Source organism: Caretta caretta, chromosome 26 (assembly GCF_965140235.1).
Source record: "Caretta caretta isolate rCarCar2 chromosome 26, rCarCar1.hap1, whole genome shotgun sequence".
Taxonomy (NCBI): Eukaryota; Metazoa; Chordata; order Testudines; family Cheloniidae; genus Caretta; species Caretta caretta.
The window spans coordinates 16,298,650-16,367,223 of NC_134231.1; the positions used below are offsets into that span (position 1 = coordinate 16,298,650).

The 68,574-nt window shown below is 53.5% G+C and overlaps 2 protein-coding genes across 2 annotated transcripts in view; both read left to right on the top strand.

The window, feature by feature from the left end:
• Positions 1–459, top strand: part of LOC125626288 (small ribosomal subunit protein uS3mA) — a 5,099-nt gene extending 4,640 nt beyond the window's left edge. Inside the window, exon 4 of the mRNA XM_075123437.1 lies at positions 1–459. This exon is cut by the window's left edge and continues 99 nt beyond it. Within this exon, the coding sequence (XP_074979538.1) occupies positions 1–185 (185 nt within the window). The 3' untranslated portion in view covers positions 186–459.
• A 22,841-nt stretch (positions 460–23,300) lies between these two features.
• On the top strand, positions 23,301–43,869 carry SLC20A1 (solute carrier family 20 member 1). Its single transcript, XM_048829096.2, has 11 exons — positions 23,301–23,403; positions 27,418–28,023; positions 28,160–28,300; positions 28,468–28,553; positions 33,341–33,437; positions 35,594–35,713; positions 38,785–39,039; positions 39,268–39,823; positions 40,098–40,283; positions 41,389–41,473; positions 43,253–43,869. Exons 2-11 carry the CDS (start codon positions 27,666–27,668, stop codon positions 43,412–43,414), a joined length of 2,046 nt encoding a protein of 681 aa, XP_048685053.1. The 5' UTR covers positions 23,301–23,403; positions 27,418–27,665; the 3' UTR covers positions 43,415–43,869.
• Positions 43,870–68,574: the final 24,705 nt, after the last annotated feature.

Consider the following 68,574-nt stretch of genomic DNA (forward strand, 5'->3'; position numbering starts at 1 on the left):
AGATTGTGCTGAAGCGCCGCGCCAACGTGCTGGTCGTCTGCGCCGTCTTCCTGCAGCGCCTGCCACCCTACAAGTTCTACTTCCTGGTGGGCTACACCGAGACGCTGCTCTCCTTCCTCTACAAGTGCCCCGTCCGGCTGGAAGTGCAGACCCTGCCCGAGAGGGTCATCTACAAGTACCTATAGCACCGCTGGACCCCTGGGCGAGGCCTGCCCCCTGGCAGCCGGGCATCCCACCTCTCCCCTGGGCTAGCCTGTGCCTGACTCAGGTCACCTGCTGTCCTGTCTCTCACTGGCCCGTTGTGGGGCAGGGCACCCACGCTCCACATGGGCCCGAGGAGGCTGTGGACCCATGGGTGGTGGCCGTGGGGTGCTCTGGTGTGGGTGTTACTGAGGCTCTGGACGTAGCAGTGGCCCGGCCCAGCAATGGGGAATAAAAGCACTCTGGCCCCTGTGTCCATCTCTGGAGTCACCGTAGCCCAATTCCTCCCAGCTTGGTCCCGGGGCGGTCAGAGTGTGGGCCTGGGAGCATGGGTAGCAGGTCGCCTAGGTTTAGGGAGGCTGTGCCTCCCCAAACAGGCAGACATGGCCTTGACAAATTAGAGGATTGGGCCAAAAGAAATCTGCTGAGGTTCAACAGGACAAGTGCAGAGTCCTGCACTTAGGACGGAAGAATCCCATGCACCACTACAGACTAGGGACCGAGTGGCTAGGCAGCAGTTCTGCAGAAAAGGACTGGGGGTTACGGTGGACGAGAAGCTGGATATGAGTCAACAGTGTGCCCTTGTTGCCAAGAAAGCCAATGGCATTTTGGGCTGTATAAGTAGGGGCATTGCCAGCAGATTGAGGGACGTGATCGTTCCCCTCTATTCGACATTGGTGAGGCCTCATCTGGAGTACTGTGTCCAGTTTTGGGCCCCACACTACAAGAAGGATGTGGAAAAATTGGAAAGAGTCCAGCGGAGGGCAACAAAAATGATTAGGGGACTGGAACACATGACTTATGAGGAGAGGCTGAGGGAACTGGGATTGTTAATCTGCAGAAGAGAAGAATGAGGGGGGATTTGATAGCTGCTTTCAACTACCTGAAAGGGGGTTCCAAAGAGGATGGATCTAGACTGTTCTCAGTGGTAGCAGATGACAGAACGAGGAGTAATGGTCTCAAGTTGCAGTGGGTGAGGTCTAGGTTGGATATTAGGAAACACTATTTCACTAGGAGGGTGGTGAAGCACTGAAATGGGTTACCTAGGGAGGTGGTGGAATCTCCTTCCTTAGAGGTTTTTAAGGTCAGGCTTGACAAAGCCCTGGCTGGGATGCTTTAGTTGGGGATTGGTCCTGCATTGAGCAGGGGGTTGGACTAGATGACCTCCTGAGGTCCCTTCCAACCCTGATATTCTATGATTCTGTGGCCCCGCCCCATGCTGTGACTGCTCCCTGCATGTGGCTCCAGTCCTCCAGCTCCAGCCCCCAGTGCTCCAGCTGGGAGGCTGGGGCCTACTGCCTTCCCAGCACTCCAGGGCTGGGGCCGCGTACCGCCCTCCCTCCTGGCACTCCTTTGGGGCTGCAGGGCTAGCTACGGAACTGGGCTGGTGGCCATGGTGTGGGGGGGGCCCTCTGGGCTCCAGCAGGTAGCAGAAGGTGTGGAGCCTCAGGCGGAAGGGACTGGGTTGGAGGCTAGCCTCCCCCAGCCGGCGGTTCATTCGCCACCCATGCCTGGGAGCCAGCAGCTTCGCATCCCCACCCTGTGTGGGACATGGCCAAGTCCATGAGGCCTCCCTCCTGCTGCCTTCCCCCACAAAGGCCTTCCCCCACAAAGACCTCCCCCCATCCCTGTGGGACCCACACGCAGACATAAACCTGGGAAAGCCAGCGTGGCGGGATTGGGCACTGTGTCACTGAATCACTGGGGTGATGCTCTGGAACTACTGCCTACAAAGCCAGTCAGGACTCTTGGGGAGCCTCCTCTCTCTGAGCAGACTGTCTCCAGGTCAAGAAGTTTACACAGCTTCCACCTTCCTGGGTCTGACCTCGGAGGATTCAGCATCCCCTTCCACACCCGACGCTTCCCGCAGTGAGTTCATCCAGGCGGGGTCCTGGGGAAGCCAGAGGGCCTTGCACATGCACAACATAGAACAGAACTTGTTAGCACAGAAATCTGTGATTTTCACCCAAGTCCATCTTGGGCGGGGGGAAGGGAGACCAGAGCCAGGGCTCTGGCCCTCCTCCTGTGCCTCAAGCCAGCAGGGACTCCTCCTCTGGCCTTTGTCTTGCTTCCCAGGCCAAGAGTCTCCTGCTCGCATCCCCATCCTGGGTCTCAGGTGATGAAGCGGTGGCCATAGCATCCATGCAGGCAGTTGGAGCAGCCTCTGCAAAAGTCACACGCTTATTCCACCACCATAGGCGCCGACTCCATGGGTGCTCTGGGGCTGGAGCACCCATGGGGAAAAATTGGTGGGTGCAGCCAAGCTCCTTGCCCCACCTCACCTCACCTCACCTCCTCCACCTCCTTCTCTGAGTGCCCCACCCTGCTCCTCCCAGCCCTTGCCACCGCCAAACAGCTGTAGCAAGCTCGGGGGAGGAGGCAGGGCCAGAGCGGGGATTTGGGGAAGGGGTTGGAATGGGGGCGGGGCAGAGGTGGTGGGGGCGTCAATCACCCACTGGCACCATTAGAAGTCAGTGACTATGCCCACCACCTAAACATTGGTGCAATACAATGGGAAACTGAGGCACATGCAGCATTCATGCAAAACAGTAAGACTCACATACAACATAAGGGAAAATCTCCACTTCGCCACACCCTGCATTGGTGCCTGCTCTGTAAAAGGGGTGGGGGTGGGAACCCCTTCTGGTGATAGCAGAGCCTTGCCCGAAGCACTGGAGTCCCTGGCTGGGGCACTGGGGGCCAGCCTGCTGTGCTGTACTGTGGGGAGGGGTAAGGGAGGGAAACCACCAGGAATGAGGGGTCTGTCAGAAGCATAGTGGGGGCAGAGGGTGTGGGCAAGGTCTGTCCTACCCAAAGGGTGCCATAGGGCTCAGGGAGGTGAGTAAGGCAGCAGGAGGGGAACCCGCTGCTGATCAACGCCCAGCGGGGGGAGGAATGGGCCCTGCTCAGATCTCAGTGGGCTGAAAAGGGGCAGGGCTGGGGCAGTGCCATGGAGATCTTGGTGTGGAGTGCCGCTGGACCCAGGGAATGAGGCACTGGGCAGGACATCAGCACTGAAGAGACGTAGCTGCCAGCGTGCATGGGCAATGGGCACATGGATTGCCCACTGCCCCAGCTCTGGCAGGCTGGCAATAGGCCTCTCCACAGATGCTGCTGCAGCGTTTCCTGGAGCCCGCACCAAGGGGTGCAGACACACGGGGCTCTGGCCCAGAGGGGTGTTCTGCAGGAGGCTCTCGGGGCTGTACCGCGCCATCCACCTGCCCATCCTTAAGGGGTCAGCAGCTCAGCAAGGGAGAAGGAAATACCCAGGGTTCCCTGGGTTCTCTGGGGTGGAGCTGGCAGTTAGACCCCAGCCACAGGGAGGCAGGCTGTACTATGCTCAGCCTTGGGCGGTGGGGGGAAGGTGTTCACATGCCAGCTCTCGTGTGATGGTCCCAGCAGGGGCGTCCCACCGCTGAGCGGGCACCACAAACCGCAATGGTGCCAATTCACAGCCCTGTCCCCACTCCCATCCCTGGCATGAGGCCGGGGCTCTGTAGCTGCATCCCGGGTGGCAGGCGCATGCCCTGACCTCGTGCAGGGCTCATGCCAGCTCCGAGCACGTGAGTCAAACCGGAGTGAGGCAGAATCATCCACCCTGGCTGAGCTATTTACTGCGCTGTTCCCATGGTTGCCCGAAGTGGGGCAGAGGGCAAAGGATGAGCTGTGGGAAACTAACTTTCCGGGCAGGGCAGGGCTGGGTTGTTCCCAGGCCTGTGCCCTCATGCCAAGCCAGCTTGGGCCTGGCCAGTGTGCGGCTGGGAGACCTGAACAGAGGGTGCTGCAGTCAGCTGGGTGGGGCTGTAGGGGCTGTTCTGCCCCCGAGTTAGTGCTGACACCTGGCAGCAGGGAGCAGTCTCAGGACACAGCAGGGCTCCTCCCTGCCCCTCTGACACCAACCCCAACTGTGCCCCATAGACTGTAATTTGCTCAGGATCATTCTCACTGCTGGGGAACCTGAGGTAGGGAGTGGGGATGTGACCTCGCTGCTGGGGAAACTGAGGCAAGGAGTGACAAACTGACTTGCCTAGGGCGGAGCCAGGAAAAGAACCTAGGAGTCCTGCTTCCCAGCTAATCACTGGAGCCCTTTTCCCCATCCAAAGCCAGGACTCCCAGTTCCTGGGGCAGTGCTTGGATGGCAGGCGGGTGTGTGCAGTGTGGGAGAAGGTAGGTGCCCTGGGGCAGGGTGCAGCCCTGGCTCGGGCCTGCTCTGTGGGCAGCACGATCCTGTGGCAGGTGCCAGGACTGGGCCAGGCTAGGGCTGGTTCCCGCAGTGTGGGGCCAGGTGCCAGCTGGGGGCTGCCACGCAGGAAAGCACCCGGGCCTCTGTGCTTGGCTGGGCACACGTCCCTGCCTCTTTGTCTGGGCACCCTGGGAAGTGCTGGGAGGTGCATCTGGGCTCCCCACATGCAGCGCCGCTGGTGCCCCTCAATCCCGACCTGCAGCCCCCCGGTATTCTAGTCCGGTGAGTGATGGCCCAAGGGAGGGGAGCAGGGAGAGTCATGGCCCCAGTGGTACCCACTGGCCTACTGCTACCCTCAGCGTGTTCTCTGCCCTAGCACTGCCCCTGCAGTAGCCCCCTGCACCCCATGCCCCCTTTGGCCCTCACCCTTGTCATGTTGGCTGTTCACATGCAGCATTTCATGGCCACATGCCCTGGCTGCCCCTCTTCGGTCCCGGGAGGAGGGAGGGAGGGGGAGCGATGGACCTTGCCCCTCCGCTGGCGTCAGGAAGCAGCTTGGAGCTCAGTCCTTGACCCCTTGCCCAGCTTAGGGCAGGAGGAGGCAGAGCCATGGCCAGGACATTGGAGATCATCTGTGTGGGGGAGGCACTGGGGCCCTGGCACCCTAAGCTGTTCGGTTGGTGGGACTGTCCCTACTTGGGGGGGAGGGGGGCTCCCCAGTCTAGCTCTGCTTCCTCTTCCCTCAGCTGAGAGGCCTGGTGGCCTGCGAGGACAGTGCCAGGGTCCCAGTCCTAGGAGGCAGAGCTGTGCCCCCAGCCTTGTGCCAGTCAGGGGGAGCAAGGTGCCAACCCCCAGGCCATGGGCAGAGGCAGCTCTGGGCCTTGCCATCAGCCCCAAGTCCCCCTGTGCCAGAGCCAAGGAACACCCAGCCCTCAAGCCTGCCCCTCTCAACTAGTCTCTTCTCCCTCTGTACCCTAGCGGGCCCCAAGTCCCTCAGAAGCCCACGTCTCTTGTGAGGCTCATTCGCCCCAAGATCAACATCTAGCCCTCGGCATCGCTCCCACCTCTGGGCTCCTTGGGTCCATACACTGGGGGCTGCCTGGGACAGGGACTCTCCTCACTGAACTGGCTGCCATCGTCTCAGCAGACCCTGATCTTCGTTGGAGTTGGGCAGCGCCCAGCACGACGGGACCTGGTCTCGGTTGGAGTCTGGGCAAAGCCTGGCATGACGGGGCCCTGATCTCGGTTGGGGTCTGGGAAGCACCCACACAGATATAATGTAACTTATAACCTTCCAGGTCTGGTGCTTCTTATTCATGAAGGCAGTTAGGGCCACTCTTCCAGTCTGAGCCGACCAGTGCCCTGTTTGGGTGATTTGTCCCCCGTCCGGCACTGAGAGAAAACCAGACGTGTCTTTGCCCGGTATCAGCCCGGGGACACCATCTGGAAGGGCGCACTGCTCCCCCACCCCGCTGCTGGTGTGCCCTCGCAGACCCCGTAGGTGAGGGCCTGCACGGGGGGGGGGGGGACTGCAGTGCTGGAATGTCTGGTATTCTGGGAATGAGTGAGCGGCACCCCAGGGTGCTCTGTCACAGCGAGGGCGATAGGGTGCTAAGCACACAGGCCGCTGCCCACCCTGGAAGGAGCTGGCTTGCCAGCTCCTCCACCCGCTCCTGGCTGGCTCGGTGCCAGGGCTATGGCCTAGTTGGGAGCTCTGTGACGAGGTCCGGGGCTGGCGTCAGGGGGGTGTTAATGAATTCAGCGTTGCGTGGAGGAGCTGATCTCTGTGTTAAAGAAAAGCTCCTCCAGCGGGTTTGAAATTGCAGCAGGGGCGGGGGGTTGGGTGGGGGGCTGAACAGCTGCCCTTCCTGATATCTGGATTAGTCATGCTGGGACCCCCACATGCACCCCTGGCGGTGAAACATGCCCTCCCCTCCCCTCGCTAGGGCAGGCAGGGTTAGCTGATGCCCCCGGAGTTCCTGGGTCCTGGGCCTTCCCCTCCCGCCATGTAACCCCACTAGGCAGGGCGCCTTCATGCCCTGGGCAGCTCTGTGCCCTGGGGAGGGGACCCGCCCTGCCCCTGCTGCTTACTGGACTGGGTTCACTGGGCAGAGGCTGTCTGGCTCTGCGGCTGCATCGCCAAGAGTTCAGCTCCCAGCACGGTGGGCACACTGACAATCCATCCTCTGCTCTGGGCAGCGCCCAGCACGAGGGGGCTCTGATCTCAGTTGGGTCTGGGCAGCGCCCAGCACGAGGGGGCTCTGATCTCAGTTGGGTCTGGGCAGCGCCAGCACGAGGGGGCTCTGATCTCAGTTGGGTCTGGGCAGCGCCAGCACGAGGGGGCTCTGATCTCAGTTGGGTCTGGGCAGAGCCCAGCACGAGGGGGCTCTGATCTCAGTTGGGTCTGGGCAGAGCCCAGCACGAGGGGGCTCTGATCTCAGTTGGGTCTGGGCAGCGCCCAGCACGAGGGGGCTCTGATCTCAGTTGGGTCTGGGCAGAGCCCAGCATGATGGGGCTCTGATCTTGGGTGGGTTCTGGGCAGCACCTGGCATGACGGGACCCTGATCTCAGTTGGGTCTGGGCAGTGCCCGGCATGACGGGGCCCTCATCTCGGTCGGGGTCTGGGCAGCGCCCGGCACGAAGGGGTCCTGATCTTGGTTGGGGTCTGGGCAGTGCCCGGGACCATGGGGCCCTGATCTCAGGTGGGGTCTGGGCAGTGCCCGGCACGAAGGGGCCCTGATCTCAGTCGGGGCCTGGGCAGTGGAGATAGAGGTGCCCTCTGTGGAGATAGAGGTGGTTAGGGACTATTTAGAAAAGCTGGACGTGCACAAGTCCATGGGGCCGGACGAGTTGCATCCGAGAGTACTGAAGGAATTGGCGGCTGTGATTGCAGAGCCATTGGCCATTATCTTTGAAAACTCGTGGCGAACGGGGGAAGTCCCGGATGACTGGGAAAAGGCTAATGTAGTGCCAATCTTTAAAAAAGGGAAGAAGGAGGATCCTGGGAACTACAGGCCAGTCAGCCTCACCTCAGTCCCTGGAAAAATCATGGAGCAGGTCCTCAAAGAATCAATCCTGAAGCACTTGCATGAGAGGAAAGTGATCAGGAACAGCCAGCATGGATTCACCAAGGGAAGGTCATGCCTGACTAATCTAATTGCCTTTTATGATGAGATTACTGGTTCTGTGGATGAAGGGAAAGCAGTGGATGTATTGTTTCTTGACTTTAGCAAAGCTTTTGACACGGTCTCCCACAGTATTCTTGTCAGCAAGTTAAGGAAGTATGGGCTGGAAGAATGCACTATAAGGTGGGTAGAAAGCTGGCTAGATTGTCGGGCTCAAGGGGTAGTGATCAATGGCTCCATGTCTAGTTGGCAGCCGGTGTCAAGTGAAGTGCCCCAAGGGTCGGTCCTGGGGCCGGTTTTGTTCAATATCTTCATAAATGATCTGGAGGATGGTGTGGATTGCACTCTCAGCAAATTTGCGGATGATACTAAACTGGGAGGAGTGGTAGATACGCTGGAGGGGAGGGATAGGATACAGAAGGACCTAGACAAATTGGAGGATTGGGCCAAAAGAAATCTGATGAGGTTCAATAAGGATAAGTGCAGGGTCCTGCACTTAGGACGGAAGAACCCAATGCACAGCTACAGACTAGGGACCGAATGGCTAGGCAGCAGTTCTGCGGAAAAGGACCTAGGGGTGACAGTGGACGAGAAGCTGGATATGAGTCAGCAGTGTGCCCTTGTTGCCAAGAAGGCCAATGGCATTTTGGGATGTATAAGTAGGGGCATTGCCAGCAGATCGAGGGACGTGATCGTTCCCCTCTATTCGACATTGGTGAGGCCTCATCTGGAGTACTGTGTCCAGTTTTGGGCCCCACACTTCAAGAAGGATGTGGATAAATTGGAGAGAGTCCAGCGAAGGGCAACAAAAATGATTAGGGGACTGGAACACATGACTTATGAGGAGAGGCTGAGGGAGCTGGGATTGTTTAGCCTGCAGAAGAGAAGAATGAGTGGGGATTTGATAGCTGCTTTCAACTACCTGAAAGGGGGTTCCAAAGAGGATGGCTCTAGACTGTTCTCAATGGTATCAGATGACAGAACGAGGAGTAATGGTCTCAAGTTGCAGTGGGGGAGGTTTAGATTGGATATTAGGAAAAACTTTTTCACTAAGAGGGTGGTGAAACACTGGAATGCGTTACCTAGGGAGGTGGTAGAATCTCCTTCCTTAGAGGTTTTTAAGGTCAGGCTTGACAAAGCCCTGGCTGGGATGATTTAACTGGGATTTGGTCCTGCTTCGAGCAGGGGGTTGGACTAGATGACCTTCTGGGGTCCCTTCCAACCCTGATATTCTATGATTCTATGATTCTATGTCACAGCACAGGAGAATGCCCTCACTATGTCCTCACCACTCAGCCCTTCCCCCTCCCCAGATGTGGATGCCTGGCTCTTTGGGGTGTGGATCGGGGAGGGTGACACCTCTCCTTGTATGCGGGGGATGGGGAGGCTCTTTGAGCAGCCTGCTCCTCCTGGGGTTTCTAAGGGGCAGATTTGTGCACCTGCCAGGGTTGACCAGCATGCCCAGCAGCGGGTGTCTGGGCAGTCAGACGCAGCGGGTGACTCCAGCCTGCCCAGTTCAAGGGAGTTGCCCAGGGTAGTACCCTGAACCCCCCCAGACGTTGGCACAGGTCGCTCTTTGCCTGGTACCTGGGCACATCCCCACCCCACCCAGGGCAGGCGTGATCGTGCTGCGCCCACATGACTCACATGTCGCCTATGGGATCAGCACAGCCGCTTGGGCACTAACCTGGAGCAAACACGCCCGCCTTGCCAGCATTTGACCTGTGGGGTGATGCGCGCCAGCTGTCAGGCAGTGCCCAGCTTGGGCCCGTTCGCCCACCGCCATCAGACAAGACGGCCAGATCCCAGCCCCGTCCTGGTGCTATGGAGGGTCCCCCAGGGAGCTCAGACCGCTTCCTTGAGCAAGTGCCCACAGCCCCATCTGGGAAGTTGGTGGGGAGGGGGCTGTTTTCATTGTCACACATGGTTTGAAGTCTCCCCTCCCTGCCCCCCTCCCCCGCATCTCTTGGCCTTGAGTTTGAATTTGGATTCTGCCCCTGCAAAGGAGCACAGGGAAGCTGCTGCTGCAAGTCTGATGCCCCAAACCCGAAGGGCCAAGCTAGCGCCAGATTCAGGGAATCCAGCCCCCCCGCAGGCACCTGACTGCTCCCGGTTCGTTGTGGGACGTGGCCCTAATCCTGGGCACTGAGCCCTTCGGAGATCCCCGCCCGCAGGGGCCGAAAGGCACGCAGGCTGGAGGACCAGACGTGGCAGCCAGGCCCAAGTGCCATGGCTTTGCTGGGTGGCTACTCAGAGCTGGGAACACAGCGAGCTTGCTGTGCCCATGCTGGTCTGGGAGCAGCCCAGAGCCTTGGGCTCCCTGGCAGAAGCCATGGGTTCCCCCAGGCGCAGGGCCAGCCGGCTTCACCCATCCACTCAGCTTCTAGCACTTCCATAGCATGGTCCTGCTGCTGCCTCAGGGACTATGGGGGCCTTGGAGCCCAGTGTCTATGGGGCCCGTTGGTGGGCAAGCGGCTTGGGGGGAGAATCACAGTAAGCAGTAGGGGCAGGGTTCCCAGCAGGGAAGTGATTCAGGCTCAGAGTGGGCAGGAAAGGGCAGTGAGCTGAGCCGTGCTCCCCTGGGGTTGGGGGTGCAGCCAAGATGGCATGGCAGGGAGTGGGGGGAGGCAGGAGGCTGCAAGGAACCAGAGGATCTGGCTGGGCTGCAGCTCTGGGCCAGCGTGGGGCAGAGCAGCCAGCCCTGCAGCTTTGGCAGGGCCAAGCCTGGCCTTGGTGGCTGGACTGGGATTGTCGGGCTGTCGCAGGATGTTCTGGATTGGGCCCATCACAGGATTGGGCCCACACTTGGCTAAGGGGCTCAGGTGTGTCTTTGACAAGCCCCGTTCTGGGACCCTGGATGGGCTGGACCAGGGAGAGGCCAGTGCCAGGCATCTGTCCCCAGTTCTGGAAGGGGAGTGGGTTCAAGTGGTTAGAGCCAGGGGGCAGGGCTGGGAGTCAGGACTCCTGGTTCTACCCCTGGCTCTGGGAAGGGAGTGGGATGGGAGCAGGAGAGGGGTGGGGAGCCAGGACTCATGGCTCCTTTTCCTGATTTTGCCGCTGACATTGGACAAACCCCCTCCGTGCCTTAGTTTCCCGAGGTTAACAATGGTGATTGTTATGGGTTTCACTCTGTCCTGTTCTAGTCTCTCTGAGGACCCGCAGCTGGTGTTCTCCCTCTGCCTCCACCTGCCCTGAGGTTGGATCATGTGATTCTCCCACTCTCAGGCCAGACACAGGTGCAGGACCGTGGGTAACTGTGACGAAGTGGGACTGTTCTTAATGTTTCCTCTGAATAGTGTGGGGGTGCCTCAGTTTCCCCTATGCAGTTCTTAAGTATCTAGGGGGTGGAGTAAGGGTGTATGATCATTGCAGAGCCCTAGAGGGCAGGTGTGTGAAGGGGTCTGGACACAGAGAATGGGCGACACCCTGTTTCCTGGCAACTGATGGCCTGGGCCCTTCCCCCCCTGCAAGGTGAGAGCTGAAGGGTTGGAGAACAAAGGAATCAGGTGACCTCCTGGCCCGGGAAAGGAACAAAGCCCAGAGGAGGAGGGGCTGGAGGGGGTTTCAGTTTGGGGCTGGCTGGGACATGGAGTGAAGTGCAGACGTGGTTGTCTGGCTCACTGCCCCCCAAAATGGACCCAGCTGAGGGGTCCCGTTCTCTGCACCTGCAAGCTCTGTTTTAGACCATGTTCCTGTCATCTAATAAACCTTCTGTTTTACTGGCTGGGTGAGAGTCACGTCTGACTGCGAAGTTGGGGTGCAGGACCCTCTGGCTTCCCCAGGAGCCCCGCCTGAGCGGACTCGCTGTGGGAAGCGCACGGAGGGGCAGAGGATGCTGAATGCTCCGAGGTCAGACCCAGGAAGGTGGAAGCTGTGTGAGCTGTGTGTCCTGAAGACAGGCTGCTCACAGAAAGGCGACTGCCCCAGAGTCCTGACTGGCTTCATGGGGGGCAGTTCCAGATCATCGCCCAGGGACTCCGTGACAGTAACAACCATCGGTGCCCTGCAGGTCCCACTGGGACCCTGGGACCAGGGAGGCAGTGACCACCAGCCTCCTTCCCCCCGTAGGGTTTTAACTGAGCAAATGGAACAAAGTAGCAGAGAAAAAGAGTTTTCTGAACCCGACCCTTGTTGCTGCCAACTCTGATGGGCAGAAGGTTACACACACACCCGCAGCCCCCTGGGCTGTCTGGACAATCAGGCCTCCAACTGTCAGCTCTGCTGGGCTTAGCCTGGGTCATGCCAAGAGGCTGTGTCTGTACAGAGCCCAGCTGGTGGCTAGCAGCCTGGCTCTTCGTGCCGGAGTCCCACATCCAGGCCCCGGGGTGACACATGGGACTGTGCTGGGGGGGGCCCTGCAGAGCCCCATCTGTGGCAATAAAACCAAGGTCACTGCCACCTGGGCAAGCTCCATGGAAATGGTGCAATCAGCTGGTGGGCTGGGTGCCAGGTCCTTCCTGCCCCATTTCTTGCCCTCTGCTTCTCTCCCCTGTGATTTGATTGCCCGCTGCGTCACTTGTATTGCACCGTGCGCAGCTCAGGGACTGGCATCGATCAGCTTTACCCTTTGGAAGGCAACTTCCGCTCTTGTGCTGGGGCTTTATGGTGATGTCGTTGTGTAAACACTCAGCACAAAACAAAAACATCAGGCCAGGCCAGGCCCAACCCAGCTGTGCCCATGTGATGCTTTTGCCAAGTGGTGGCAGCAGCCGCCAGGCCGGGTTCAAACAGGGTGGGGAGACTTCCGAAAACGTAACCAGCCAGCCTGAGCCCTGGGGAACGATCTACATGCCCCTTGGTGCCCTGAATGAACAGCCTGTAGGGCTTGGAATGTGACAGCAGCCCAGGGGCTTCAGTGTAGACCCTCACCGCAGTGCTGGGTGGCGGGAAGTGTTCTTCTGGTGACCCAGGGCCGTCTGCACCGGGGTCAGGTTGGGTTAATACAGCGCCCAGGGTGGGATTTTTCACATTACCCCCCCCCCCAAGTGATGTCGCTGGGCTGATCTCACAGGCTTTACACTCACAAACTGGGGGTGCTAACAAAGAGAATTCACTGGGGGTGAGGAGTCCCCTTAGGGAAGCCAGCTGGGAATAGATCAGCACTGTCTCCCTCCTGTCAGACTCCCGCCCACTGAGCTGTCCTGGTGATAGATTTCGCCTCCACTTTTGGGTTGCGAGTGGCTAAGCAGGCAAAAAGAAAAGGAGTACTTGTGGCACCTTAGAGACTAACCAATTTATTTGAGCATGAGCTTTCGTGAGCCACAGCTCACTTCATCAGCTGTGGCTCACGAAAGCTCATGCTCAAATAAATTGGTTAGTCTCTAAGGTGCCACAAGTACTCCTTTTCTTTTTGCGAATACAGACTAACACAGCTGTTCCTCTGAAACCTAAGCAGGCAAAGTGGCCTGGGGCAGCCTCTCCTGCTCCTGCTCTCTGCTGGCCCAGAGCAAAAAGCTTCCAACTACTCAACCAACCACATGCATGGATCAGTCTCTTCTAACCCTGCACCTCCAAGCTAAGCTAGACGGGATGGGGAGATGCCATTTCTGATTCAATAGTGTAGTCTCCTCACCAGCCTGGGCGCGGGGGCCTCTCCGGCCTGCCTGCATTTAAAAGTTATCGGGGGGGGGGTGATGATCATTGACATAGCTACACTTAGGGCTGGCACAGGCATAAAGGAGCTTTGTACCCATACAGCTATTCCCCATCCTGTCCTGCAACAGCACCACTTGTATAAAGCACCTTACACTCCTCATTCCACTCTGGCAAGCAGCACCAGGGATGGACATTTGGGGTTTGTGTTATTTTATTTTAAAAAACCAAATCAAAAGCTTCTGACGAGACCTAAATGTAGCAACGGCTCCAAAAACATCACAAGGTACAGTGCGAAGCCAGGCTCTTGTTAAATACCTATGAGCTCTTCCTGATGCAGCGCATCAGTAGTTTGCCTCCCTTTGGCTGTGAAAGGAAGGTTTTTGTTGCACCTCGGTGCGCAGGAAATGAATGCGCTGGAGCGGGATGTCTGCCGTTGTGTGCAGTGCTGTTACAGCTGTGTGAGTCCGGGATATTCGCGAGACATGGTGGGTGAGGTCATATCTACTATTGGACCAACTTCTGCTGGGGAGAGAGACAAGTTTGAGAGCCACACCGAGCTGCCTTGAAGACAAGCTCTGCAGCTCCAAGGCTGGTGTCTCTCCTCAGCAGCAGCTGCTGACCCAATAAAAGATCTGGCCTCCCCCACCCCGTCTCTGAAACAGGGTGATGTTTTCTGCTTAAATCCCAACAAGGAATTGTCAATAAATGTTCTACTAGGAATGTCAAAACCCTTAACAGCCCTGATGCTTCCTTTTGTTTTTCCAGGGTAAAAATGAAGTGGTGACAAGGATGCAGTTTGACTTTAAATCTGCTCCATGAAAGCAAGGTTTTCCACTCTCACATGCTCTCAGGGGTCAACTCCTGGGAAACGGCCTCATTTCCGGGGAACTTCAGAGAAAGAAACACAAAGAAACCGGTTAAAAAACAAAACCCAAATCCGCTTCCAAGCGAGAGAATATTAAAACTACTTTGCACCATACCATATAGGCATTTGTGGCTGGAGCGAGCCAGCAAGTCCTTTGACCAGCTGTACCTAAATCCCATTGCTATGAAACCGGTTAACATCCACTTGCTCCTGGAGTGCAAGCAATTTATCTGCACAGCGGCACAGACGGGAGCCAGCCCACAGCCTCGGAAGGCATCTTGGTCTGGTTCTCCCAGCCTGACCCACCCTGTTCAAACTGGTTTGGGGCCTGCCCTAGGCTCTGGCATTGGCTCTTAATGACCCTTAACTGGAACCAACTATTAGAAAGGGCCCCTCCCTTTAGGCTGGGCTACCACCCAGACGCCCCCCGGGGGGAAATAATCTGTCTCGTCATGCATTTAGGGATTAATAACAAGAATGTTAGTTATAAGCTGGGGACGCATCAATTAGAAGTAACGGAGGAGGAGAAGGACCTTGGAGTATTGGTTGATCACAGGATGACTATGAGCCGCCAATGTGATATGGCTGTGAAAAAAGCTAATGCGGTCTTGGGATGCATCAGGCGAGGTATTTCCAGTAGAGATCAGGAGGTTTTAGTACTGTTGTACAAGGCACTGGTGAGATCTCACCTGGAATACTGTGTGCAGTTCTGGTCTCCCATGTTTAAGAAGGATGAATTCAAACAGGAACAGGTACAGAGAAGGGCTACTAGGATGATCCGAGGAATGGAAAACCTGTCTTATGAAAGGAGACTCAAGGAGCTTGGCTTGTTTAGCCTAACCAAAAGAAGGTTGAGGGGAGATATGATTGCTCTCTATAAATATATCAGAGGGATAAATACTGGAGAAGGAGAGGAATTATTTAAGCTCAGTACCAATGTGGACACAAGAACAAATGGATATAAACTGGCCACCAGGACGTTTAGACTTGAAATTAGACGAAGGTTTCTAACCATCAGAGGAGTGAAGTTTTGGAAAAGCCTTCCAAGGGAAGCAGTGGGGGCAAAAGATCTATCTGGCTTTAAGATTAAACTCGATAAGTTTATGAAGCAGATGGTATGATGGGATAACATGGTTTTGGTAATTAAATATTCATGGTAAATAGGCCCAATAGCCTGTGATGGGATATTAGATGGGGTGGGATCTGAGTTACTACAGAGAATTCTTTCCTGGGTATCTGATTGGTGAATCTTGCCCATATGCTCAGCGTTTAGCTGATCGCCAGATTTGGGGTTGGGAAGGAATTTTCCTCCAGGGCAGATTGGAAGAGGCCCTGGAGGTTTTTCGCCTTCCTCTGTAGCATGGGGCCCGGGTCACTTGGTGGAGGATTCTCTGCTCCTTGAAGTCTTTGAACCATGATTTGAGGACTTCAGTAGTGCAGCCATAGGTGAGAGGTTTATCGCAGGAGTGGGTGGGTGAGATTCTGTGGCCTGCGTTGTGCAGGAGGTCAGACTAGATGATCATAATGGTCCCTTCTGATCTTAATATCTATGAATCTATGACACCCCTAGCCGGTGCCCAGAGTTCGGGCAGGAATTGTTTCAGGCTGGGATCTGGCCTGTGCGGTGCAGGGCGGCAAAGGAGATGATCACAGATCTGTGCCAGGGCTGGCAGTGCAATGCCCGGGAGGGCAAGGTGGCAGTCCCCTGGGCTGGATGGTTGATTATCTCCCCGCCCAGCCCCATCGCCAAGGCCAGGCTGGTCATGAGTGCTGGGCGTTTGCAGGGTGTTATCTGAGCCGTCACTCTGAAAGATTTATCCCTCCAGCGCCCGCTGGGGCCAGGCGGTGCCAGGACTGCATGGGCAATCCAAGTGGCCGGGATCACTTGGGCACATGGTGATGGCACTACCCGGCTCTGCTTAGGGCCTAGCAACAGACAGTCAGGAGCCAGTGGGCTGGGCCCACCCATGGGGCACCCTCCCCCCAGCGCATCAGAGCCAGGGAGCCATTGACTTTGCACATCTGGAGAGTGCCCCAGCCAGCCCAGAAATGCAGCTGCCTCTGGGGTGAGGCACAACAGCTGTTCACCAGGCACACAGGCGGAGAAAGAGGGGCCTGTATGGAACGGAGCCTGCAGGGGGTGTTTAGGGAGGTGAAATGGAGGCATGGGAGATGGGCTCTCCGTCCCAGAACAGGCAGCGTGACAGCATGACTGAGACAGACCTGGGGGAGATGCCGTGGCCTGGGCAGCTCAGATTAAAACCTCGTTGTTAGATCTCATCCAAACTCACCGCCTGCAGCACCGACTGCCTGTGCACAGCGTCCCCACCCCACGCCCGGCAGACTGCCCAGCCAGGGCTGTGGGGCTCCCATGTCCTTACCAGAAAGGGCCTGCTCACAGGGTGAGGGTTAAACCGGGACAGAGAGGCAAGATGGAACTCCCCACAGCCATTCAGTGCGCCAGTGGCCACACGGGGGACAGAACCCAGGAGTCCTGGCTCCCAGCCCCCCCACTCCAACCCCAGACTTCACTTCCCTCCCAGAGCTGGGGACAGAACCCAGGAGTCCTGACTCCCAGCCCCCCTGCTCTAGCTCACAAGGACCCACTCCCCTCCCCAAGTCAGGAAAGGAACCCAAGAGCCCTGGCTCTCAGCCACCCCCCCCCTCCCGTTTGGCGAACCGTGCTTCCTGTAAGTAAATGATCAATCCCCTCCCCACCCCGTTGCAAGGAGAGGAAAGGGGCTGGGGCAAGGATCCTGGGTCTGAGCGGAAGGAGCACCAGATGCTTGAGCAATCCATGCCCCACACCATTGTCCCAGGTGACCCGGGTGTCCCCGACCACCCCAGCTGTTCTCCTAGGCCTCACCCAGGTGGGTCTCCCTCCCAGCCCAATCTGGGAGCTGCCCCTCTCCCCCCCACCAGCCAGCCCAGGGTGGAGGGCAAGGGGGCAGATGGGTGAGGACAAGAATCCTGGGGGATTAGGGAAGTGTCCCCCCACCCCTCCTCGATGGGCTGCAGTCGTGGGCCAGGCTGAGCCAGCCTGGGTTTAAGGGGCGCAGGGCATGGTGCAGGGCTCTGCTCTACGCTGCCTCCTGCCAGTGCCCCCAGCCTCCCCCTCTACCCGTGTCCCTGTGCCTCAGTTTCCTACCAGTGTCCTCCCCTCTCCCCTTAAATCTGCCAGTGCCTCATTATGCTCCCCCTCCCCCCTCCTCTGCCAGTGCCCACCCCCTTCCAATGCCCCCAGCCCCTCTGCGCCCCCTCCCTGCCAGTGCCCACCCCCACCCCCTTTCCTACCAGCGTCCTCATCGGGCGGACCTCTGGAGTGCCTGGGCATCCCACCCAGCTGCCTGGGCGTTGCTGTCTCCACGTCCTGCCTAATAACTTTTCGCAGAATCCCACACTCTGCCTGGGACTCCCTCCGTGGAGGGTGAAATCGGAGGACAAATGCTTCCTGGTGCATTTGTGCTCAGCATCTGCCCCCTGGGCATCTCATTCAGGCGCACCCCAAAGGGAACTCTAGGGTACAGATGTGGGGACCCGCATGAAAGACCTCCTAAGCTCATTTCTACCAGCTTAGGTTAAAATTTCCCCAAGGCACAAATTCTTTGCCCTTGGAGGGTACGCTGCCACCACCAAGTGATTTAACAAAGAATCAGGGAAAGGACAACTTGGAGTTCCTATTCCCCCAAGCCCTTACACCCCCTTTCCTGGGAAGGCTTGAGAATAATATCCTAACCAATTGGTTACAAAGTGGTCACAGACCCAAACCCCTGGGTCTTAGGACAATAGAGAAATCAGTCAGGTTCTTAAAAGAAGGATTTTATTTAAAAAAAAAAAAGGTAAAAATCACCTCTGTAAAATCAGGATAGAAAATAACTTTACAGGGTAACAAAAGATTCAAAAACACAGCAGAACTTCCTCTAGGCTTAGTTTCAAAATTACAAAAAACAGGTATAAACCTCCCTTCAGCAAAGGAAAAATTCACAAGCAGAACAAAAGATAATCGAACACGCCTTGCCTGGCTTTTACTTACAATTTTTGTAATATGAGAGACGTTTAGGATGGTTTATAGGAGAAGGAGTTTTCTGACCTGATGCTTCCCAAGAGAACACACAAAACAAGCCTCCCCCCAAGTTTTGAAAGTATCTTCTTTCCCCATTGGTTCCTTTGGTCAGGTGCCAACCAGGTTATTTGAGCTTCTTAACCCCTTACAAGTAAGGAAGAATTCTAGGCTCCCTTAGCTGTATGGTTATGACAGCATCTCATCCAGGCGCGCCCCAAAGGAGCTCTCTCACACACAGGGGTCTTAAGAAACCCAATGCAAAGTTGGGTTAATAATATTCCTGATGCACAAAACAGCCTTCCCTCCCCCCACATGTGCTTCTCTCAGGACCCCCTGCCCCAGGTGAGCGAGTCCTGGCTGCCCCTCAGTGGGGCGGGGGGCTGAGATCAGTGGGTGCTCTGAGCTGGGACAGGCTGTTGCTGTGGATGTTGGCACTGCCCGGACCAGGGGTCCTCCCAGGTTGCATGGAGCCTGTAGGGGGGAGATGTGGATGGTCAGAGATGGGTGCTCCCAAGGCAGTGACTTGCCAGGAGAGGGAAGGGGGGGGCGGCAGCTGGGCGTCATGTTGGCCTCCAGATTGACCACAGCACCTTGCCTGCCAAAGCCACTGTCTGGCAGGCCACAAGGGTGGGAAACCAGGATCTCGCCCCCGCTCACTGGCCGAGCAGCCATCTGACCTCACTGCTCCAGCCCACACTCCGTGAGTCAGGGCCTGGCTCTGGGCCCTGCTCTGTAAGGGGGGCTGGAGTGGGGTCGGTCACACCCCCCAGCCTCCCACAGCTGGGGCTGTGCTGGCCCAGCCTCCGTGGCCTGCTCTGCTCCTCCGAGCTGCTGGGAGGGTGGGCAGTGCCGAGCAGCCCCTCCTCCACATCACCAGGCAGCGCTCTCTGTGACCCTTGCACGGGGTCCTGTGGTGGTGGATGGGGCAGGGCTGTCCTCAGTCCTCTTAGCTGAGGCTGATTTGAGGGAGTAAGACCCCCAACAGCCTGCAGGTAGGAGTGGCTTTAAAACTTACCAGGACCAGAGCTGCTGAGACAGAGGGAAAAGGGCCTGTCCTCTGCCCCCAGGGTATGGCAAATCCCTGGCAAGCTTCATTTCAACCCACCAGATTGAAAAGGAGCTGGGAAAGGCTCTGTAAACACTGCTCCCTTTGAAAACACAAGCTGTAATTCTCCTGTCCACCATGACTCACAGAGCTGGGTTTGCCTGAAGCACCAAATCCTCCACACAAAACGGGGATTGCCTCTTTAAAACAAGGCTGATGGTACTTCTGAAAAGGAGGCACAGCCCTGTGTGTGTCATATAGGCAGAGTGGGTGTTGGTGCCAAGCCAAGCTAAAACTGACGAATGGTTTAATTATAAATATCTGGCTACATGTTATTTGCAACCTGCGCCCTGCAAAGCCCTGACCCCTCTGGGGTGATCGCTAAATATTGTAATTAACACAGATTGGCCTCTTCCACAAAACACCCTTGAAATAAGCCAACCTGGAGACAGCATAAACGGGAAGTGGGGAGAAAATCCACTCCCTGGGCAGGTTCTGGCACCGCAGGTCAGCCTGTCTTGAGCTTTACAAACATATTAAAGATAATTAGACACAAAAGTGGCGTCTATAAACAAGCCCATGGTCTGGAAAGACTTTCCCCCTCAGCAAGGAACTTGATCCATTCAGAAAAAGGCCCCCTGGTTGTCAGTGCAGAGGAGAACACAGAGCTCTGCGAAATGGAGATTGCAAAGAGCTCATTTGCCATCCAAACCATCTTTCAGCATGGGAGGTGGTCAGAGCAGGTTTTTGACTTTATCTTTGTGCCTTATCAAAGCTATAAAACAGCTAATATTGCAACATAACCGGCAGAGCCCAGCAGCTGGGCCACTGATTGCCACAAATTCGGCTTTTCAGGGGGGCAGTTTTGGGGGTGTTTGGTTGGGGAGGTCAGGACAAAGGCTAACCACTTGCAATGTACGTTCTTGTCAGACATTAACAGATGGTCTCTGTGTCACCCAGAGGACGAAGCAGCAATGAAAGTAACCAAACTTATGAAATGAAAGTAATGAAAGTAACTTATTAGTCAAGCAGCAGGATCTTATTATAATAGGTGGAGGGTTATACAAAGGAGTTTGAGGTTCACCTCCCAGAGTATAATGCCAGCCACCTCTTAAACCTGTCTATATGGTATTTCAGTACAATTCAAACTGATATTGTGACAGGGGTTACACCAATCTGATGGCAGCGGTACCACTGGGACAGCAGGAGACAAGGCGTAAAGCAGCCATTGCAGAACATTGCTCACACTGAGTTCTCCAGTTCATTCTGCCTGGCGGCTCTGTCTACGGAGAAGGGATGCCACAGTGTTAAGGAATATGCCCTTTTTTGCATCAACTGATCCTCTCTACAGGTGTCGTGAGCCCTATAGACAGGATCCAGTTACAGGATCAGGGCCAGAAACCTTAGCTGCCCTCTCTTATACTAGTCACAACGTGGAGGCTCAGGGGTAGAAGGAGAATTCAGTGCGCTGACTGATGCAGCAGATTGAAAGGAATTGCAAACCGGCTTGCAAATTAAGCACATCCAGGAAGGACGGTCCAGTGGTTGGGGCACTAGCCTATGACTTGGATTCAATTCCATGCTCCGCCAGAGACTTCCTGTGTGACCACAGGCGAGTCACTTAGCTATCTGTGCTGCAGTTCTCCATCTGTACAATGGGGACAAGAGTCCTGCCCCACAGGGGTGTGTGAGAACATATACATGAAAGATTGTGAAGTGCTGTGAGATACTGATGCTATAGAAGAGCAGGACATTATTATTATTTCCCACTAATGTTTGTCCAAATGCTTCATTCCCTCTTTGGGATCACTTTTTGGGATGATTCTAGCCAAGAAACGTCTTGGAAACTGTGAATTTTTAACTATTTCTGGATATTTGCAACGAGCCAGTTTCCAATGTGTAATCACAAGCTTTTGCATCAGTAAATGGTTCCTAAGAGTGATGCTCAACCAATCAGGAAAGAGAAACAAAGCACCTGTCCAACAAAAACAGCTTGGCCGTCGTCTGCAGAATGGTCTTGGGAACCAGCTCACCAATGAGCAGCAGCCCAAAGATCGCTCATAGAAATGATACAGCAAATCATCGGTTCGCACTAGCTCCTAGTGAGGGGCCATTGTAGATGAGAATTCCATTGTTCTGGGTGCTGTACAAACATGGCACAAAAAGAGAGGCCCTGCCCCAAGGATCTTACAATCTAAGGCCCTGATCCCGCAGATGCCTACGGGACTACTCACTCATGGGAAAATGAAGCACATGCAGGATCAGGGCCGAATAGGACAATGGATACAAAAAAGAGGCACAAGGTCTGACTGAAAAGCAGTCATCACAGAGAAGGGCGGGGGCCCTGACCAGGAGCAGATTGTGCACAGGATGCCTATGTAGTAAGGAATAACGGCTAGAAAGTCGTGAACTAATCACAGACAGAAATTCATCAATTATTCATTAACCACTAGCGGGCCATGCCGGGTAACTCTTCCCGGTCAAGAAGCACACTGGGCCAACGTGTCAGCACCTGTATCTCTTTGCATCAAAGAGCTGCCTGGAGCCTGTCATTCCCAGAATGCACTACTCCATCCTGAGCTCTAAAGCAGTGGTTCTCAACCTTTTTGGGCTCAGGACCCATCCGTAAATGTTTATGCCAGTCACAATCCAGTAAATAGCTGAGGGGTGGAGGCCCAGGGGCGGTTTTGGTTGGATCCTACCCCTCGGCGAGGGTCGGGTCCTGCTGGCGCTCACCTCACAGTGACGGCTCCTGTGCTGTGAGGATGGCTGGGTTTAGCTCTCCACTCCAAGCTGTGCAGCCTCTAGGGTTGCAACGCTGCTCAGCCCCACCCCCCTGACTGGACCAAATTTGTGTGAGTGGAGCTGTGACCTGGCTCATGGGGTTGCAGGGCCACTCAGTCAAATTTGGGCTACCTGGGCTCCCATCATCATGACAGCGGGGCCAAATGTGCGTGGTGCTGGGACCCCAGAGGTTGCAGTGCCTGGAGGAGACGGGCAAGCCCAGCCTGCCCTTTGGGACAGGAGCTGCAGGAGATGCCACATGACCCTTTGAAACGTTCTGGCCACCCAATTCTGGGTCCCGACACACGGGTGGAGAAACCCTGCTCTAAAGCACCACCTTGTTCTGTAGACTGCTTGAATCAAGATGCAGCACCACCGGCAACCTATGTTGCTGCACCTGCATTTGGATCAGGACCAGGTGTCTGGAGTGCTTAGCGTTGTGGGCTGCATGGGGGCCCCATCCCATTGTCAAGGGGAGCTTTGGTGTTGTTGTAAGAGCATCACAGTGAGACCTGTCCTGCTCTATGATCCTGTGCATGGCCCTGCCTGATCTGTGTTAGAGCCACCCATGGAAGCTCATAGCCCGGCCCTCTGCCGCCCATGGCTGGGGGGCTGCGCATCATGTTTTGGGCACCCCACAGTGCACAGGCAGGGCCCAGGGCCGGCTCCAGGCACGAGCTTTCCAAGCAGATGCTTGGGGCGGCATCCAGAATGGGGCGGTCGTCCACGTCCCGCAACGGTAATTCGGCAGCTCTGCTGCTCTTGCGGGCACGGCAGCAATTCCGTGGTGACTGCTTGGGGCAGCAAAATTGGTAGAGCCATGGGGCTCATGGTACAAAGGGCAGTGCCAAGCCGCAGACTGCCCTGTTCCTGTTTCTGGCTGGCAGAGGGCCTGGTGTCCTTTGAGTCAGCTGATGGTGTTGACTGGGAATGCAAGTCATGATCCCCCTAAAACCAGAACAAACAAGCACAGGGACCAGATGGGAGCTCAGGATCAGCCTCAGTCCCTCCTAGCAGGGCGGGAGAACAAGCATCCCATGGGGAATGAGTGAGAGCAATAAACCGAGGGGCCTGTCCCAGCTCCCGGGGGCGGGCAGGGAGGGAGGAAGGAAACCCAGGAGTTGGGTGCCCTGGTGGGGCTGGGAGCAGACGCTGCCCTGGGGCAGGCTCAGCCTGCGCGTGGGAGGCAGCGTGGGTAGCGCCCCCCGTTCCCGATCGGCCGGGCAGAGCAGGGGCTTGCGCCCCTCGTTAGGCTCCGGAGTGAACAGCCCGCGCGGCCCGGGATCGACTGGAACGGGACCGCGCCCACCAGCGGGAGGCGTGGCCGCGACCCGGGGGTGGCCAATGGCCGCGCGGCAGCGAGGAAGGGGGCCGCGCTCCGCCTGCGTCAGGCGCCGGATGCGTGCTCGAGCGGGTGGGCGGGTCCGGCGGGTCACGTGGACCGGCTCAGGCTATAAAGTGCTGCCCGGCGCCGGCGGCAGGTTGCGTGCGCTGGGGGCTGGTCGGGGCGGCGTGGCGGCCTCGTAGCGGACCGACACCGCGGTGAGGGCCGGGCCGGCTCGGCTGTGGCGCGGCGCTGGCGGGGGCCGGGGCGGAGGGAGGGGGAGGGGAAGGGGGGGGAGGAGGAGCGGGCTCTGCGCGCCGCGCCCCCTCCCCCACGTGCGCCCGGCGGCCCCGGGCCCGCCTGAGGCGCGGCGCGGCGCGCGCGGGAGCAGCCGTTTCCTGCCGCGCGGGAAGGGCCGGCGGCGCGCGGGGCCGCGCGGGAAGCGGCTGCGCGGGGTCTGGGCGCGTGGTGGGCGCCGGGCTCTGCCCAGCCCGCGGGGCTGGCGGGACGCGGCCGGGCGGAGACGCGCTCTGGGCGAGCGGGCGGTGTGGCGGCGCCTGGGAGCCGGGCCCGCTCGGCTCGTCGCATGCCCACCTGGGCGCTGGCACCGGGTGCCCGCTGGCCGGGCTGAGCCCCGGGCTCGGGGCCGCGTGTGGCTGCCCGCCCCGGGTGCCTGGGGGGTGAGGGCTCAAGGCGAAGTTTGAGTTCACCGGGGTCGGCGGGGGGCGGGCTCGCTCGGCAGGGCTCCTTCCCCGGCCTGACTGCGGTGCAAAATGGAGGGTGGCCGCTGAGTTTGCTCGGGTTTTACACTGAGGTGCTGAGACAAGGCTCTGGTAGCGCTTCATCGTCCGTCGGTAGTTTGAGGCCACCCTGTGCCCCCCTCCGGGGCTTACCTTGGAATAGCCAATTGACCTAAAAACAAGTGTCTCCTTCCCTTGAGGTCTTGACACTCGGGCCGGGTCGAGTCTGTGACACCGGACTGGTGCAACGCCACCGCCCTGAGTAAAGCTGTTCGGTCAGTTTAAGTCCCTGTGTAGACAGTGCTGGTCAGTGGGTTCGCCCATCAACCTAGCTGCTGCCCCTCAGGGAGTTAGGGTTCTGGGTACAGCCCAGGTAACCGGCACCTCAGTGTAGGTAAAAAGAAAAGGAGTACTTGTGGCACCTTAGAGACTAACCAATTTATTTGAGCATGAGCTGAAGTGAGCTGTAGCTCACGAAAGCTCATGCTCAAATAAATTGGTTACTCTAAGGTGCCACAAGTACTCCTTTTCTTTTTGCGAATACAGACTAACACGGCTGTTCCTCTGAAACCTGTCAGTGTAGGTAGTGTCTTCACTGAAGTGCTGCTGCATTTTAAGTGTAGACAAACCCAAAGATGGCTAACTTCGAGTGAAAACACTCCCTTTTTTGCTGTGAAGACTTAGCCTTAATGGGTGCCGAAAACAGTGAGGGGCTGAGTGTCCACAGAGCCTGATTTCCAGGTGCATGGTGACTATTTGGTGCCTCAAGTGATCAGGCTCACTTAGATGCCTCAATGTGGACTTTGTAATGCCCTCAGGGGGCTGATAGTGGGCACAATTCCTCTTGAGAGGTTACATCTTCCAATCTGAGTGCCCGCTTGGTCCCCCACTTGTTCACTTGCGGTACTGCAGCCACATAGAAAACCCAATCTTCTGCCTCCATGCAGTGGAAGTTGTTCCCCAGAGCGTGCTTTTAGGCTTGTCTTTTCAGGCACATTGTTCTGCCTTTCCTTCCTCCAGTCTGGTAATGTTTCAGGGAGTTTAAGTGGGCCTGTTGCTCAGACGAAAGTTGTTACCTTGACCACGAGTTGGAATGGAAGCAGTATCTGCAGCCCTTCCTACTTTGCAGCAAAGCTGGTAATGGTGTGTGAGGAGATCTGGGGCTGGTCGTATTGGAAAACCTGATGTTAGATTGGCTGGATATTCATCTCCTGCCCCTTCTCAGTGTTGTGGTGAAGCATGGCTACAACACAGCTAGGGTAGAAGGGGAAATAACTGAGGTGTAGGACCTTCTGGCAACATATGTGGTGGGATCCTTCCTCCCCAAATGCTCTTGGGGAAGGGCAAGCATCTTAATGAACAGTGTCTTTCCTGCTCTGATTCTTGGTGGGTAGGGAGAGGGTTTGCTCCCTCTTCTGATGGCCCTTTTCAGGGACAGCCAGAGACAGGGCTGTCACCGTAGGGACAGTCAGCAAACACACCAAGAGAGTGAGTAATCTCTGCAGCAGCAATAGCCAGGCTAAGCACAAAAGACTGCCGCTTAGGACACAAGGTACTATGGGGAATTCAGCTGAGCTGCCAATGTGTCTTACTCAAGTCATTGTTCAGGTACAGGATTTGCAGACTGCCTGGGGCTTTTCCTTATCTTGGTGATTGTCCACACTAGGTAGAGGTGCTGTTAGCTATCCCATTTTAACATGTTAAAATCCTTGTGTAGATGGGATAAGTTGCAGTTTTAACATGTTAGCTGGCCAGGGTGAGCTGTGGTGTTAATTGTCTTGCTGCAGGGCTTCAAAGGGAAGCCACTTCCACTCCTGCTCCACTGCAGCTTGTATCTGGAGCATAGCAACAGCCCACTTAATTTGCTGGCAGGCAGAGCTAGCGATCTTGGGGTTTTGTTACACCCAACATTATAGTATCTGAACACCTGCCATTTAATAGCAGTACTGAAGTCCCTTAAGGGCTTCATGGAGTCTGGCACTTCTCTCTTTTTGAGGTCAAAACTGCTTGGGTAGAGGCCGTGTTTTGGCTGGGTTTTAAGGGTTGAAAGGGCTCTGTGCTGAGTCTTTGTGGAAAGAGCTGAAATTGGTAGACTTGGTGCCTGATGTGCCTACCTTCCAGGAGATAATGTTTTCCTCCTAGCCTTACTTTTGCATTTTTGGCTGCACTTCTTTTCCCACCTTCTTACATATGCACACCCTATCCGTGGCTCCATAAAGTCGTGGGACCTCCTCATCAGTCGCCTCCTAGTGATGCCCAAAGTGGCAATATATAAAACCAGAGAGAAGATGTTGGCTGAGTGGGTTCTCTGTGACTGTGGAGCCTATTTCCAGTCCCCTCTCTGCTCACATATCCAGGCAGAGTTCCTCTGGGCAGTGTTTGCTGGCTCCCTTGACACCTTTGAGGATCAGTGGGTGTTGTCTGGGGTTCTCTGCTTGGTGTCCCCTTCAGGTTCCCTACTTTTGACCCTCAGCTTGTCCTTGTTTGTTCTGTTGTCCCTCATAATCACTTAAGTCCCCGGGCCCAGTGGATCCTCCCCATAGGCTGGGGGAGTGTCCTTTAGTTCCTTCCTAGAACCCAGCAAGAGCAGCTAATGTTTGTAGCCTGTTCAGGAAACACTTGGCCTGGAGTGTGCCTTTCAGGCTGGTAGGGAATGGTGGCTAAGTTTGACCTAATAGATTTAAGGTAGGGTCCTGTTACTACAGCCTGCTTGCTTTTAGGGCACTGTTCCACATGGCAGCATGTCCAGAGCCCATATCTCTCCCCAAGGAAAAATAATTGATCTGGTACGTGCTGTGGCTCTCTTGCCATCTTATTTACCATGTTGCACAACTAGACTCCAGTGAAGTGCTCTCTAAAATCACTGGCCTAAATCCTCTTCTCAATAGGCTGGAGAGCAGCTGATGGTCAGATGGCTCCATTACAAATCCTGATGGCATTGTCAATGTGGTGGTACTCTTCTAGGCATACCAGCAGGGGGAGCTGGCATTCAGCTTGGATGGTGGGAGGGTAGAAATCACAAGGGATCTTGTGTCCCCCATCTGCATTGTGGAACATAAGCGGAAGGCCAGGAATACAGCACTAATGGAGCAGCAGATAGTCACTTAGGGCATGGCTACACTTGAAACTTCAAAGTGCTCCCGTGGGAGCTCCTGGTACTCCACCTGATGAGGGGATTAGCTTAGAGCGCAGCTCCCAGTGCAGGGGTACTGTTTACACTGGCGCTTTTAGCGCTGTAACTTGCTGCGCTCAGGGGGGTGTTTTTTCACACCCCTGAGTGAGAAAGTTGCAGTGCTGTAAAGTGCCAGTGTAGCCATAGCCTAAGTTTCCTAATGGGTACCCAGTGTGGCTTCTAGCTGCTAAATAGATGTAAGCTTATAAGCTTGGCCTTGCTTTAACTCTTTGGGGGAAGTCTCACTATGCTGTAGCCTTGTGCTCACTTAGCCAGCATCCATGGACCATGGGGACTCAGTTCTGCCTCTCTCATTTCAGGATGAAGAACTTGTGTTCTCTATTTTCTGCACCATGGAATTTTATTCAGCTCTTCTAATTCTCCAGAGCCACAGGAACTTTAGAAAAGAGATTCCCATACACACCGTATAGCAGTAACTCGCTGGTTCCAAAAATCTTAGTTTAGTTTATTTAATTTTGTAACATTATTTATTATTTCATACCTCGTATTTTGTTTACGTATCAAAGTTGCAAATTCCTGTTGATTTTAAACCACTAAAATTAATAACATGGAATCCACAATTGAATCAACAACGTCTCTGGATCTGCTAACCAGTACAATAGGAAGTAAGGCATCCGGTCCCATGGTAGCTTTCCTCTGGATGCTGATATTGGGCTTCATCATTGCCTTTGTCTTGGCATTTTCTGTGGGTGCCAATGATGTGGCAAACTCATTCGGAACCGCAGTGGGGTCAGGTGTGGTGACTCTCCGGCAAGCATGTATCCTGGCATCTATCTTTGAAACCGTGGGCTCTGTTCTGCTGGGTGCTAAAGTGAGTGAGACCATCCGGAAGGGGTTGGTTGATGTGGAGATGTACAACTCTACACAAGAGCTACTCATGGCTGGCTCAATCAGCGCTATGTTTGGTGAGTAATGTTGTAGTTGCAGCAGCAAAGTGATTAAGTACACATGGATAAGTTATCTTGTTGGAGTGTCTTGTGTCCCCAAATCTGCCATGTATTTCAATGGTGACTAATCACTCAGACAACTTTGTTGCTTTAGGGTCAGCTGTGTGGCAGCTAGCAGCTTCATTCTTGAGACTTCCCATTTCTGGTACCCATTGCATTGTTGGAGCAACAATTGGCTTTTCGCTGGTGGCCAAAGGACAGAAAGGCGTCCAGTGGTCAGAGCTGCTTAAAATTGGTAAGTAAAATACAACCACTAGCTTTTTCAGATGCCAAAGTGTGGCATTTATAAACCTATGGCCTTGTCCCCAACATTGGATTAGTATGAAAAGTATATCTGGGTTTTACTGCCCAGAGCCACCTTGTAGGAGCCAGGATATTTATTGCCTCTATCTTCTGTCCTAGTGTTGTCCTGGTTCATCTCTCCCCTGCTTTCTGGCATCATGTCTGCTATCCTGTTCTTCCTCGTCCGTATGTTCATTCTTCGTAAGGTAAGGGGGCCAGATCTCCACAAAGCTCATCTGCTGTGCAGAAACTGTTTTGCAACTGAAATGAGCAGATAATAGGAGTAACCACTTCTGGTCAGGACTGTCTTAAATGCTTATTACTGAGTGATTCATGATCTTTAATGTTTTGATCCCCGCATCTCCTGAACTAGCATCCTAGCTGCTGGGCTGCCCTTCCTCATAATTACTGGGTCCCTACTTGCCACAGGCTGATATGAACCTTTTTTTGCAGGGAAGGGAGCATAGAGATCCAGTGCAATGTTCTGAGAAGCCCTGTCCCCAGCAGTGGGCATGGAAGAGGTTGCTGGGATAGTAACCTGGAAAGTGTCTCCAGGCCTTGTTTGAGTGCTCCATCTTTCATATCTGACTCTGGCTAGCAGTTATCTCAACACTCTGGAGGCTTGACGACAGGAGTCGTCTTGCCCTCCCATCCAAAGCTGCTTGTTCAGGGATTAATATTCCACACTTATCTCATGTTCAGCCAGATGGGGAACAGAAGAAGGCATAGCTTCCCCAGCTGCAGCAGCATGAAACTGATAAGACACTGGCTACTTGTGCTGCTATCCAGTGCCTTGTGGCAGGGGTGGCCAGCCTGAGAAGGAGCCAGAGTTTACCAATGTACATTGCCACAGTAATACATCATCAGCTCCCCCTCCACCCTGCTCCCAGTGCCTCCTGCCCACTGCCAGGGGGCAGCCCTGCAGATTAGTCTCCTTTTCTCTCCCCACACCTCCTGATCAGCTGTTTTGTGGTGTGCTGGGGGCGAAGAGGGAGGAGTGAGGGCATGGCAGGCTCAGAGGGGGTGGGGAAGGGGTGGAGTTGGAGCAGGGCCTGTGGCAGAGCCAGAAATTGAGCAATGAGCATCCCCTGGCACATTGGGGCTGGAGCTACAGGCACCAACTTTCCAGAGTTGGCACCTATACAAGGAGCTGCATATTAACTTCTGAAGAGCTGCATGTGGCTCCGGAGTCACAGGTTGGCCACCCCTGCCTTGTGGGCTGCAAAAAAATGACTAGTGTCATTTTGGCTTCGTGTTGCAGCTTATTACCTAGTAGCAGTAGAGTTAATTCTGGCTGCAAACTAGAAAGCATCACTGCAACTAAAGGGCTAGAGACTTCTCTTTAATAAAACAAATTCTGTAGACACTGGCTTATGCACCTAGAGGCTTGGCTACACTTACATTTTATAGCGCTCTAACTTGCTGGCTCAGGGGTGTGAGAAATCACCCCCTGAGTGCAGCAAGTCAGAGCGCTTTAAAGTGCTAGTGTAAACAGCTCAGAGTGCTGGGAGCTGTGCTCAGAGCTAATCCCCTCATGAAGGTGGATTACCAGGAGCTCTCTCCCAGTGCTGGCATGAGACCACACTCACACTTCAAAGCACTCCCTTGACAGCGCTTTGAAGTCTCCAGTGTAGCCATGTCCTGAGTTCCAAGGGAAGGCTAGCTGAGTAGACCAAATAAGTTTTGAAATGCCTTATCCTCAATCATTTCATGTTAATACCATAGTGTCTACCTCTTGCTTAGACTATCCAAGTCCTGTCTCCCCCCCAAAAAAGCTTATGCTATGCAGTGTTGTAGCTGTTAGGATTGGTGGTAAAGAGAAGTGTGTGGAAGTGCCAGTTAGAATCATAGAAAATCAGGGTTGGAAGGGACCTCAGGAGGTCATCTAGTCCAACCCCCTGCTCAAAAGCAGGACCCATCCCCATTAAATCATCCCAGCCAGGGCTTTGTCAAGCCTGACCTTCAAAACTTCTAAGGAAGGAGATTCCATCACCTCCCTAGGCAACGCATTCCAGTGTTTCACCACCCTCCTAGTGAAAAAGTTTTTCCTAATATCCAACCTAAACCTCCCCCACTGCAACTTGAGACCATTACTCCTTGTCCTGTCCTCTTCCACCACTGAGAATAGTCTAGAACCATCCTCTCTGGAACCACCTCTCAGGTAGTTGAAAGCAGCTATCAAATCCCCCCTCACTCTTCTCTTCCGCAGACTAAACAATCCCAGTTCGCTCAGCCTCTCCTCATAAGTCATGTGTTCCAGACCTCTAATCATTTTTGTTGCCCTTCGCTGGACTCTCTCCAATTTATCCACATCCTTCTTGTCGTGTGGGGCCCAAAACTGGACACAGTACTCCAGATGAGGCCTCACCAATGTCAAATAGAGGGGGATGATCACGTCCCTCAATCTGCTTGCTATGCCCCTACTTATACATCCCAAAATGCCATTGGCCTTCTTGGCAACAAGAGCACACTGCTGACTCATATCCAACTTCTCGTCCACTGTAACCCCTAGGTCCTTTTCTGCAGAACTGCTGCCTAGCCACTCGGTCCCTAGTCTGTAGCGGTGCATTGGATTCTTCCATCCTAAGTGCAGGCGTCTGCACTTGTCCTTGTTGAACCTCATCAGATTTCTTTTGGCCCAATCCTCCAATTTGTCTAGGTCCCTCTGTATCCTATCTCTCCCCTCAGCGTATCTACCACTCCTCCCAGTTTAGTATCATCCGCAAATTTGCTGAGTGCAATCCACACCATCCTCCAGATCATTTATGAAGATACTGAACAAAACTGGCCCCAGGACTGACCCCTGGGGCACTCCACTTGACACCGGCTGCCAACTAGACATGGAGCCATTGATCACTACCCGTTGAGCCCGACAATCTAGCCAACTTTCTACCCACCTTATAGTGCAGTTAGAGCTAGTTATAACTTGAATGACCTGCCTAACATTAAAATGCCTGGGAGAACTCTGCCCTTGTGATGGAAACTCTGCTTCTATGCATGACTGAACTGGCAGGTTGTCTTCACAGGGAAATTTAGGGCTTGTCTAAACTGGCACTTTACAGCACTGCAACTTTGTCACTCGGGTGTGAAAAAACACTCCCCTGAGCACTGCAAGTTTCACATCTGTAAAGTGCCAGTATAAACAGTGCACCAGCACTGGGAGCTATTGCTGTTGTGGAGGTGGTTTTCTAGAGCACTGGGAGAGCTCTCTCCCAGTATTAGTGTGGCTTGTGTAGTCACAGCAAAGTTTGCAGCAGTGCTTTAACACTGCCAGTGAAGACATGCCCTTAGCAGCAGAACTGACTGATATCGATCTCTGCCAGGTACTTGAATGTGTCCACATGGGCAGTTATATGGAATAACTACAGCAATTTAGTTTTGCTAATTTTCTTGACGTAAGCAAGCTCTCCTGGGTCTGGAGCTCGTGTCTACTCAGCCAGACAAATGCTTTCTGTTGTGAGGCTCCTTGGTTTGGAACTCTTTACAAATACTGTTCTAGTAAGTGGAACAAAAGTAGCAGTTGGAAATGGGAGAATGAAACTAAACTTGTTTGAATGATTTAACACAAGCCACTCTCTATACTCCTGCTGTTCAGCATGCTGAGTAGATAGTAATCTAAACATGAATTAACACTAAGCATGCTGGTAGCGTACAGACTAAACTGCTGGTCAAACAGATGCTGTAATTATATATAGTCTAGTGTCCAGGACTCGTGTGTAAACAGTTTACAAATATAAAACATAAAATTAGCTCTGGGGTTACCAAGTATATTTTGAGGATGTTATCGAGTAGCTTAAAATGTAACTTCAGATCTCAAATCTAACTCCTGTGGTTTCTGCTTTGAAAAATGCAGTAATTTTGTTGGTTTCCCCCTATCCTTCCATGTTCATTTTTACAACCTGACAGTTAACTTAGCACAGCTGTCAGATTAATATTTTATAACTGGCCTTTCAAAGTTGTACTCACTACTGAACACTTGTTCAGATGCTTTTGTAATAGGACAGAGCAAACATGCTTTTCAATACATTAAATTTCACTGAACCTTGAGCATCAGAACACTAGAATTTGGCTCCTGGTCAGCAGTCTCAAACAATTCCACTGCCTAGATGAGGTGTTGCTTTTAATACATAGGAATGCATTTGTGAATAATCCCTCTGAATCAGTTAAATGACTTTAACAATTGGCCTGACTCACCTGGGGAAATGGGCTTTTTTCCAAAAGAAAATTGCTTTAGTGAATTGAAGCAAAGACTTTTAGAAAGTGCTGTTAGTTAAAACTGTCAGTCTTAGTCTTGTTCTGATGGGTAGACTATCGAATCCCTGAGAAGGCAAAATTCAGAGCCTTACAGAGAAAACAAAAGTCTTGGGACATGGCTACTTTGTCTAAAACTTAAAAGTAAAATACTCTTAAGTGAAGAGTTCTCAAGCATCAGATTCAATCCACTCTTTCTGTGGGATGGGCTGTTCAAAAGGCTACATTGCTGTTTTGGGGAGTGTGCATTTCTGCTTTGAAACAGCAATGGCATGGGCGGTTGGGGGAGGCACATTTCTGTCTTCAATATCAGAAGTCTTTTTACTTGTAAGCAGAGCACTAACTGGCAACCCTAAAAACCCACTGGATATGCAGGGTTCATAACTCATGATGTATGAGTTCTAAGGGTTCTTCAGACCCAATTCTCTCCTCGCTGACTCCTATACATCCCCACTGACAGTTTTCACAACTGTAATGGATTAGTCTGTAATTGGCATTTAGCAAACAATTCTGTTTGATGCACAAGAGACTCCATCCCCCTCTTCTGGAGCTGCCTCTGCTGGGCTAGTAGGAGGGAAGTAATAAACTTAAGTCTGTGAAGTGCACAGAACAGATCTTTGTAAGAAGTTAGCATTTTTAGACACTCTTCCATGTAGAAGTGTACTTTAAGTGTCTGCTTTGCTGTTGTGTTCAGAATCTGGGATCTGGATTTGTATAGTATCAAAACTAATCTGTTTTACAGGCAGATCCAGTTCCCAATGGGTTGCGAGCTTTGCCAGTCTTCTATGCCTGTACAATTGGGATCAACCTCTTTTCCATCATGTACAGTGGTGCACCTTGTAAGTACATGTCAAAATACTTCAGTGCTACTTTTATAATTCTTTACAAAAACCTCCATTAAATGCATGATTTACCCCTTTTTGCTTTACAGGGCTGAAATCTCCTAGAAGGCTGCTGGCCTGTGCTGGCTACAGAAGGCTGCAGGCTAGCGTGTGCTGAGTTCTAACCTAGATAGTTACCCAACCAAAGAGGCCTGCTCAAATCTAAATTACTACAGAGCTTTCTCCTTAATCTTCACAGGAATGGCCGATAACATGACTTCCCCTTTCCTCTCTCCTACTTATGCTAGAGCTCAGGAACCCAGCTGCTGAAGAGTCTCCTTAAGCTTTTTCTATTCTCCAGTAAGGCTAGTCAGCACTGGAGTCTTGTATTGGATTTGCTCAGTTTGGCCTTTCCAGCATGAGAGCTTGCTTGCTTTTCATCCCCAAGAATATATTAACTGCCCTGATACTTCCTGACCAAGAAGAACTGGCATGTCCTAGCCAGCACAAGTACTCCGAAGAGGAACTCATGCTACAGAGTTGAAATCTTTTGGGAGCTCCAGATCAAAATGTTTATGTTGCGGGCAGGGGAACGCAACTGATGAATGGAACCAGGCAGCTGCTATCATAATCCAAAGTAGTTTGGCACAGAAGGGCCTGGAGACCTGCAGAGTTACAAGGCAAGCTGTAGAAAATATCAGTCACAGCTAACTTAACAGTCAATTTCAAAACTCTGGATACTGAGCTACCTTATTCAGGGCCTGCTACCCTGGACTGTGATGGCAGCTTCAGCTGGGGCTTTCTTCTGTGATGTCTTAAACAGGTCATTAAGGAACTAGAGCTAGGTAGAGGCTGACAGTGGCAGGTATTCAGTCATACTGGACAGTTCAGGCTATTTCACTACTAAATACTGAAATAGATTTAGTGTGTCACTATGAAGTAATGACTCCAGCTTTCCCTTCATACATTGGTTCATTCAAATGCACTTTATGGTCCTGAAATTCTAATACATGTTGCAGGACTAATAGAGTTCAGCCAAAGTGTTCTATATGCCTGTGAATATGGCATTGTCCTGTGAGGTAGGAATTGTAACCAGTTAAAGCATAAACAGCATTGCACCATGTGATTCAGTTTACAAGTTTGCACTTTACTAGCCAGATTCATGTTGAATTTACAATCTGTGGACAAGGTTCAGTTAAACTTTGTTCCACTTTAGTTGGGGGGGTTTGCCAGACTATTTATTGTAAGCTGCTATTAGTGTTGCATGTTAACTAAGCCATACAAAATAGGCGTGTGATATTGTGCACTTGACCTCTGCAGTTCCTTTATCTGTCTTCTATGTACTGGAGTGTTCTTGGCTGCAGCAGAAACTGCAGAAGCATTTTTGATGGCCATTTAGCAAATATTTGATACCTTAGCTTGGTTATGGGAAAAATAAAAATCCAGCCACTCATTTGTAAATGCTTGTGTAACTAGGTCATTAACACCTTAAAGCCTCTCCTGTTTAAAAAGATGTAGATTTGGTTCTAATTTAAAAATAAGTGTTCTGGAGTGAGATGCAGAAGCCATTGTTGCACCATGTGGCTGGAAAAGTCCTATCCCATCACAAACCTAAAATGCCATGTTACTGTAAATCTGTTGGAGATCTCAAGTGGGTACAGCTCTTCTCCCCTGGCTCTGAGCAGACTGGCATGCCAGGGGAATAGCGCTGTCTGCTGCAGCTGCAGGCTTGCTTTTTTCTTTGACATTGCAGCAAGTCAGGACATAAGCCTCTGTGTACTATGTTGACAACTAAACTGAGGGGAGGATGGAGAATGCCTAGTCAGTTGCTGCTGGGTCACCAGAATATACAATGCTCTCAGTAATCCAGTTTTCCCTGGGGAGGGGAAGAGGTCAGTCTCTGAACATGTGAAAGATTAGATGGGGAGAGTGTAACCTGGTGGGGGCTCCCATGTGGGTTAAGCTCTCATTTTTGTATGGTTAGTATTCTACTCAGATTTGGTGCTAACATAGCAAAGCTGGTGCAGGGCACTGCAGACTCCTGGGAGGCAGCAGTGAATGTCGTGTGCCAAGCACCCCTTGATCCAATTATGAACAGATCTCCTGTGAAGGTGGTCCTACATTGAAGGGGCTCTTGCCCTTGGGTTTTCAAGATTCATTGTTTTATTTCCTAGTGCTTGGCTTTGACAAACTTCCTATTTGGGGTATCCTTCTAACTTCAGCGGGGAGTGCTGTTGTCTGTGCTCTCGTCGTCTGGTTCTTTGTGTGTCCAAGAATGAAGAAGAAAATAGAACGTAAGTAAAGCTTTAGAATGACATAAAATCGCATGCTCTCCTTAATGAGTTACTTAAATATCCTGTTTTGGTTCATCTTGCGGGGAGGGGAAGAAGTGTCTTACAAATCTCACCCCCAGTGAGCAATCTGACCTTGCTGATGCAGATTAGTTTTAAGTAGGTGATCTCATAAAATCCCTGCCCTGTAGCAAAGAATACCTGTTGAAAGGCACTCAAATAGCATTCTGCAGCTTTACTTTCCTAATGTTCTGTGGGGCTCATAGAGTTGAGCACTGTTTCACCTATAAATTACTCGTGAGACTTGGGAGAGGCATCCTAAGCAGTAGGTAAGAGAAAATAGCTATTCACAAGTACGCTTGTCAGGTTTGCATAAGTGGTACATGACTAACAGCTTGGTAGATACTTTCTGGTTGCCTTTGAAATTTGTCTAGAGATAGCTCATCCTTCCAACTGTTAAAGGAGCTTCATACTCTTGACAGTAATTCAAATTTTCCCTATCACTAGTGTGACTTGGCAAATCTGTTTGCAGCTGTTGGTTTCAGCGTAGCCTATTCCTAAACAACCCCAGTGACACATACTGCAGTAGTGTGAGCAGCCCCACTTAGCACTGCATCAGCACTAGAACTACAGAGGTTTCATGCTATTAAGTCTGGCTGATCAGGTCAGATACTAAAAAGTTCTGACCAAGTGCTTGTAGTAAGCTAATGAGCTCTGAAATCCATTCTCTGCTTTAATATAGTACAGATTGGGAAGCTTTTAATTGACTGCTAGTCTTCTTGCTCTGAAGATTTCAAGCATTTGTTAGCTTTGCCCTCCCTCCTGTAAGGTAGAAGTTTTTTCCATTTTATGGCCTGGGGAAACAGGCAGATGTTAGCCAATTTTCAGACCTGGCATCTGGTTAGGCCAGGGGTGGGCAAACTTTCTTTTTGTGTGTGTGGCCTGAGGGCCACATCGGGGTTGCAAAATGGTAGGGAAGGCTGTGCCTCTGCAAACAGCCTGGGACTCCCCACCCCCTAACCGCCCCCAGGACCCCACTCCCTATCCAACCCCACCCTCCCCTGACAGGCCCCCAGGACCCCCTGTCCCATCCAATCCCCCCATTCCTTGTCCCCTGACCCCCCCCACCCCCTTACCATGCTGCTCAGAGCAGCAGAACAGGCTTATTGGAAAGCCTGGGAGGCAGGCACAAGCTGTGCTGCCCATGTGGCTGTGGGGGAGGGGCCAGGGGCTAGTCTCTCTGGCCGGGAGCTATGGAGCCAGGCAGGACAGTCCTGTGGGCCTGGTTAGGCTCTTTAAATAACAGGCCATGCTTTTTCAGAGAACTGAGAACCCACAGCTCCTTTGAGACTCCTTGGAGAGCTATGTTCAGATCCTCTGGAAAATGCAGCTTGTATTTAGGTGCTTGCTTAGGCAGCCAAAAGTGAATTTAGGCCTAGGTCATGCACTCAGAGGCAGGATCACTCCAGAATCCCAGTTCTACCCTAACTAGTAGTGTTTCTTTCATGTTGGAAAGCTAAAGTCCCACCATCAAGGCTCTAGATTAGAGCTGAGTGAACAATAAATCTTTTGGTTTGGGGGGCCAAACAGAACCTTTTTTATGGGGTTTTGTTTGGCCCAGATAAATTGTCTTGGTTTTGGTTGTTTAGGTGATTTCACTTTGGTTTTCATAGCAAAATTTCAAAACAAATCACCATTTTGAAAGTCAAAACATTTAGAATTATGACATGAAACACTTTGTTTTGCAATGGCCAAAATGAGCCATTTCAACTTGAGAGAGAAGGTGGATGAGGTAATCTTATTGCAGTGTTTCTCAACCTTTTTGATACCAGTGACCAGCTTGCTGCCTTCCTAAAACTATCAGGGAGATTTCAGGGACCAGCATTGGCCCACAGATGGGTTGCTGAGAAGCACTGTTTTATTGGACCAACTTCTGTTGGTGAGAGACCAGGTTTCAAGCTTACACAGAGCTGAGACAAGCTCTGTGTAAGTTTGAAACCTTCCTTTCACCAACAGAAGTTGGTCCAATAAAAAATACCTCACCCACCTTGTCTCTAATATCTTAGACCAACACAGCTACAACATTAACTTTCCCCATTACTTTTTTAGCAGACTTCTTGTTTGCTGAATTTTTTTGCCTGCCTCTACTCTAGATGTTAAAGTTGTATAAACTTTAAAGTCAAGTTTGGTGCATTTTTCCAAACTCCTTGTAGTGAAACCCTAGTGTTGTCATGGCTCATCACCATGTGAAAAGGTACCTTCCTGCCCAGCGCAGTCTCTGTATTGTCACATGCTTTGATGCTGCAAAAGGCACAGATGAGTCACCTGTATAACCCTGTGGCTCTTGCATCACAAGGTGCAAATTGCAGCACTTCACTAATGATACCCTGGTGAGGATTTGCTGCTTAACACTGCTCCCAAGAAGAGTGGCTCTGTCACTATATTTTAAAAATCTTCACTTGTAATCAAAATAAGCTTTCTTGCACCATTGTAATGTGGTACATATCTTGGCCATATCATGGGCCAGCTCTCAACCATGTAACTTCCCTGTGCTGCTGCTTGTGCAATACTGGGAATGTATCTTCAGCTTTTCCTAACACTAAACTGGAAGCAAAGAATTGGCACCATCTGTCCAGTCAGTTAATTCCTGGTGGCCCACCACTATTTTCAGTGTAGACTGAAGAACCAGTCAGTGGTTGTAACAAATGCAGAACCCTGCTATGCCATTAGTCACTCTGCCAGTTCTAACCACACCTATGCTGGGTGCCAAGAGGGGGTTTGAAATGGCAAAAGAGCACAGTTCAGACTAGTGAGTTCTGTGTCTGGGGATCTGGATGTCCCATGCACAGCATGTTGTGTAACACATATAAGCATATGAGTAGTTACTTGGTTACTAACTTGAGCTGTAAACTGAAATCCAGCATGCATAAATCTGGGTTCTGACAGATGCCAACATTGCTCAGTTCTCAGTGGATGCAGAGTAGGCTGGTATCAGGTGCTAAAGGGCTGAATGGGCTTTAAACGGTGGTAGCCTTTGGGAAAGGGAACTACTAAGTCATTAATTCTTTCCACAGGAGAGATCAAGTCAAGTCCTTCTGAGAGCCCCTTGATGGAGAAAAAGAACAGCCAGAAGGAAGATCAAGATGAGTCTAAGCTGCCACTGGGCAATGGTGTGGGTGACAAGAGCCCTATCACTGATGCATCTGCCATGCACCACAGGGCAGCTGTGGAGGAGAGAACAGTCTCCTTCAATCTGGGAGATGTGGAGGAAGCTCCAGAGCAGGAGAGGCTCCCTAGTGTTGACCTGAAGGAAACAAACATTGATAGTGGTGAGTTGGGGTTAGCAGCCTGCCCTGCCTGCCAGATGGCCCTGGCAAGTCCAGATGAAGTGGGAGACCCTTAAGCATGCCATGTGGAGGCATATTCCACCAGCAAATAGATCAGGGCAGAGTGGCACAAGCATGAGGTCTGTAGTGCTTTTGGTTGGGCTCCTGTCTGAGGCATGTTTCTCACACCTGGCCATGTGGATGTGGGTTGAACTCCACTTCTGTTTGCAGGAGCTGTGCAGTTACCCAGTGGCAACCTGGATCAGTTCAGCCAAGCTGTCAGCAATCAGATCCGTTACAGTGGCCACTACCACACGGTGCACAAGGATTCGGGCCTGTACAAAGAGCTGCTGCACAAGCTTCACCTGGCCAAAGTGGGTGACTGCATGGGGGACTCTGGCGACAAGCCCCTGAGACGCAACAACAGCTACACCTCCTACACCATGGCCATTTGTGGCATGCCGCTGGATTCATTCCGTCCCAAAGAGGGCGAGCCCAAGGGGGAGGAGATGGAGAAGCTGACCTGGCCTGGAGCAGACACCAAGAAGAGGATCCGTATGGACAGCTACACGAGCTACTGCAATGCTGTGGCGGATACCCACCCGGCAGCTGAGGTGGATATGGATGTAGGCAAGGTGGAGATGGGCAGTGGTGACAGGAAGTGCAGCACTGGCTCGCTGGAGGAGTGGCATGATCAGGATAGACCAGAAGTGTCCCTGCTCTTCCAGTTCCTGCAGATTCTCACCGCCTGCTTTGGTTCCTTTGCTCATGGTGGCAATGATGTCAGGTCAGTAGACTTAATCTATGTGACAGGTTTTAGCTGGTTACTCTAAGTACAAATGTTCATGCAATATATTCACCTGCTTCTCTGGAGCATGTATGCCTAGCATGCTGGTATGAAAACAGGCTCTTGTGAGCAAGTATTTGCCAGCACTAACCTGGTCATCCAGAAAATGTAGCAAGTTATGGTTTATAACAAGATTGGGGTTTATCACTTCTCAAGCCAGCAGCATGGAAAGATTCCTTAATTGTCTGAGTGGAATGCATCTGTTTCCTTCCAGCAATGCCATTGGCCCTCTGGTGGCTCTGTACCTAGTCTATCAGACAGGTGATGTGGCTTCCAAAGTGGCAACTCCCATCTGGCTGCTGCTGTATGGAGGTGCTGGGATCTGCATTGGCCTGTGGGTCTGGGGGAGAAGAGTCATTCAGACCATGGGGAAGGATCTGACACCCATCACACCATCTAGGTAAGATGCTTCATGGGGGACACAGGAGGATGCTTATGGTGTTTCTGCACTCACCATTGTGTACATAACAGTATTACTCAGAGGCTGGGTGAGCATGTAATTATACAATGCAGAGTCTGCGGCCTACTGAAGTGTTCATGAATTCTTTCCAACTTGTTTGCTCACATTCCAAACTTCCTCGTGCTCTGAGGTACAATAGCTTTGATATTCAAGATGTCTTTCTGAAGGTAACGCACCACAACTGCACAAATATCACCCCTCATTGTTTCCATTAGTATGGTTCCAATATGTACATTTGAACAGTTGGCCATGGCCACTGCATGGGATCAGGTGCTTGTACTAAACACACACCCCTCTCTTGGTCAAAAGTCAGAAGAGCTGGACCTTCCACTGTGCCTTATAGCTCCACCCTCTGGGGGGGGGGTGGGGAAATGGACCACAAAGATCATCCACTGAATTCCCTGCCACCATCTCCAGTTGGCTGTCCCAAAAGGGACTGATCTCTGATATCCAGGTCCCAGATCATATCAGGGCATTACAGATCAGTTCCTCAAGGCATTTGCTTTGAATGCAAATAACTACTGAGCTCAGGGAGTGGCAGTGTGAAATCTGCTCAGTTTCCATTGTGTAAAGGGTGGTGCCATTGAGTTATGGATGATTGGCTTTTTTCTAAACTTCCCCCAGAGATGTATGTATCCACTAGAAATGGAAGGAAAAATGAAGCTCTGATTAGAGCAGAGCCCAGAGCTGGAGCCTGGAGCAGCTCCAGAGCAGTGGAGCTGCAGGTTTTTGCCTGGAGCTGGAGTGGAGCCGGAGCACAGCTCCAAAGCCCTGGATTAAAGGTCTCTAGCCTTGATTATGGCCTCCAGCTAGGAGCTGTCAAGAGGCCCCAGATGCACTCTCCATATAAAGCAGAAGAGTACAAAATCAAATGCCTTAACAAACTGGTTAATGAGGGAGACCTGGAACCATGCATAGAACAGGAGCTGTAAGACAAAGTTCTGTACTTGCCATTTGCACAGGCTGTCTGCTGAGCAAGAATCCCTTGCTGACATTGTGTGGCTCATACCAGCCTGTGATAGTTACTATCTTTCTGTATACACAGTGGCTTCAGCATTGAACTGGCATCTGCACTGACTGTGGTGATTGCATCAAATGTTGGTCTTCCCATCAGTACAACGCACTGCAAAGTAAGTGAAATGCTTGCCAGTATGTTAAATGGCTCCTGTGGTGACCTCCGAGTTCTTCAAGAAATGTCTCAAGAAGTGGAGTTAGTGGTGTAGGGCATGGGACCAGAAGTGATGGTCTGGTGTACTGTGAGAATCCAGTTGTCTCAAAGTACTAATTCTTTTTTCCCTCTTCACTACTAACCAGATCTGAGATTGAGTTCTAGTAGAATAGCTTCCAGAATACACCAAGCATTGGTCTTGAGTTTGACAGGTCTATAATTTGCATGCAGATCTATCCATTTGTGGATAATGAACATAGAGTAAACATAGAAGTGGTGGAGGGAGAAACTAAAGAGAATGAGCATTGAGGAAAAGTACTTAGGAACTCTACTGTGGTAGAACAAAAAAGTGTCAAACAGACCCATTATGAAGCTGCCAAGCTCCCTGGGCCACTCACGTCATGGGAAGCTTCATTCCTGTAAGACTTGCACTTGTGCATCAAAGATGCCTGTAATCTCATTGTGAAATTCTTCTCTGCTGGTCCCTTGCTGCCTGGCCCCATGCTGTTCTGGCTGTGCACTACAGTTCCAGCAGGGAGATTGCCCTCCAAAACATGAACAAGGCACTTGGCCCACATTTCAACATGACTCAGGTTTTCTTTGGGCAGTTCTCATTGGATTCAGGCTTGTCTTGTATCTGAACCTATTCAGTGCTGCTCTCCTTAGTAAGGCCATATTTATATTGCAGGGGTGGCCAACCTGAGCTAGAGAAGGAGCCAGAATTTACTACTATACATTCCCAAAGAGCCACAGTAATAAGTCAGCAGCCCCATTAGCTCCCACCCCGCTCCCAGTGCCTCCTTCTCCCTCCCCACACCTCCAGATCAGCTGTTTCATGGGGTGAAGGAGGCTCTGGGGGCTGGGAGGAGGAGCAAGGGCACAGCAGGCTCAGGGGAGGGCATGGGAAGGGATGAAATGGGGGCAGAGCCAGGGGTTGAGCAGTGAGCACCCCCTGGCACACTGGAAAGTTGGTGCCTGTAGCTCCAGCCCCAGAGTCGGTTCCTATATAAGGAGCCACAGGTTGGCCACCCCTGCCATATTGGAAACTGAGTTTGCCTGCAGAGGGGCAACCTGTTGGGATGCTGACAGGTTGGGAAGGGTACCTAAAGACCTAAAAGTGACCCTGAAGTCTAGAAAACTTGCCTTATAGTGAGCAAGCTCAATCTCAATTTAGAGAAGGTTGAGGTGAAATTTGAGAGCTAGGGGCATGCTTCTAGCAGACAAAGGCAGAATAAGATCAGTATCTGGAAGCTGAAGGTAGTCCAATCTTACTCCCTGGGGTTCCTACCTAACCCTAGAGTGCCTTGGTGCAGGGTGGGTGGGAGGAGGCTGGGCCCCCATTACCCAGCTGCCATAGGAACTGCACGGCTTTGGAGAACTCATCCCTGTGGCTTCACTGGGAATCAGCGTGGCAGCTGTGCAGCACAGGGGTCCTGGCCCCATTGCAGAGACTTCAGGCCTGGTGCGTGTGCACACAGGCAGGTAGGGGGTGGAACTGCATGCATGAGCTGCCACCCTAGGCAGCTGGGATTTGGGTAGGGTGCACAAGCTGCTTCCCTGTATCTGCTGCTCAGTCTCTAAAAATTGCAGTGTCTTGCTAAAAGATACTCTAGCTGACCAGAAGCTGTTGGGCTTGATGCTGGAAGCACTAGGTGGTGGTGGTCTCTGGCCTGCTGTGCAGGAGATGAGACCATAGTGGTCTCCTAGTCTTTAAATCAGTCCCTTGGTGTATCTTCCATAGGTGGGCTCCGTGGTGTCAGTGGGCTGGCTCCGTTCCAGGAAGGCTGTGGACTGGCGTCTCTTCCGTAACATCTTCCTGGCATGGTTTGTCACTGTCCCGATTTCTGGCCTCATCAGTGCAGCTATCATGGCACTGTTCAAGTATGCCATCCTGGGAGTGTGAGACCGGCTTGGGTGAAATCCATCATATCTTGCTGCTCTGAGCAACTGGAACAGTGCTAGGGTGACTTGCCTGGGGAGGAGATGGGAATATTGCATTTATGCTGTAACTGCTTTCATGCTGAATGACTCATCTCTAAATTAGCTGCAAAATAACCAGTGCCCCTGACTGATCTCATTAATTCACAGCCTGAACAGGAAATGGACCTTACTGTACATATTTCTGTATTTTCTTTTGTATCAAGCTTACCTTCAATTATGTTTGTCACTGAAGTAGCATCCTTTTTTAAATTTGTTTTTCCTTGGCACTAAATCTTAGAACTGGCAGGCACAGTAAAGTCTGGTGTGATTAGCTTGGAGGGGTGACTGTTCCACTGCCATGTTTGCTCTAGGGTAGCAGTAATGGGCACTATACCCAGAGGCCCCACTTATTTTTTTTAAATAAACTTTTAAACTAAACATACCTATTTGCTAACTCCTTGTGGAGCAATACCTATTACACACCATTTCCCCACACACACCCTTCTGCAGCTCACATGGTACCACTGCCCCAAGAGCTGTGAAAGATGGCAGTGGTTCTTGCTAGAAGCAGGTTGTAGTATGTCCAGCTTTGCCTCCTGCAGTACCATGATGCTCTGGTCTTGTGTGGTTTCATTTTGTGCAAATGCACCTGAGCTCTAGGGGGGAGTTTTTTGTTTTGAATCTAGGATGTGCTAAAATCTTAACCCAGTTGATTTAAATGTTGAGATCATTCACTGCTCCCTCCCCCTACTGGCCAAGAACCTAGCTGTCTCCAGTGACCCTGACACTACAAGACTCTGCTCCCCATTGCTACCTCTAACTGAATAAAAGCTTCATTTTTTTTAAAAAAAAATCTTCTTTGGGATTTTCCATCCAGCAGTGTTAACATGCTAATTCCACAAGCAGTGTGATCTGTCCCATGATCTCAGCATGACTAGCTACAGCTGAAGGAACATGACCCCCTTCCAAAGCTACAGCAGCTGGCAGGATTTGAGTGAGGTACCTGATTAACCCAGACCCTCCCTGATCTAGTAAGCCAGGAGAAATGAGCTCATCTTTCCTGCTTCTTAAGTTGGGATAAGGGGAGAATCCAGTGCAGTCTAAACTCCACTCTCACTTTGCCTCAGGAAAGCAGTAGGTGCCTAACCCCAGTCATTAGAAACGGCCCTTTGCTACTAGTAGAGCAGCTGTGTTGCTGTGTCCAACCTCTCATTTTCTCAGCGGATGTACTGTTAAAGCAGCTTCTCAGAGCAGACACAGGCTCAGTTTAAGCCGACCCCTGATTTTGGCACACCCTCTAATCCAGTACTCAGCCTGCCTGTCAGTTTGGGATTAAAACACAACCTGAATGTTCATGTAGTGCACCTAGGTCAGGGCAATCCTAGGTGATGCTGTCATAGCAAATACACCCGAGCTAGAGTGGGAATGTTCCTCCCTGCAGCAGGAAGTATAGCCATAGACTTGCTTTGGAGCCAGGCTGAACCATACTGTTAGAACAGTCTCACTTTGCTACTGCTATAGTGGCAGAAGGCAGCATAGCATTCAAACAGTGGGCCACTGAGAAGGGGTTTGGAAGGAAGGAGTTACTTAGCACTTTCCATCAGTACCTCCCAAAGGAGATCTGTGTTGTCTCCATTTTAATGATCCACATTCACCCAGGAAACCAGTGCCAGAGCTGGAGCGAGCTAGTGGCATTCTACAGCCCTAGCCTGTTGTGGCACAAGCCCTCCAGCCTAATGGCTGTCTGGCCTAGCAGAAGGAGTGGAGGAATAATTTGAAGGTGCCCTACACGGAGAGACTGCCGCTGCTCCCAGCGTATAGAGGTGGGCTTGGCCCTTCTGTTCTCAACTCTCCCTCCTGTTTCACTGGAGTACGAAAGCACAGATTTGTGGGGGGGTATATGGCACAGGACAGAGTGGCAACTTTCTCAGCCTGTCATTGTAGGGTTGAGGGTTGGTTTCCCCTGTCCATTCCCAGGTAGCTGCCCCCTGTTTACAGCAGTGCTCTACCAGGCAGGGCTGATGCTGCCATGTCACAGATAGCGCTGCCCCAGAACTGTTCCTCAAGTGGTTGGGTTCAGTAGGTAGTGGGGGAGGGGTTAAGGAAGTGGCTTGTAACACTCCCTCACTTGCTTCTTGCAGTTTTGGGGACCTCCTAATCCAAAGCATCCTCCAGCAGCCTACCTGTGCTTGTGTTAGACTACCACAAACCCTCTTCCCTCTCTGCTGCTCTTTAATAATCCCTAGCTCTTAGCAATAGATCTCCAAGCACTTGGCCAAGGCTTGTCCTAGCCCCTTTCATAGGGGGTGAAATGAAGGTGCAGAAAATGGAAGTGGTTTGCCTGAGCCTGCAGAATCCCTAGCTGTGCTCTGTCCACTGGCCCAACCTGCTACTCCTACATCTAGAAAAGAGAGAGGGCATAAAGCTGAGCTTTACCCTTGGGGGGGATGGGTGCTGGAAGAAGGGAGACAGCACCAAGGGAAGAGGTGAGAGAAGCAGAACAGAGCTTGGTGCAGGGGAAGAGGGAACTAGTGTGGAAAGAGGAAGCGGCTGGAGGGCTTTGTGCAAGAGGGTGGAGTCCCTGACACTTCCTTTGAACTCCCCTGCTTGGGGCTAGGATGGAAACTCTCACTGAACCTGTTCTAGAATAGCATGCTGTCCCCTGTGATGGACCTCTGCATTGTGGGTGCCTAAGTGGAGCTGCCTAGGGCCTGAGTGAGTGCCTAATCCCTTCTAGTGCTGTTGCTGCCTGGAACTTCTCTGAATCCAGCAGCACCCATGTTGCATGGTTACTTTGGGAACACTAGCCCTCCTGGTGCTGTGACCTAGTGAACCCACTGTGCCTAGCTAGCCCACCTCCCCAGACCATCCTCACTCTAGGACAGATGCTGGACTTGACACCCCAGCTTCTCCACTGGCCCAACCACCCCTCCCCTGGAAGGGTCAGGGTGGACAACCCAAAGGAAAGAAGTTACAAGGCCATGCTCTCCCCCCCCCCCCCCTTTTAGACCAGGGTAGGGGCTGTTGGCACAAGGACCTCTGTGCTGCAATTGCATAGAAGGACAGAGGAGGGGGTGTTCTTGCCATAGTGGGACCCCAGCCACTTTAGGGGTCACAGGTAACCGCAACAGGGCATGCTGGGAGCCTGCTACATGGCTTGGGTATGTGCTGGGTTCAGTAGACTAGTTGGAGTTGTGGGGGAAAGGGTGCACATGCCACCTTTGCTCTGGGGGGCAGCTCTGGCCTAGACCAGCCTCAAGTTAGCCTGAGGTGATCCAGGGCTTCATCTCCACAGGGGTGCATGAGTAATAGTGCTCACCTGCATGCCTGTCCCTGTCAGTTTAAGACCCAGCTGTGCTGCTTAGCCCTTTTAATTGCCTGACAGGGGTTGGCCTGGCACACAGAGCCCTTGTGTTCAACCTGATCCCCGGTGTCTCCTGCCTTGCAGTTTGCAGTCTGTAATTAGAGCATTACATTAATTGACATACTCCCCATGTTATGGGGGCAGCATAAATTAGCAGGAAACATAAGTGTGGAAGATAACGGAGGCAAGGATTCTGAGCGAGCCCCTGGGTGCTTTCCCAGGCCTGTATCTCCTTCTGTTCTGTTAATAACAAAGTGACCGGCTGAATCCTGCAGGTGTGGCTCTCCAGGCTGCGATGGGTGAGGAGGAAGATTTGTGTTAGATGCTGTTCCCTTGTTCACAGATGCAGAGGGTGCTCTGTGCTGCTCTGCCATGGATGGGGTTCATCTGTCTCCCAGGTGTGGCATCTCCACAGAAACCCAGTCTGTCGCTTCCATGTTCCCCCCAGCTTGCTGCGACGTGGCACTAGCTCCAGCCTTGTCTTATGGAGCCCATCTGCCAATAAGACCAAATTCCCTGCAGCAGGCACCGTTCTGACTCCTGCTGCTGAGGAGCTCTCCACCTGCCCCAACAGGGCCAGCTGGGGCCACAGCCTGGTGGATCTCAGACCCATGTACCTCGTCCTCAGTGAATTGGGTGGCATTTCCCCAGGGTCCAGCACAGTATTTTCAGGCACCCCAGACTGCTGTGTGGAAACTAAAAGGCACAATCCAAGCAACGCCTTTCTCTTCAGCAGGTGTGCAGACCACAGCCAGGGGCCCAGAGGCCTCTATAAAGCAAACCCTGACAGCCAGTGGCAGATTGCTGTGTGGGGACCTCTCCTGGGCCAGATCCTGCTGCTGTGGGGCAGAGGGTAGTCCCAGAGCCCTCTGGCAGGAGGGATTCCTATACGGAGATGTCCTGGCCTGAAAAGCTATGCTGGGGGTGGGGGAAGGAGCTGGTGCCTGCTCTGGTTTGTGATGAGCTCTGTAGAATAGGAGGAATGAGGGGTGGAAAAGACTGCTAGCCTCACCTACAGCTGGGAAATGCTGGTGCCTCCCATCTAAGGGGGTCATGCACACTAGGGTCAGCCCCCTCAGGAGATGGGTTGGTGCCACCCTGACCCCAGTGCCTGTCTGCCATCACTCACTTGGCTTTGCAAGGAGGCACAAGAATTCTTCCTGGATTACAGATGAGGAAACTGAGGCAGTAGAAAAGCCAGGGCTAGAATCTAGCAGTGGTGGCTGCTATTCCTATGCTTTAACCACTAGACCATGGTGCTCCAGTCTCTGAGGATCTGATAGCATGCCCTGTGTCACAAGGGAGTGGTTTGAACTGCTACCCCAGGCCCAGGGTTGGTAGCAGGGACGGGGAGGGGAGAGGTGGGTGATTCTTCAGCCTACAGCAGCTCTGGGCTTTCCCACACACTGGCTGCTGGGACCTAGCATGTTGCTATGAGGAGGGCTTGCAAGAATGTGAAGCATGGGACCCAGCCTAGAACAGTGGGGCTGGGGGTGGGTGGGTAGCAGCCCTGATCTATGCTGCCTCTAAGAAGGAACCCATGGTCCCTCCACCTGCTGCTTGGCTATGGGTACCTCCCACCAAGCTCCAGCCCAATGTCAGTGCAAGGTCACTGGCAGCTGTTGCAGTCAGATGCCACCAGCTCATTTAGATCAACTCCCCTCTCGCCAGCTCCCAGTGCTGCTCTGCCAGACTACAGCACTGCAATCCCCAGTGTGCCAGATGCACCACCCTGCTGTCAGCCACTGCCATGCACCTTCCACGCACGCCGAGGGGAGGGGCACCCAGACTGATCCACCCACAGCATCTGCCATGCCCCAGTGGTGCTAGGAAATAGGGGCCTCCAGAGATTTATGTAAAAGGCAAGAGACTGGGTACTGCAGGCTGGGGGTGGCTGACACTCCCCTGGGAGCTCACTGGACCTGGGGGACATGTAGGGATGCTGCTTCTCAAGCAGAGCTGTGCAGTACCCCATCCCTGCCATGCAGGAGGCAGCCCTGCACCTATGAGGAGTGCCCCAGAGAATTAGCTCTTGGGGTTCCACTCCAAACTGTGCCACTGGTTCACTGCATGATGTGTGTACCCGTGCCTCAGTTTCCCCATCTATGCAACAGGAGTGGTATTTATTTCCAGGGAGGGGGGAACTCTCTGAGCACCCCACAACCACCACACACACAGCAGATGTGCCCTCCATCCTCACCCCAGTTTTCAGAGGGCAGTTCGGATCCCTCTGGCTCAGTTGCAGGGTGGATCCCAGGTGTCACTGCACAGAGGTCAGAGGAGGATGGAGCCCTGGTGGGATCAGCTGTGTATGGCCCTGGAGCTAAAACCCCATCTTCTGCCCTGTGAATCACCCCCCGAGTGAGAGCCTGCAGCCAGGTCGGAGAGTCCTGGGGACCAGTCATGACCCCACTGGGTCTGAGCCCTTCCCCTGGGAGTGAATCTGTCAGGGGAGGGGACGGACCATGGGACCAGAGCAGGGAGCATGCTGGGGGCGGGGTTCCCATGCATGTGAGGGGATGCGGGGAGGGCTGTGTAGGCCTAGCGGGCACAGCCACACAATGGCCTGGCCCACTCAGTTCTCATGTGCTTGGTTCCCAAGGGGCCAGGACAGGGCGTCCCCAGGCTGCACTGCCAGGGGCCGTGACTCACTGGGTGTTCCAGGTGACCTTTGCATGCAAATGGAAAGGGCCCAGGGCCCCCTGCTGAGTGGGAGCAGCCACTGCAAAGAGAACAGATGAGTGTCACCCCCTGATCACACTCCTCGGCTACCTGAGACACGCACACGGGGGGGACACAGACTCACACAGGATATACACGCACATGGAATGCACACAGATGGGGTACATCTGTGCACACAGACACACACACACAGGACATACAGAGATGGGTAACCCATGGGTACACACAGGATACACACACACAGATGGGATATGTGTGTGCATACACACGGGATCCACACCCACACACAGATGGGATACATGTGTGCATACATGAGATAGGCACACAGAACACATAAATAGGACACACACACACACACACACAGATGGGATACACACGTGCACACATGCATGCATACACACACACACGGGATGCACGTCCACACATGCAGGATGTATACACACAACACTCCTGCCTCAGCTCAGAGCGTTCCCTAGAGCACCCCATTCCCAGCCCTCATCCCACACGGGCAAGTGGAGCAGCCTGAAATTAGGCTCCAAGACATGGGGGCAGCTGCCCTGCCCTGTTTCCCTGAGCTCTGCAGTTGGCTTCAGGGGTGGGAAATCCCTGCCCCGGTGCTAGGAACATTCCCTCCCCAGGCTGGCAATTCTCCTGGGTGCAAGAAACACTGCACTACTACTGTGTAACCCCCCCGGGATCCAGTTGGCAGAGCTGGGCAGGATCATGGGTTCTGCTAATCTGTTGGCACCAATGAGGTCAACAGGTTTTGGGACCAAAATCTATTGACATTGGCATTGGGTGAGGTCAAATGGAGCCACTTCAGCACTAGGAAGGGCAAAAATCACTTCTGAAGGGGTTGGAAGAATTTTCCAGGTGCTTCCATGATTTAAGGGGTGCTGGCCACACACAAGGGCTCTCTGGCCTGTGCATTCACCTTTTGATATCAGCGGGAGAGAGGATTTGCCTGCGCTTCCTGTCCTAGCCCTTGCCAGAAGCTGTGGTGTGGCACTGCTACACGCTGGTAGACAACGGCAACGCTTCACCCCAAAGGTGGCTGCATTTTAGCGAGAATTGAAAGGTTCATGCTGCAATATGAAATGCCTCAGGGCCTTGTGGGATTCAAATGGCTAATATAAATTGTTAATAAGAGCAACAGCTCACAAGTGTGATTTCTTTAGCAAGTACTGTCATTATCCACACTGGAACAGAGGGCTGAATGGAGGCGCTGCCCAGACCCCGACTGAGATCAGCCCCCCGCTGTGCCGGGCGCTGCCCAGACCCCGACAGATCAGGGCCCCGTTTTGCTGGGTGCTGCCCAGACACAATTCCTGTCCCAAAGAACTCAGAGAAGACACGACAGTTGAAGGGTGGGAGGGGAAAGAGCCACAGAGAGGAAGCGACTTACTGAAGCTCACACATCAGCCTAGCAGCAGGTCTGGGGAGAGAACCCAGCTCTCCTGCCTCCTGAGCAGTGCTCTCCCCGCTAGACCCCACTGCCCTTGGGCAAGAGAAATGCAGATGTTCCTACTGTCTCAGGCTGGGCCGGCCCCCAAGGACGCACCGTTTGGGAGAGTGGACAGCACTGGTTGCCCTCCATGCACACTGGGGATGGGCCAGGCAAGAGCAACAGTTAAAAGAATAAAACACAAGATGTACTTTAGAAACAAAAATATCCCATGTTTTTGGAGCCAGTCTCCTCATGTTTTTGGGTCTGACTCAGGTTTTTTGCTCTCTTGAGGTTGGCGACAGCAGGACCTGCTCACAGGGAGCTGACGGGGGGAGCTCACGGGAGCCTGTGGTGCAGCGTTCGGCACGCTGGAGCTCTCTGAGGTCTTCATGCCCAGATTTATGGCAGCGCTGGAGCCCAGGCGGGAGGGGACACCGGCTGGTAGCACTAATAGAATCATAGAATCATAGAATATCAGGGTTGGAAGGGACCCCAGAAGGTCATCTAGTCCAACCCCCTGCTCGAAGCAGGACCAATTCCCAGTTAAATCATCCCAGCCAGGGCTTTGTCAAGCCTGACCTTAAAAACCTCTAAGGAAGGAGATTCTATCACCTCCCTAGGTAACGCATTCCAGTGTTTCACCACCCTCTTAGTGAAAAAGTTTTTCCTAATATCCAACCTAAACCTCCCCCACTGCAACTTGAGACCATTACTCCTCGTTCTGTCATCTGCTACCATTGAGAACAGTCTAGAGCCATCCTCTTTGGAACCCCCTTTCAGGTAGTTGAAAGCAGCTATCAAATCCCCCCTCATTCTTCTCTTCTGCAGGCTAAACAATCCCAGCTCCCTCAGCCTCTCCTCATAAGTCATGTGTTCCAGACCCCTAATCATTTTTGTTGCCCTTCGCTGGACTCTCTCCAATTTATCCACATCCTTCTTGAAGTGTGGGGCCCAAAACTGGACACAGTACTCCAGATGAGGCCTCACCAATGTCGAATAGAGGGGAACGATCACGTCCCTCGATCTGCTCGCTATGCCCCTACTTATACATCCCAAAATGCCATTGGCCTTCTTGGCAACAAGGGCACACTGCTGACTCATATCCAGCTTCTCGTCCACTGTCACCCCTAGGTCCTTTTCCGCAGAACTGCTGCCTACCCATTCGGTCCCTAGTCTGTAGCTGTGCATTGGGTTCTTCCGTCCTAAGTGCAGGACCCTGCACTTATCCTTATTGAACCTCATCAGATTTCTTTTGGCCCAATCCTCCAATTTGTCTAGGTCCTTCTGTATCCTATCCCTCCCCTCCAGCGTATCTACCACTCCTCCCAGTTTAGTATCATCCGCAAATTTGCTGAGAGTGCAATCCACACCATCCTCCAGATCATTTATTGCCTGCCAGGGTGGGATGCAGCCGGAGATGGTGAAAGCAGCATCTGTGAGAGCGGAACATCAGCAAGGAAGCCAGGAAACCCAAAACCACAGACTGAACTGACCAGTGTTATGGGGGAAACTGAGGCAGAAGGCGGGGGAAGGGACTGCCCTAAGGTCACACCATGAAAACAGAACCCAGGAGGCCTGCCTCTCCAGCTTGTGGTCTATTCTCACATGCTGGCAGCCGGCAGGTTTCGGTCACGGCATGAAATCCCGGAAGAAGCAGCCCTTGCCCTGACACTTGGCTAGAAGACTTCACCCCCCCTCCCCTCCCTTCCCCCCCCCCCCCACAGAGCTTGGCAGCAGTGCAGGGTCCAAGCTGGCCCTGAGCCGTGGGCACCATGGGGTGAAGGCAGTGACCAGCCCAGCCTTGCAGCTCCCCACCCATGGGATGCCATGGGAAAGCCAGGCTGCTGCTCCCACAGAAATGCCAGCTATGGAAGGTGAAGGGCTTGGGAGGTGGGGGGCCACCAGGGCCCAGTTGAGCGTGGGGGGCTCCCCCCCCCGCCGCCTGGCACCAAGCATGGCAAGGCCCCAACAGCTGGTGTGGGCTCTGTTATATAAGCTGCCTCTTGGGCAGTGGGCACAGAGCCTGGCCCTGGGAAGGGAGCTCAGTGGCCGGCAGCACCGCAAATGCCTCAGGGGCTGAATACAAATGGGCTGTCCCTGCGGGCTGGGCTCATGATCACTGGGAGGCAGCAGCTGTCACAGGATCACCAATGCTGGGACCACGAGCTGTAGGGGTCTGCTCAGGGAGAGGCATGGGGGTTAGAGCAGCGGGAGTGGCCGTCAGGACTCCTGGGTTCTATATCAGGCCTCCTCTGATATTAACACAGAGCAGCGTGGGCATTAAAACCAATCCTATCAAACACACACCTGCTGCCCACACACTCCCACTGGGAGAGAACAAACCACACGTGACAGGTGCTTAATGCATGACTGCAAGGAGCCCAGATACCATGGTGATGGGGTGGGATAAGAACTTATAATTCCTACCTCTTACCTAGCACGTTTCATCTGTAGATCTCAGCGCACTTTACCAAGGAGCTGAGTATCATTCTCCCCATTGTGCAGAGGGGGAAACTGAGGCCCAGAGCATCAGGACTGGTAGCACTGCCTGGAGTCAGCATTGCCTCACATGTCCTATGATAAGACCTTGTCTTCAGTTGCTTGTCACTTTACCCTAATTGAACTGGTTTGGGCTGAAATTTCTCAGGCCAGGTGTCAGCCTCCAGATGCATTTTTTTGGAAAAGCTTCAGATAAAAGGGCTCAGCTGTTTCCAAGCATGAGATCAGGGGTGTTGGCTTGCCCATGCGACAGCCACAGCAGCATCCTGAGGGCTTGCATTGAACGCTTCCCACAGAAGCTGCTGAGATGGGGATGAGGGGTTGGCCCTTCTCCCTGGAGCCTGTTGGGGGTGGGGGAGGTGGGAAGGGAGCAAACCATGGACGAGGCTGGGTTGGGACAGCTCTGTGCTCTAGGTGATGGTGGGTGGAGCAGGAAACAGCTGAGGCAATGATAACAACCAGCAGCCGCATTGGCTAGGACCACACAGCAACCGAGCGCTTGGGATAGGCATGACCGACAGGATTAGAGCAGGGAGGGATAGGGGTGACTGGGGCATCTAGCTCCATACACCCCATCTAGCTTCTACTTTCTTTCTTTCTCATGCTCAACATTAGGGGACCGAGGACCCTAGGATCTTTTCCCTGCACACTTATATAATGATTATTAATAATAGCCAATAATCATCCATCACTCTCTTTAGCTCCTTCCATCTCGGGATCCCAAAGTGCTTTTCAAACATCAACAAACACTACCCTCGCCACCTCCTGCTCCTGTCTTCCCGCGGCTGTCAGGATGATCCACACTGGACAGCTGGGTAAACTGAGGCACGGCACCAGGGCGTGACTTGCCCTGAGGTCACGGGCAGGGTCTTCTGATTGCCAGCGCTACACTGACCGCGCCCTGTGATAAGAAATCCCAAGGGCAGAGCTTTTGGTGGAGATAGGTTCGGGGTGGGGCTGTCCGGAAGCTTGTCTCCAGCAGTGAGCAGGGAAAGGCCCTGTCTGATCCCTGGCTCCGTGCCCCACCCTGGGGGACGACAGATCCATTATTCAGCTGCTCCGATGAGAGACAGATCCCATCCCACCCCACGTGGCTGCCCATGGCCCCCGCCAGCTGACCTCTGGGTGTTTAACAGGCATTCCTGGGCTGTTTCTCCCACCCAGAATCTTTTGGAGGGTGTCGCCCAGAACCGTGCAGCTGATAATACCAGCACGCAGCTCAGCCTGTGTCAGGACAGGGAACTCCAGAGCGTCTGAGAAAAACAGCCCCCCCACACACCCAAGGCCGCCATCTGCCCCCCGCCTCACCCCCACTGATCTGGGCTTGGTGCATAAGGTTGGGGGGCCTGGAGCCCCTGCTTCCCCCTGCAGCCTGTCCCGGGGGAGAGAAGAGGCAGCAGCAGGCTGTGATGACGCCACCCTTATCAGGGCAGAGCAGCAAGGGACTGTCCGCACAGGGCCTTTCTCCTGCTTTATCAGTCAGGCCAGGGAGGGCCGGCAGGCTGTTTGTCTGGCCAGCAGCTGGGGCGGGCTGGGCCAGGGCTCCCTGCCAGGCAGGACAGAGCCCAAGGCAGGCCGTGGGCCGGTCGCCAGGGCTGGCCTTAGGGAAAATGGCACCCTGGGTGAACTTGCATTTTGGTGCCCTGGCCCCCAAGGGTGTGGCACCCTCCCATCCCCCCCCCCAAGCCCTGCACTGCACCTCCCCTGCCTGCTCCAGCTCCCCTAATCCCTACACCCCCTTCACTCCCAACCACTGCCCCCCTCCTGTGCCCTAATCCCTACACTGTGCCACCTTCACCCCAATCCCTGCACCTTCCTCCTGCCCCCAATCCCTGCCCCCTCCTGTGCCCCTAACCCCTGCACTGTGCCCCAATCCCTCCACCCCCTTCACTCCTACCCCCTGCACATCCCCCCTGTGCCCCTAACCCCTGCACTGTGCCACCCTGCCCTAGGGGGCTGTGAGGGGAGAGCAAGGAGCGATGTCAGGGCTTCTTGCAGCCAGGTCACCTTCCCTGCCTGGGTAGTGTAACGGGAGGGGAGGGGAATAGCAGCTCCTGATGCCTCAGCACAGCCCAGGTGGGGAAGTGACCTGGATGCAGGGAGCCCAGGTGTGTGTGTTGGAGGGACTGTGAAGGTGGGTGTGTGGGTGGGTGTTGTGTTGAGAAGAGTGTGTGTGCACATGTGTATAGGAGTGCGCTGTCTCTTTAAGAAAGCACTCAGGGTCAGGAGCCTGAGCTAGGCTTGTTCAGGCCCCAGAGGGGCAGCAGCCTGACAGATTCCCCCTGTCCCGTCACCCCAGCTCGGTAGAAATCGGGTACGGGGGGACCGCGCCACCAGCCCCCCCTGCAGAACAGACAGGAGGAGGCTCCCAGTCCAGAGTGCCCAGGAGCGACTCCAGGGACGAAGGGTGCGGGGGACGGGAAGAGCAGCGGCTGAGCCCGTGGAGCCGCGGGGGGTGACCCCTGGTCCAGGGAGTCACCTGCTTGGACTCTCTTCCTCCACCTGCCCCCTGCAGCTCGGGTCTCTCCCCTCCCCCTCGCTGCTGCTCGCCCGCTGGCCTGTGGCCTCCGCCAGCCCAGCTGGCACTGGGCAGCGGGTCTGGTGGGAATCCAAACCCTGCCCGGCGCGCCCTTGGGCGGGAGCCTGTTCGGCACACCCCAAAGGCGGCCCTGCAGTTGCAATGGATGGCTACGTCTCCCCGCACCCACCCAGCCCACTGCCCCAGGTTTTCCTGAACCTCCCTGGCAGAGCGCTGGGCCCCTGGGTACCTGTCCAGGCCCTGGATCTGCCCTGGAACTCAGGCCTGTGAGGAAGGGTAGCGGAGGAGGGCTGCACCCCTCCTGGCTCATGGCAGGCCCTGGGGGTCCTGGGCGGGGCAGCGGAGCCCCCTTTAAATCCAGCAGACTGATTGGGCACTTCATGTCCCGCCCCCCCAGGAGCTGGGGGTGAGGTCCTGCCTGCCCCCACTCAAAGCGGGTGCTCTGTGGCTGTACCAGGCGTTTCCAGGGGTCGAGGGTCCTCAGCTCATGCTCGCCCCCTTGCTGCCTTAGCCCCTGACTGGCGCGGGGGAGGTGTTGGGCACCCTGCAGCCAGTGGTGAGCTGGAGCCGGTTGTTAAATGTAGAAGCCCTTTTAGAACCGGTTGTCCCGCGAGGGCTTCTAAATGTAACCGGCCAAAAGTGGCACCTTAGGCGCCGACTCCGTGGGTGCGCCAGGGCTGGAGCCCCCACGGGGAAAATGTGGTGGGTGTAGATCCCCCACTGGCAGCTCCCCACCCCACCCCCCGGCCCCAGCTCACCTCCGCCTCCTCCCCTGAACGCGCCGCCCCACCCAGCTTCTCCGCCCCCCTGGCTTCCCGTGAATCAGCTGTTCGGCGGGAAGCCGGGAGGGCTGAGAAGCAGGCGGCGGCTTCGGGCTCAGGCCCAGGGTGGCGGAGGTGAGCGGGGGTGGGGGGGGGGGGGCGAGGAGGGCCGCCCGCACCACAGCAGGTAACCCGGGGGGGGTTGCAGGGGAACACCCCCCCCCCCCGCCCCAGCTCCCCTCCGCCTCCCTGGGCCTGAGTGGGAAGCTGCCACCTGCTTCTCAGCCCTCCCGGCTTCCCGCCGAACAGCTGATTCGCGGGAAGCCGGGGGGGGCTGGGGGGGGGCGGAGAAGCCGAGCGGGGCGGCGCGTTCAGGGGAGGAGGCGGAGGTGAGCTGGGGCCGGGCGCGGGGCGGGGAGCTGCCGGGGAGGCTCTGCACCCCCCAAATTTTCCCCGTGGGGGCTCCAGCCCCGGAGCACCCTGGGAGTCGGCGCCTAAGGTGCCACTTTTGAATTGATCAGTGGGGGGAGCGGCCGCTCCCCCTGCTCCCCCCCAGCTATGCTCCCCCGCCCCTAGGAGCCAGAGGGACCTGCCGGATGCTTCCTGGGAGCTGCCCCAGGTAAGCACTGCCGGGACTCCCCACCTCGCCCCCCGGCAGATCCCTCTGGTTCTTAGGGGCGGGGTGGGCACCCACTACGGAGGCCCACAAGACCCTCCTGCCTGGTTCTGGGGGCAGTCAGGGGACAGGGAAGGGGGGTGGATGGAGCAGGGGTCCTGGGGTGGGGGGCGTCAAGGAACGCGGGGGGGTTGGATGGGGCAGGAGTCCCCGGGGGGCGGGGGTGGGCCACGACCCCCTTGTGGGGTGAGGAGGGAACTGGTTGTTAAGATTTTGGCAGCTCATCACTGCCTGCAGCCTGCTTGGAGGGAGGGGCCCAAGGAGTTCCCACATGCTGTCTGGACAGCCAGGAGGGCACAGCCGCTGGCTGGCACCTGGGGTGGGTGAAGGCTGTTCTCCATGGGGCCCTGCTGAGCAGGCAGACCACCTGTGTGGTCACATGGCTACTACACAGGTGGACTAGTGGGGGGCTGGAGTCAGGACTCCTGGGCTCTGTTCCTGGGAGCCAGGAAGCTGACAGCTTTCGGAATCAGAGAGTTGGGCTTGGAGGAAGCTCACAGCATTGTGGCCCTGGCGCTGCAACAGACCCACTGCTCCTGGGCAAGCTTGCAGTGCTGATAGACTCACTGCGCCACTGCTCCTGGGCAAGCTTGCAGTGCTGATAGACTCACTGCGCCACTGCTCCTGGGCAAGCTTGCAGTGCTGATAGACTCACTGCGCCACTGCTCCTGGGCAAGCTTGCAGTGATGATAGACTCACTGCGCCACTGCTCCTGGGCAAGCTTGCAGTGCTGCATTGAACTGCAGCCTTCTCGAAGAGAAGGTCCTGCAGCTGAGGCCCAGCCACCCCACTCCTTTGCCCACCATTCCCCCTATTGGTGACTTGTCTGGTAGGGAGGCAGGGCCCTGGCACACAGTCAGCGTCCTGCATCCTTGCTGGGTGGCTCTGTGCCCCCTGGTTAGGGCAACCTCTGGCATTCAAGGACAGGCCGGCAGGATGGGGAGAGACAGACGTCAGCCTGACCTCAGGGGGCCGGAGCCCAGCTGAGCTCATCTGTGTTGCAACATCCACAGGGGGTTGCAGAGTCACTCTGCCGGTGGATCTCTGCCTGCACTGAGGGGTGTGGGGCTGGTGTGCTTCCCTCGGGAAATGCCTGGGCACTGGGGGCTCTCTGCCACCCCTAGGGGGGACCCTGATGCAGGAGTGATTCCAAGGGAGGTGGATTGGGGGCAGGAGCTGGGGGCTGGGCTGAGCTGTCCCGCACCACAGGGAGGGCGGCGTGGGGCATCCCTTCCCCCCTATGGTACCAGCTACCTTCCCTCAGGCCCTGTGCTGGCCTCCTGCTGGAATTGGACTCTGCAGCCGGGAGGTGACTGGTCCAAGGGGCTCCGATCCTGAGCGGGCCCTATGAGCAATACCCTACAGTGGAACGTGGGGATTGGAGTCACCCTAGCAGTCCACCATAGCCAGGGGGTCAGGGCAGCCAGCAGACTAATGGCCTGGGGCCCCCCTTCCCAGCGCCCTGGGGGGTCACTTCAGTGTAACTGCATCGACCCCACTGCAGTCACTCTTCATAGATCTTGGCAGGAGTCAAGGCCAGGTCCGGCCTGGGGCACAGGCGGGAGGGGCGGTGAAAGGGCAAAACCAACAGAAAGGGGGAAATGGAACTGTGGAGCAGAGAAAAGGGCCAGGCGGCCACGGCCACGTGCAGATGGAAACCCCCCGCCACACCCCATGCAGAATCGCCCCTTCCCCCCCCCCCCCCCCCGCCCGCCATGGCACAGTACGCACAGCGGAAAGGAACCTGGGAGCTGAACTCAGCAGTGGAATCCACCACCAGGGGGCACCCTGGCACCAAAAAACCGGGGACCCAAGTCCATTGGTAACTCAGCCTTCGAATGGAGGAGGAGATCCATCTATCCCCAGACCCCCCCTGCAATCTATCCAGCGTCAGACACCCCTGCTCTATCTATCCCCAGCCACCCCCTCTATCTATCTATCTATCTAGCCCAGAGGTGGGCAAACTACGGCCCGCGGGACCATCCAGCCCGGCCCTTGAGCTCCCAGGCAGGGAGGCTCGACCCCAGCCCCTCCCCTGCTGTCCCCCCCTGCAGCCACGCCACCGCGCGGGCTTCTGCCGAGCAGAGGGGCAGCGTGTCTAGCTCCAGCCGGGCGGCGCAGCTGCCAGACATGCTGCTCTGAGCAGCATGGTAAGGGGGCCGGGGCTGGGGCCAGGGGGTTGGATAAGGGGCCAGGGGTCCCAGGGGGCAGTCAGGAGCAGTTGGATGGGGTGGAGGTTCTGTGGGGGGGCAGTCAGGGGATGGGGAATGGGGGGGGTTGGATAGGCATGGAGTCCCAGGGGGCCTGTCAGGGGGTGGGGTTGTGGATAGTGGGTGAGGCAGTCAGGGACCGGGGAGGGGGGGCGGGGGGGGTTGGATAGGGGGTGGGATCCCAGGGGAGCAGTTTGGGGTGTGGGGTCCTGGGAAGAGGTAGTCAGGGGACAGGGAGCGGGGGGCGGTTGGATAGGGGCAGGGGGTACCGGGAGGGGGCAGTTAGGGGACAAGGAGCAGGGGGGGTGGGATGGGTGGGGAGTTCTGAGGGGGACAGTCGGGGGGTGGGAAGTGGGAGGGGGCAAATAGGGGGCGGGGGCCAGGCTGTTTGGGGAGGCACAGCCTTCCCTACCCGATCCTTCATACAGTTTTGCAACCCCAATGCGGCCCTCAGGCCAAAAAGTTTGCCCACCCCGATCTATCCCCAGCCACCCCATCTATCTATCTATCTGTAAGGGGACTGTTGCCCCCTTACTAACATTCAGTGGGGTGTTTTAGTTGCTAGCTCCCAGTACTAAAAAGGGGGAAGGGTCGATGGGGAATCAGGACCCTGAGACTGACAGCCCCCAGGAACAATGGGGAGAGGCCAATGCTCCAGGTCAGCCTGAATGACAGGGCGGGCAGGCTAATCAGGGAGTCAGGAGGCCAGGGAGGTCCCGTCCTCTGTGTGAGCTGGATTTGGGTCAGACAGAGTGGGGCTGAGCTAAGGAGAAAGCAGGGGCCAAAGCTAAGCTGGGGAGCAGAGCTGGGCCAGATGCAGAGGGACCAGAAAAGCAGCCCCGAGAGAGCAGACCCCGTCCTGGGAGCAGAGCTGCAGCCCCAAAGCCAGAGGCACAGCCCAGAGAGAGCAGACTTGCCCTGGGAGCAGAGCTGCAGCGACCAGAGCCAGAGGGGCCAGAGAAGCAGCCCAGGAAGCAGGTCAGTGCCGGGAGCAGAGTCACAGAAGCAGCCTGTAGAGCAGACCTGTCCTGGGAGCAGAGCTGCAGCAACCAGAGCCAGAGGGGCCAGAGAAGCAGCCCAGGAAGCTGGAGGCAGAGCAGCCGCGGTGCAGAGACCGAGTGGTGGAGCTGGGGCTGGAGCCGTCCTGAGCTTGGTGCAGGGAGCAGCTGGGGAGAGCGAGGGGGACCCTGGGCAGCAGGCCCAGCACAGGGAGACGCCTCAGCCAAGGGGCTCTGCAGGCCAGGCTTGGATCGTAACCCTGACAGGGCGGGGGCGACACTGGGCAGAAGGGTCCTACCACTTAGAGCCTGAAAGCATGTGGCCACCACCAGAGCAAGTGTCCGACCCACAGCATCCCTGCAGCACAGCCAGGGCCTGAGCAGGGGCCTGGGACCGACAAGGAGCAGACTGTGAACTGCCCGGACGTTCCAGAGACACTGTTTGTGATGTTCCCTGCCAGAGAGCGGGGTGTTGTGTTTCCTTTAACCTTTCCCATTTCCCCTTATTCTTTTTAAAATTAATTGTTGATTAAATAACTTGCATTTGCTTTAAAGTGTATGTAATGGTCAGTGAGTCGGAGAAGTGCCCAGTGCAGAGAGAGCACCCCGGAGTGGGGACACCCTAGCCCCTGTCATAGAATATCAGGGTTGGAAGGGACCCCTGAAGGTCATCTAGTCCAACCCCCTGCTCGAAGCAGGACCAATTCCCAGTTAAATCATCCCAGCCAGGGCTTTGTCAAGCCTGACCTTAAAAACCTCTAAGGAAGGAGATTCTACCACCTCCCTAGGTAACGCATTCCAGTGTTTCACCACCCTCTTAGTGAAAAAGTTTTTCCTAATATCCAATCTAAACCTCCCCACTGCAACTTGAGACCATTACTCCTCGTTCTGTCATCTGCTACCATTGAGAACAGTCTAGAGCCATCCTCTTTGGAACCCCCTTTCAGGTAGTTGAAAGCAGCTATCAAATCCCCCCTCATTCTTCTCTTCTGCAGGCTAAACAATCCCAGCTCCCTCAGCCTTTCCTCATAAGTCATGTGTTCTAGACCCCTAATCATTTTTGTTGCCCTTCGCTGGACTCTCTCCAATTTGTAGCACCTTAGAGACTAACCAATTTATTTGAGCATGAGCTTTCGTGAGCTACAGCTCACTTCATCAGATGTATACCGTGGAAACTGCAGCAGACTTTATATACACACAGAGATCATGAAACAATACCTCCTCCCACCCCACTGTCCTGCTGGTAATAGCTTATCTAAAGTGATCATCAGGTGGGCCATTTCCAGCACAAATCCAGGTTTTGTGCTGGAAATGGCCCACCTGATGATCACTTTAGATAAGCTATTACCAGCAGGACAGTGGGGTGGGAGGAGGTATTGTTTCATGATCTCTGTGTGTATATAAAGTCTGCTGCAGTTTCCACGGTATACATCTGATGAAGTGAGCTGTAGCTCACGAAAGCTCATGCTCAAATAAATTGGTTAGTCTCTAAGGTGCTACAAGTACTCCTTTTCTTTTTGCGAATACAGACTAACACGGCTGTTACTCTGAAATCTCTCCAATTTATCCACATCCTTCTTCTCGTGTGGGGCCCAAAACTGGACACAGTACTCCAGATGAGGCCTCACCAATGTCGAATAGAGGGGAACGATCACGTCCCTCGATCTGCTCGCTATGCCCCTACTTATACATCCCAAAATGCCATTGGCCTTCTTGGCAACAAGGGCACACTGCTGACTCATATCCAGCTTCTCGTCCACTGTCACCCCTAGGTCCTTTTCCGCAGAACTGCTGCCTAGCCATTCGGTCCCTAGTCTGTAGCTGTGCATTGGGTTCTTCCGTCCTAAGTGCAGGACCCTGCACTTATCCTTATTGAATCTCATCAGATTTCTTTTGGCCCAATCCTCCAATTTGTCTAGGTCTTTCTGTATCCTATCCCTCCCCTCCAGCATATCTACCACTCCTCCCAGTTTAGTATCATCCGCAAATTTGCTGAGAGTGCAATCCACACCATCCTCCAGATCATTTATGAAGATATTGAACAAAACCGGCCCCAGGACCGACCCTTGGGGCACTCCACTTGATACCGGCTGCCAACTAGACATGGAGCCATTGATCACTACCCGTTGAGCCCGACAATCTAGCCAGCTTTCTACCCACCTTATAGTGCATTCATCCAGCCCATACTTCCTTAACTTGCTGACAAGAATACTGTGGGAGACGGTGTCAAAAGCTTTGCTAAAGTCAAGAAACAATACATCCACTGCTTTCCCTTCATCCACAGAACCAGTAATCTCATCATAAAAGGCGATTAGATTAGTCAGGCATGACCTTCCCTTGGTGAATCCATGCTGGCTGTTCCTGATCACTTTCCTCTCATGCAAGTGCTTCAGGATTGATTCTTTGAGGACCTGCTCCATGATTTTTCCAGGGACTGAGGTGAGGCTGACTGGCCTGTAGTTCCCAGGATCCTCCTTCTTCCCTTTTTTAAAGATTGGCACTACATTAGCCTTTTTCCAGTCATCCGGGACTTCCCCGGTTCGCCATGAGTTTTCAAAGATAATGGCCAATGGCTCTGCAATCACAGCCGCCAATTCCTTCAGCACTCTCGGATGCAACTCGTCCGGCCCCATGGACTTGTGCACGTCCAGCTTTTCTAAATAGTCCCTAACCACCTCTATCTCCACAGAGGGCTGGCCATCTCTTCCCCATTTTGTGATGCCCAGCGCAGCAGTCTGGGAGCTGACCTTGTTCGTGAAGACAGAGGCAGAGGCAAAAAAAGCATTGAGTACATTAGCTTTTTCCACATCCTCTGTCACTAGGTTGCCTCCCTCATTCAGTAAGGGGCCCACACTTTCCTTGGCTTTCTTCTTGTTGCCAACATACATGAAGAAACCCTTCTTGTTACTCTTGACATCTCTTGCTAGCTGCAGCTCCAGGTGCGATTTGGCCCTCCTGATATCATTCCTACATGCCCGAGCAATATTTTTATACTCTTCCCTGGTCATATGTCCAACCTTCCACTTCTTGTAAGCTTCTTTTTTATGTTTAAGATCCGCTAGGATTTCACCATTAAGCCAAGCTGGTCGCCTGCCATATTTACTATTCTTTCGACTCATCGGGATGGTTTGTCCCTGTAACCTCAACAGGGATTCCTTGAAATACAGCCAGCTCTCCTGGACTCCTTTCCCCTTCAAGTTAGTCCCCCAGGGGATCCTGGCCATCCGTTCCCTGAGGGAGTCAAAGTCTGCTTTCCTGAAGTCCAGGGTCCGTATCCTGCTGCTTACCTTTCTTCCCTGCATCAGGATATAAGCTGCTCCCAGCAGGATCTAACCTGCGTCAGGATGTAAGCTGCTCCCAGCTACTGGCAGCCGAATGACACTAGCCAATACCCCCAGTCCCAGACACAACCTTGGGAACCGCCGTCTTGCAGTATCTAGTTATGCCTGCCTGACGCTGCAAGCTTATATAGGTTTGTCAATTTAACAAAGAAATTTATATGTACCAGGCTTGTTCTCCCAAGAGGAGTCTCTGACACACTGAAAACCAAATGCACTGCTTCAGGTTGAATAAACAAACAGATTTATTAACTATAAAGGTAGATTTAAGTGATTTTAAGTCAAAGCACAAGAAGTCAGATTTGGTCAAATGAAATGAAAGCAAAACACATTCTAAGTTGATCTTAACACTTTCAGTGCCCTTACAAACTTAGATGCTTCTCACCACAGGCTGGCTGTTCAGCCAGGCTCTCCCCTTTGATCAGTGGTTCAGTCACTTGGTGGTGGTGGTGGTGGCTGTAGATGTAGGTGAAGGAGAGGGAGCAGGGCAAAATGTCTCTCCCTTTTTTCATGTCCTTTCTTTCCTCCCCCCCTTCAGGTGAGCATTACTTCATTGCAGTCCCAGACTGCCCAAAGGAAGGGGGTGACCATTGTTCCTATGAGGCTGGGCTGGGTTCATAGAATCATAGACTATCAGGGTTGGAAGGGACGTCAGGAGGTCATCTAGTTCAACCCCCTGCTCAAAGCAGGACCAATCCCCAATTTTTGCCACAGATCCCTAAATGGCCCCCTCAGGGATTGAACTCACAACCCTGGGTTTAGCACACCAATGCTCAAACCACTGAGCTATCCCTCCCCCCATCCATGTTCTGAGGAGGTGTAAACTGCCTCTCTGTTCTTGGAGAGTTTTTGCATGGTCTGGCTTTAAGCCATGAGGATACATTTTCAGCCTCATAACTATATACATTAAATTATAACCTATAACCTTACTATAACATTACTGCAACATCACTATAACAACCATGCTCTGTGCATTATGAGCCTTCCGAAGACATCCAACATGACAAACTTTGCATTGGATACCACACAATCATTTTACAAAGATGAACATGTGGGTGTAGGGTGTTCCCCAAGGTAAGAGCGTCACATCTAGATAACACTTAATCCTGCCATGAGTACATGGGACTGGACTAGATGACCTCTGGAGGTCCCTTCCAGTCCTAGGATTCTATGATCCAGTTAAGGGCTGCCTCCTGTCTGCAACCTTTACACACACCTTCTGCAGGGAGAGACAAGCTGCTGCAGGCAAGGAAGGCTGAGACAGGGCTGAGGGATGCTCTCCTCCAGACCCACCAGGAAGCTACAAACCAGACTACCTCTTTGGGGGAAGGACTGACACCCGTGACCCAGGGAACCAGCTGCTCCTGCTCCTTCACAGGGAGGGTCACCACGGGGCTGATCCCTGCACTCGCAGCATGTCCCCCAGGGCTGTCAGGAACCCAGCGACAGACACAGAGTGGAGCCACCAAGATGCTTAATGTCTAGCTGGCAAGCGGTATTAAGCGGAGTGCCCCAGGGGTCAGTCCTGGGGCCAGTTTTGTTCAACTTTATTAATGATCTGGATGATGGGATGGATTGCACCCTCAGCAAGTTTGCAGATGACACTGTGGAAGTATAACACTGTATAAGTATAACATTGTATAAGGGGACATGCTGGATACATTGTATATGAGAGGGCATGCCAAAACATGTTACAAAGTATCTGAGGGAGCACACGTAGGGACAGTTAGCTTTTGAATGGAGAAGCAATTAAGATAGAGCCAGCACGTCTAAGAAGTAGGCATCACGTCTTATACAGCACGTCTGTATAAGTAGGGGCATAGCGAGCAGATCGAGGGACGTGATCGTTCCCCTCTATTCGACATTGGTGAGGCCTCATCTGGAGTACTGTGTCCAGTTTTGGGCCCCACACGACAAGAAGGATGTGGATAAATTGGAGAGAGTCCAGCGAAGGGCAACAAAAATGATTAGGGGTCTAGAACACATGACTTATGAGGAGAGGCTGAGGGAGCTGGGATTGTTTAGCCTGCAGAAGAGAAGAATGAGGGGGGATTTGATAGCTGCTTTCAACTACCTGAAAGGGGGTTCCAAAGAGGATGGCTCTAGACTGTTCTCAATGGTAGCAGATGACAGAACGAGGAGTAATGGTCTCAAGTTGCAGGGGGGGGAGGTTTAGATTGGATATTAGGAAAAACTTTTTCACTAGGAGGGTGGTGAAACACTGGAATGCGTTACCTAGGGAGGTGGTAGAATCTCCTTCCTTAGAGGTTTTTAAGGTCAGGCTTGACAAAGCCCTGGCTGGGATGATTTAACTGGGAATTGGTCCTGCTTCGAGCGGGGGGTTGGACTAGATGACCTTCAGGGGTCCCTTCCAACCCTGATATTCTATGATTCTATGATCAGAATGGAAGGTGTGAAGGGCAATTAGTTAAGTTAACTGGAAGCTGTTAAAGGAGATTGTTAAGGGTGGCAGGTAATTGAAGATACGTGACTGGTCTCAGGGATCTCGAAGGGTGGTGACTAAAATCTTTTTCTTCTTTTGTCTGTAACTTCTCTGTAACTTGTTCTCCAGCAAGCTGTATAAATTAAGAGACACAAGCCCCACTCGGGGGGCTCACTTCTAAATGTATTAGCAGAGCAGCTTTGCTAATAAAACAGAGAGGTCGGATAAATTGTGAGTCTGAGTCAAACTTTGACAATTTGGAGGTTCCACCGAGATGGCAAGCAGCTTCACTGAGGCTGTGTGATCCCTGACTGCCTTGCAGGACGATCGTGGCAGCCGGCGCCTGGACGCTTAGTCCAAGCGATCCTCCACAAGACAGAAAGGTACACAGCAGCAGCGCAGTCTACACCATTGAACTTGTTGGTTCCCACTCTGTTCGGGTAGGGGTCTTTGGATCCAGCTTCTGGAATCAGACGTCTCAGGTAATTATTATTTTTGTGCTTTAACCGGTTTGAGGACTGTCTTGTCTTTGTGTCTATCCGTCTTCCCTGTGGTGTGTGTGTGAATCTGGGAGCCATCTCTGTCCGGAGACTGGCTGACCAAGGGGTCCCCGTCCCCACGGTCTGAATAAGTGGAATCTGCACCTGCAGCCGCACCACGCCTTGGGTATAACCCCTGGTGTGAAAGCAAGGGCAGTTGAGGCCGTAGCCTGTGGGCTCCTTTCTGTGTGTTGCACCGGGCACCACTCTGCTGAGCCCGAATTTCCTTCTTGTGTGAGTGCTGTGTGAAGTCCTCCTGGACGGGTAATCAGAAGTCTAAGGTAGAACAGTTCCCGAAGGGAACTCCAGCTTATTTTATGTATTTTAGGAGGGGTCCAGACTCTTGTAGGTTTCTTGAAAAATGGTCCAAATTAGCTCTAGAGAACCCCAAATTACAGTGGCCACTGTTAGGTTCTTGGGACAAGGATCAAGTGGATGCTTTAAAAAGCAAACTCGTCCTCCCAAAAACCAAATTGGAGAGAGGAGAAGTAGACTGCTTCATGCAGTGGTGGGAAGAGGCAAATCGTAGATGGACTGAGTCAAAACTCACCTCTCTTAAAAAGTCTATCAAAAAACTAACAGTTCTATTGGATGCAGTCTCTCCCACCACTAGTCCGAGCACTCCCCTTTGCCCAGTCCTGTGCAATGATCCGGATCAAACCCGACCCCCACCATACTCCTGCGCAAATAAGAAATCAGAAAAGGAAAAATCTTCAGTGACTACAGATAATGAAAGCGAAAAAGATACCCTCATTGGCCTCGCAGCTCTGCAAAATATTATGAAGAAGAAATCCAAAGCAGTCTGCAAAGATTCTCTTGACATCTCTTCTTGGAAAAGAGAACCTGATGGGAGGTTAATGAGAGACTCTGATCAAACTGTTGTGGCACCCTTACGAGTCCTTAAGATGGGAGAAAGTGAGTCCATATGGGATTATAAGCCCTGGACTCGTACGGAACTTTTGTCTATAGTTAAAAGTTTTCCCAAACCACAGGAAAACTCTGTCAAATTTGCTGAGGAGTTTCTGTTAATCTGTGAAACCTATGAACCCTCTGAGACAGATCTCCTCCAACTGTGTAAATTGTTAGCTCCTGCCAGTTATTATGCAAAATGGTTGGCTGCCGCAGACTGGCCAGCTGAGGCACGCCACTCAACCATGAAAGGTACTGGCCCAGATTCGGCATACAGAGACCGGAGTATGGCTCTTTGGAAGTGCCTGCATCAAGCCATTCCCAAAGTGTGGTCTCCTAAAACAGACTGGACAGCAATACGTTGCTGTAAGCAAGGGCAAGGAGAAAGCCCAGGCGACTATAGGTCCCGGCTAACTGATATTTTCCTACAACATTCAGGAATACAAGAGCCTGATGTAAATGGGCAGGGGGCCTTGGCACATGCATTTGTTGATGGTCTTCTCCCTGCCACAGGCAGCATGTTAAAACGAATAAGTGTGGGATGGGAGACTGAAACCATGGACAAATTGCTGGCAGTAGCAGAGCATTGCCACTGCACTTTAAAAGGAAAGGAGGAACAGTCCTCCCAAAAGTTAATGGCTCTGCAGATACAGCATTATTCAGGACTAAGCAGACCACACCGGGGACAGGGACGGGGTTGCGGAAGGGGGTGGGGGGTTGGATTAACTGGGGTTTGTA

Bases quoted from the DNA above. Each gene is read 5' to 3' on its own strand.
- SLC20A1 (XM_048829096.2), top strand. From the start codon at position 27,666: ATGGAATCCACAATTGAATCAACAACGTCTCTGGATCTGCTAACCAGT. The intron at 39,040-39,267 runs GTGAGTTGGGGT...TTCTGTTTGCAG, and splicing joins GGAAACAAACATTGATAGTG to GAGCTGTGCAGTTACCCAGT. The intron at 40,284-41,388 runs GTAAGATGCTTC...CTGTATACACAG, and splicing joins ACACCCATCACACCATCTAG to TGGCTTCAGCATTGAACTGG.